Source organism: Microcebus murinus, chromosome 15 (assembly GCF_040939455.1).
Source record: "Microcebus murinus isolate Inina chromosome 15, M.murinus_Inina_mat1.0, whole genome shotgun sequence".
Lineage (NCBI taxonomy): Eukaryota > Metazoa > Chordata > Mammalia > Primates > Cheirogaleidae > Microcebus > Microcebus murinus.
The window spans coordinates 1674095-1744639 of NC_134118.1; the positions used below are offsets into that span (position 1 = coordinate 1674095).

Consider the following 70545-nt stretch of genomic DNA (forward strand, 5'->3'; position numbering starts at 1 on the left):
CAGACAGCAGGCTCCAATCCACAGAGGTGCCCAGAAGCCCAGGCTAATGGAGAGTACCCCACCGTCAGCAATGCTTCCACGTTCATCTGGGCACCAAAGCCCACCCGGCAGAGATGGGAAGAAAGAGAGCAGAGCAAGTGCTCCCACCCTGTTGGTGCCAGCCCTGCTTCCATCACAAAGCCCCGCAGACTGAGAGGCTCAAATACAGGGATCCATTCTCCCGCAGTTGCAGAGGCTGCACGTCCAAGATCAAGGTGTCTGCAGGGCTGATTCCTCCCAAGGCCTCTCTCCCTGGCTTGGGGATGCCGTCTTCTCCGAGTCCTCACATGGTCTTCCCTCTGTGCTCTAATTTCCTTTTCATATAAAAATATCAGCCATATTGGATTATGAAGGAAACCAAAATATTTCACCCCAAAATATCCTTCCTTTGACGTATTTTGAGACGGCTGTTCAGAGGGCCAGCAGACAGAAGTGGCCCTGCCACGCTGGCTCTTGTTGGGGAGACTCCCATCTGTGGAAAGTCTGCATGGGGGCAGCCGGGCTTTGTCTGAGGCCCCTGTCTGAACCTAAGAAACATTAACTGAGATGCTGACCCTTTAAAGGTCTGAAAGAAACTTCCCCCGCTATCCTCTCTGACGGCCACTCCAGCCGGGCCTCCTCCCCGCCCGGAACCTGACTCGCCACCGCCACCGCGGCCTGCCGTGCTCTGAGCCCACTCGTCCTGTGACCCCAAGACGGTGTGTAAGCTTCTGCACCCGTCAGAGGGTTGGGGCAGCCACTCTGTGACTCCCCGTGAGCGTTAATAATTGTCATGCCATTTTCCCTATTCATCTGCCTTTCGTCCGTTGATTTTTCAGTGCGACTTCAAAGGAGGAGACGTTTTCCCGTGACCCCGGCAGTTCTGGTGCTGCGAGCAGAAGCCCAGACCTGTAGTCAGGGGAACCAGCCTGACAAGCCGGCAGAGGGGTCAGATTCTTACCTCCCTCTGTGGAACTCTGTCAAGCAGACAGCAAAAATCACTGTCTCTTTTCCTCTGCAAAGTTTTGATTAACGGGAGAAAAGGATGTGTGAGTAGTCTTGGTTGTAGCAACTCTGGTGTACTTTTTGGTATGAATATTAATATTGTTTGATCCCTTTTTCCCCAGAAACAGTCCTTTCCTTTGTCTTTCTATGTTGTTCTTTCATAAAGAATGTTACCAGAGGATAGACCATGGGGTCTAAAGCCCCCACAAGCCCCTTGTTTAAAGCCAGTCCTGCCCACTGGTCAGTTGTCATGTTTGAATCGGACTGACATCTACTTAGACAAAATTTCACTGTGGGTTCTCAAAAGTAAAACCAAATGAAGATCCCCTCAGCTTGACTTGTGGCAGGGTGGGAGTACTCTCTCTTGTTCTCCGTCATCTGGGGGGTGTGGATTTTGGGTCATAGCCCCTGGCCAGTCTGAAAATGGCTGGGAACCTGAGACACATAAGATTTTAAGCAGCACATTTTTTGTTCTGAACGCGTCAAGCTCTCAGGGAGTTTTGTCTTAACAGGCAGTCCTATCCTTAGGGCCTTTGTCATCAGGCTTGTTGCCTGACTGGTCCTGGGAATGTTCAATCCCAGGAGGGGCTGCCTCTTGTGGTGGATTGACAGGCCTGTGGCTGTGCCCGCCTCCACGTCTGGGGTACTCAATGCATTGTATGCACGAACACCATCCTTGTGTGACAGAAACAGTCTTTTGCTTTCCTTGCCTATTCCTGAGAGTGAATTTTGAGGGGATCAGTTAGAACTGCCTTTTCTATGCCTTATCCAGGAAACACCCCTTAGATGCTAAATACTTCATCTAAACCTGGAAAATTACCTTCTGGTTTTCCAATGAAGAGGCTATTGGATTATGTCTCTATTAGAATAAGCACACCATTGGAAATTCTAATCATTAGAGGCCAAAGAATAGGTCCTTTAAATTATAAAGACTTCTAAATTTTACAAAAAGGATTTTAGAGATCTCTTAAACAATTGCTTTATTTGTAAGATTAAATTAAATAAAAGACAAATAATAGTGTCATGGCGAGCCTTAGACGTTCTCTTGACAAAAAAGAGCAAAAATCTCTCCTAAAGCATTTTTAACGTCCTTTGTGTGCTCAGACTTCTTTGGCTCTTCTGCGGGCGTGTCAGTGGGGGCTGCTCGGCCTGCAATCTGGCGGCCAAGCTCCTGCCTTCCCCACTGCGGCCTGCGCTGCCTCCCACTCAGGGAATGAGTCCTGGCTACAATCTGATAATAAGATATTTGGAAATATCGCTTTAAAAAGCTCTATGGTCAGAAGTCAGCTTAATTAAAAGCTGGTCTTCAAGCTATATATATATATATATATATATATATATATATATATATATATATATATATATTTTTTTTTTTTTTTTTTGCCCCCTTCTTCTTCCTCTTAAGCCTTTCTGCTTTTTCTCTTTTGGATCCTATTTCTGGGACCTTTTTCTTTCAGTTGACTGAAACCCTCCTTTGAAAATATGTTTGGTCCTTCTGATGACTTTCTTTCTTGTTGGTGTGATTTTTGTTGAGAAAAATGTGAAATTCTATTAGCCTTTTAGAAATCTAGCTTAAAATCTCCCCAAATTGGCTCCTTTGAGAATTGTTCTTCCATTTTCTTTCACTTCTGCTCCTCGTCCTTTTGCCACCCTCGGCACCACATGACGGGTCAGGAGGGGACCCCTAATGGTTCTCATGCCCCTTGAGGACACAGAATAGAGTGCCGTTCACTCTTTCTGGGGTCTTCTGTCTTCCTTGTGAAGTCCAAAGAGTTGTGCATGTTCCTCTCAGGTCTAAAGCTCTGCTTCCTTTTGTGTTGTCTGTTTCTTTGGCTTGGGGGACTCCAGGGATTACTTTGTGCAGTGAAAAGGCATTTACCTTTGTGTGTGGTGGCTGGCAGGTCACGGGCAAGGGCTGCAGTTTTTGAGGTGGCTGACAGCAGTTGCAGCAAATGGTTATCGCTGCAGGGGCTACCTGTTTCTCTGTGCACTTAGATAAGAAAGGCCTGGTCTGAACACATAGAGGCTATGGGAATGCTCACTGCCAGGACTGAGACGCCTATGGGGGATGAGCTGCTCACACAGTGGGCTGATTGGCACTGGGCCATCTTTGCAGCTGGGTTTGCTGTGGGAGCCTGTGCAACCTGGCCCCATGGAGTTGCTGTCTTTTGGAGGACCCAGGATTCAGTGTAAAAGTGGGATCCTTGATTTTTAAAGATCTAGACACTCTGCCTTCTGGCTGTGCCTGCTTTTCACATGCTTAAATATTAGGCCCTTAAAACTGCAATCACTTTCATAGCTGTGTTGGTTGAGCTCAGTGGCTCAGCTGGAAAGCAGACATTGAACTAGAAGCTAACTATCTACATAGAATTAGTATGTTTATAAAGCCCTATAGTGCATTTCTATGACTTTTTGGTACCTTGTCATCCATTTTTAATCTTCCCTTAACACACTCAAACTCCTTCTTGAAAAAGCTTAAATTATCTCTCTGTGTTTTGAGATACAAATTTGCTACCTTGTTTTCTCTCAAACTTGGTAAGGGCTTTGGCCATGTGTGACAGATAAACTTTAACTTCTTTCATTTACAGACACACAGTTTAATCCAATTGCTCTTTTATATGAGTGATTTTTACTGGTCTTATGGCTAACATTTTAAAATCAAAACTATAAAGTATCTGTGTTTGTATATTTGTATATACATGTCTGTGTTTGTATATTGTCTACATGGTACCAAATTGACATAAATAAATGAGTACCCATAAATAAAGTAAATAAGCACAAATGCTTTTCAAGTTTTTGGGACTTTAGTAATCTTAGACAAATAAAGCTAGTTTTTAAAATTGTTGCTAAAATAAAATAGAAGTATCTTCAGAATTTAATTGTAAACATTTTTTTCTCATTTAATAGTATCTACTTCTTTTTTTTTTCGGCATATTATGGGGGTACAGATTTTAAGGTTTCAATAAATGCCCATTTCTCCCCCACCCCCCACAAGTCTGAGTCTCCATCATGACCATCCCCCAGATGGTGCACATCTCACTCATTATATATGTATATACCCGCCCCCCTCCCTCCTCCCACCTGCCCAATACCCTATTACTTTAGTACCTATGTGACCACTTAGGTGCTGTTCAGTTAATACCAATTTGCTGGTGAGTATATGTGGTGCTTGTTTTTCCATTCTTGGGAAACTTCACTTAATAGTATGGGTTCCAGCTCTAACCAGGAAAATATAAGATGTGCTATGTCACCATTGTTTCTTAGAGCTGAGTAGTACTCCATAGTATACATATATCACATTTTATTAATCCATTCTTGGATTGATGGGCACTTGGGCTGTTTCCACAGCCTTGCAATTATGAATTGTGCTGCTATAAACATTTGAGTGCAGGTGTCTTTTTTGTAGAGTGTCGTTGGATCTTTTGGGTAGATGCCCAGTAATGGGATTGCTGGATCAAATGGTAGATTCACTTGTATCACTTTAAGGTATCTCCATATTGCTTTCCACAGAGGTTGAACTAGTTTGCAGTCCCATCAGCAGTGTAGGAGTGTTCCTCTCTCTCCCCAACCACGCCAGCATTTACTGTTTGGAGACTTTTTGATAAAGGCCGTTCTCACTGGAGTTAAGTGATATCTCATTGTGGTTTTGATTTGCATTTCCCTGATGATTAGAGATGTTGAGCATTTTTTCATATGTTTCTGTCTTCTTTAGAAAAGTTTCTGTTCAGTCCTTTGCCCACTTTTTAATAGGGTTATTTGATTTTTTCTTCCTGATTTTCGTAAGTTCTAAGTTTATTATAGTTATCAGTCCCTTATCGGATGCATAGGATGCAAAAATTTTCTCCCATTCTGTAGGTTGTCTGTTTACTTTCATGACTATTTCTTTGGCTGTGCAGAAGCTTTGTAGTTTGATCATGTCCCATTTATTTATTTTTGTTGCTGCTGTGATTGCCTTTGGGGACTTCTTCATAAACTCTTTGCCTCGGCCAATGTCTAGGAGAGTGTTTCCAACTTTTTCCTCTAGAATTCTAATCGTTTCATACCTTAGGTTTAAGTCTGTTATCCAGCGTGAGTTGGTTTTTGTGAGAGGTGAAAGGTGTGGGTCCTGTTTTAGCCTTCTACAGGTGGCTATCCAGATATCCAGCACCATTTATTGAAAAGGAATTCTATTCCCCAGCGTATGTTTTTGTCTGCTTTGTCAAAGATTAGATGGCTATATGAGGATGGTTTTATATCAGGATTCTCACATCTGTTCCACTGGTCAATATTCCTATTTTTGTGCCAATACCATAATGATTTAATTACGACAGCTTTGTAGGATACTTTGATATCTGGCATATTAATGCCTCCCATTTTGTTTTTGTTGCCTAGAATTGATATTCAGGATCTTCTTTCGTTCCATACGAAGCGTAAAATTATTTTTTCTATATCTGTGAAGAATGCTGATGGGATTTTAATAGATATTGCATTGGATCTGTATATCAGTTTGGGTAGTATAGACATTTTAATGATGTTGAGTCTGCTGATCCACAAGCATGGTATGGATTTCCATCTGTTTACATTCTCTGCTATTTCCTTCCTGAGTGTTTCATAGTTCTCCCTGTAGAGGTCTTTTACCTCCTTGGTTAAGTATATTCCTGGGTACTTTAATTTCTTTGTTGCTATTGTGAAGGGAATTAAGTCTTTGATTTGGTTCAGTTAAATTGTTGTTGGCGTATATGAATGCCTCTGATTTCTGTGTATTGATTTTGTATCCTGAGACTCTACTAAATTCACTGATCAGTTCCAGGAGTTTCTTGGTTGAATCCTTGGGGTTTTCTAGATATAATATCATATCATCAGCAAACAGTGAAAGTTTGATCTCTTCTGCCCCTATTTGGATACCTTTAATTCCATTTTCCAGTCTGATTGCTGTAGCCAGGACTTCCAGCACTATGTTGAACAGAAGTGGAGATAGTGGGCAGCCTTGTCTGGTTCCAGTTCTAAGTGGGAATGCTTTCAATTTTTCCCCATGCAGTATGATGTTGGCTATGGGTCTGTCATATATGGCTTGTATCATTTTTAGGTATGTCCCTTCTATGCCTATTTTATTAAGTGTTTGCATCATGAAATGGTGTTGAATTTTGTCAAAAGCTTTTTCTGCATCTATTGAAAGAATCATGTGGTGATTATTTCATGTTTTTGCTTCTGTTTATGTGGTGAATTTCATTTATAGATTTACGTATGTTGAACCATTCCTGCATCCCTGGGATGAAGCCCACTTGGTCGTGATGGATTTTTTTTTTGATAAGCGTCTGGATTCGGTTAGCTAAGATTTTGTTGAAAATGTTTGCATCTATATTCATTAGGGATATTGGTCTGTAGTTTTCTTTTTTTGTTGCATCCTTTCCTGGTTTTGATATCAGAGTAATATTCGCTTCATAAAAGGTGTCGGGGAGGTTTCCGTTCTTCTCGATGTTGTGGAATAGTTTCTGCAAGATAGGTACTAGTTCTTCTTTGTAAGTGTGGTAAAATTCGGGTGTGAAGCCATCTGGACCAGGACTTTTCTTTTTAGGGAGATTTTTAATTGCTGTTTCTATTTCAGCTGTTGAGATTGGTCTGTTCAGGGAATCTATTTCTTCCTGGTTGAGCCTAGGGAGCCTGTGTGTTTCTAGAAATTTGTCCATTTCCTCCACATTTTCCAGTTTGTGTGCATAAAGATTTTTGTAGTATTCATAAATTATAGCTTGTATCTCTTTGGGATCAGTTGTGATATCTCCTTTTTTGTTCCTGATGGAGCTTATTAGAGATTTCTCTTTTCTGCTTTTCGTTAGCTTAGCCAATGGTGTGTCAATTTTGTTTATTTTTTCAAAGAACCAACTTTTTGTTTTATTAATTTCCTGAATAGCTTCCCTGTTTTCAATTTCGTTTAGTTCTGATTTGATCTTGTTGATTTCACTTCTTCTGCTTGGTTTGGGGTTGGTCTGTTCTTCTTTTTCCAGCTCTTTGAGTCGTTTCATTTGATTTTCTATTTGTGATCTTTTTGTCTTTTGGTTATAGGCATTTATGGAGATCAACTTTCCTCTCAGAACTGCTTTAGCTGTGTCCCAGAGGAGTTGATAACTTGTCTCTCCATTGTCATTTTCTTCATAGAAGTTTTTTATTTCCATCTTGATTTCTTCATTTATGAAGTAATCATTTAGTAGGAGGTTGTTTAATTTCCACATTTTTGTGTAGAAATCTGAGTTTCTGTTAGGGTTGATTTCTACTTTTATTCCACTGTGATCTGAGAAGGTGCATGGTATGATTTCTATTTTTTTAAATTTCTTGAGATTTACTTTGTGTCCTAGGATATGGTCAATCTTAGAGAATGTCCCGTGAGCTGATGAGAAGAATGTATATTCATGGATTTTGGGTAGAATGTCCTGTAGATGTCAGTCAGACCCAATTGTTCCAGGGTTTTGTTTAAGTCCATTATTTCTTTATTAATTTTCTGTTTGGAAGATCTGTCTTGTGCCATCAGTGGGGTGTTGAAATCTCCAGTGATTATGGAGTTGCTATTAATCCATTTGCTTAGATCCAGTAAGGTTTGCTTTATGAAACTGGGTGCACCTAAGTTGGGTGCATATATATTTAAAATTGTTATCTCTTCTTGTTGAAGTGTGCCCTTCACCATTATATAATGACCCTCTTTGTCTTTCACTACTTTTGTTGGTTTAAAAACTAAATTGTCTGAAATTAGAACTGCCACGCCAGCCTTCTTTTGGCCTCCACTTGCCTGGAATACTGATCTCCACCCTTTTACTTTTAGTCTATATGCATCCTTGCAGGTTAAATGTGTTTCCTGAAGACAGCATCTACTTGGCCTGTATTTTCTTATCCATTCAGCCAGCCTATGTCTCTTGAGTGGAGAGTTTAAGCCATTCACATTTATTGAGAGAACTGATAGGTAAGGTCGATTACTGTTTATTCTGTTGGGTTGTATGTTGTTGCTTTGATTTCTCTCTTGAGCCATTGTATTATCTGGCCTTTAATCTTTGGGTTTTGGTTGTTTTTATATTCAAGATTTGAGCAAAGCCTGGGAAATTTTCCTCTATTATATCTTCAAATAGCTTGTCCAACCCTTGAGTGTTGTCTTCTTCCCCTTCTGGTAACCCTATGATCCTCACATTAGGTTTCTTCACATAATCCCACATCTCTTGTAGGCTTTGCTCTTTTCTCTTGTTTCTCTGCTCTATCTCTGTGATGTTTTTATTTAGTTGGTGGATGTTATCTTCAATCTCTGAGATTCTTTCTTCTGTTTGATCTACCCTGTTCTTGAGACTTTCCACTGTATTTTTTAGTTCCCTGAATTGATTCTTCATTTCCAGGAGTTCGGTTAAACTTTTCTTCATTGTGTCTATTTCTTTAGTGAACTTTTCTTCTAGGTCCTGGAGGCTTTTTGTAGTTTCTTTGTGTTGGTTATTGAGTTGTTGTTGCAGGTTGGTGAGTGTTCTTATGATCCACATACGAAATTCCTCTTCTGTCATTTTGGTTGCCTCATTTTGGTTGGTGTCCATTTCTAGGGGGCTGGTGCTCCTCTTTGGGGGGGTGTTTTTCATTTGGTTCTTCATATTTCCAGAGTTCCTTCGCTGATTTCTTCCCATGTCAATCAGTTGTTGCTTCCTTCCTTTAGGTTTTTGTTTGGGTGTTCACACACCTTGTTTAGTTTCTGAGCTGTTAGGTGGTGTCTGTGGGTGAGATTCGACCACTCCCTGTATAATGAGTCAGTGGGTGCCGTGAAAAGGCTGTGCAGGAGGCCGTCCCTGTCAGTAGGTGGCGCTTGCTTGTAGGAACAGGCTATGCTGTTGATTTTGTGTCCTGTTATCAGCTCTTGTTCTGGGCGGGGCTGGGTTGGGTAAGGCTGCCCTCAGGCACCACCAATGCCGTTAGCAGGGGTCAAAGTTCTGTTCTCTGCTTCCAGGAAAAGCTGACAGGGAGGGGCTGGAATGGTCCCGCTCAGCCAGAAAGTCTGGGTGTGGGGGTGGGGCTGTCTGAGACCCGCAGTCTGGAGCGGGCCTCACTTCTTTCCACCCTCCCCAACTCTGCAGCTACTCCTGGGCCTCTGCCAGCAGGCCAGACCACACGCCACCAGGCCTCCATGTGATGCCGGCGGGGAGGTTCCCTGAGCAGGAACGCAACCTGGGCTGGGCGTACAGCCTCCTTTTGGGAGGAGGATTGCCCTCTAGGACACTGATCTGCCCCTGAAGGCACACACACCTCAGTAGGCTGTTCAGGTATATCCCTTCTGTGCCCCGGGCAATGAAAGACCTCGGTGCACGGGATCTGGTCTGCAGGTCCTACCTCTGGGTCCCAGAGTTCAAACTGTATCCCCACCAGGGAGAGGAGTTCCAGTCCCAATTCACCCACAGGAAGCCCAAGCTGGGTCTATGTCTCTCAGCCTCTGAGTCTGCACTGTTCTCCTGGGAACACCATGCCAGCAGCACCTGGGAGGGCTGGCAGGTAGGGAGCTCACAGTCTGAGTTCCCCTTAGTCAGCTGTAGGGTCCCAAAAGGGAAGGTCCCATTCCCTGGAGGTGCCTCCCACTGGTGGCTATATTGTCTCTCTGGGCAGCCGGATAGGGTTGGCGGAGGGGAGGAGGAAGCAATATGGCGCCTGCTGCACGGCTCGGGTCTGTGCACACGGAGGTGCCCAGAGGGAGTTGGGAGCCTGGTGCTGCATCCGCTACAGGCTCACCACTAGCTGGCGGCGGCTGACTCTGGGCTGGTGTCCGCAGGTCTCTCCATCTGCTGGGGAGCCCACCAGCAGTCCCAAATGCAGGGGAGGGGAAAGGATTTATCCACCTACCCTTCCCGCTGGTCTCCGGGCTGCTCCAGCGGTCTCAGCTTCCAGGTCTCCTCCGCAGCCTCCTCCCGTGGAGTCTCCCTGGGGTCTCAGGTACCCCTCCCTCTGGCCCTCGTCCGCTGTATGCCCGTCTTCTAGCTTCTTTTTTCTAATTTCTGCTAGAATCTGTCTTTTCTGCAGAAACACTCTGTCTGGCAGTGTTTCTCGTCCACCATCTTGATCCACCCCCTCTAAACATTTTTGACTGAGTTAATTGGTTAGACAGGTTTGTATTTTTCCTAATAGATGTTTTAAGGTCATAAAACTGTTGCTTCTGTGATATTTTTTTATACTGGCTTTATTTGTCTGTGAGCTTATGTCTTTGGTTTTGAGCTTTTAGATTCCAGGTTCTAGACAAATGGCCACAGTGAGGCCCAGGGACCCCATCCTCCCTGGCTGTGCCTCTTGGCCACAGTGGGAGGGGTCAGATCCCCTAGACATTGTCTTCATAAATCTGTCCTTTGTCCTGGGCTCTGCATCTTGTACATTACAATTAAAATTGATTACTTCCTAGGTTTTTCACTAAAAATTAGGGTTGCTAATAGTTAACATTGTAATTAATATATGTAATTTAAACTGCTAGATATAAGAGAAACACTTCTGTATGCAAAATGTACAAGAAAAGTAAGATGTATTTTTGGTAAGGAAGGTTATAAAGAAGGCATGAGAATGTGGTTTTTGTTAAAGGAAAAGTAATTTTGTCTAGTTCATATGGGAAACATTGTCAAATAAGAAATGGTGTTTAACTTCCTTTGAGTTATATTTGTATAAATGTGTTATTAATATGTGTTCCAAAATTGTATGGGATTCCTAAAATTCTGATATGTCTTGGTATATGTTGTCAGTCATAATTGTGATTATTATGTTAAATTGATGTATACCACAGAAATAACCAAATTTTCTTGTCAGTTGTGTCCTTAATCATGGCTATCCTAAGCCTTTCCCATCCACAATTATTGCTTTACTTTGATTCATCTCAAAAAATAGTTTATAATTAGCTATAGTTCAAAATTTGCTTCTTCTTCAAAAAAATTCATGGAAAGGACCCTGACAAGTATTCTTGAATACAAGTTTCTAATAACTTTGGAGATCGTGCCATTGGACTAGGTAAAAACTTACAGGACTCTAATTTAAAAGCTGATGTGTTCATGAAGATTGCTAACCCAACATCAAGCAGAACCAAAATAATTACATAAGACTGAACTGATAGAGAACTTAACCACTTCGGTACGGCGCTCACCGGCCGTGAAACCGTGCCCACAGCGGCGCACACAGTCCCCACGGTGGTCTGCGCTGCGCGTTGACGACGTGTCCGCTTTGCTCTCGTGTGACGAGGAAGCTTGAGAGCACTGACAGCTTGTTTTTCTTTACAGGCAGCTTTACTTGTCATGTAAATCAGAACAGGTAACATAGACATCTATGTTTTCATTATGTTATTTTTAAATGTTTACAGTTTTATTTTGATAAATGAAAAATTAGAAAAGTCATATCACGGCTGTCGGCTACAGTCGACGCTCGGCTGTGCGCCTTCATGTCGCGGCTGTCGGCTACAGTCGCTGTGCGCGTCCATCTGTGGCTGTCGACGACAGCCAACGCTGGTACCGAAGTGGTTAAATGCTTTTATAAGTCTTTTTATTTGAAACATTGCTGATTCTTTTTATGTTTTGTTTTCCAGAATCAAGAAAACTTTTTTATGAGTTATTTATATCTTACAACAATTGAGTAAAATATACTTTTTTGAGCAAAATTGAAGCATTTACCTTTATCTCTTAAAAAAAGAAAAGATGTATGATGGATCTGTTCACTCTCTTACGATTACTCCAGTGACACTTTACTGTTCTCCCGTGAGGAAGATACTGTCGGATGAATCCTGCATTTCCTTCAGCTGGCATGCTTGCCTTGGACTTAGGGACCGAGTTCTTTGGATTGTAGCTGAATATCTAATGTTTAATCAATAAGGATCTGATCTTCGCATGATTTTTGTGTGAATGCTAAAACCATTTTGCAACTTTAAAAAAAAATCTGATTTCTCCAGATTTCAGAAGGTATTTGTGAGTATTCTTATTTTATGACAATAGAGTTATTTGCATAACTTCAATCAGAATCTGTAATCTGTTTTCTTCTAGAATAGAATACAACTAGAGACAGTAGTTATCCTCCCAAGGCTTTGAAGGAATGGCATATTTTCAGATATAACCAGATCACTTTGAGGAATTGAGGTTGACTTTATGAAGTCATTAAAAAGCTTCTTAGAAAGACTCGCTTGGCATCTTGTCCACATGGTTCTGTTACAAAGTTCCTGATCTTGCAGTAAGTAAAGGATGTCACTTTCTGACAAGCCTACGCACCTCAAGATATTTGGGAAACATTGAGAAGAGAATAATTTACTGAATTCATACAGATATTACAGGCACAGACTGATGGTAAATCCTTGGCTTAGCTTCCTAGCCTGGAGAGGCTTTTAAAAGTCTAATTTCAGATGGACAACCTATACAAATGGGAGAAAATATTTTCTTTGTACACATCTGATAAACGGCTGATAACAAGAATCCACATAGAACTTAAGAAAATCAACAAGAAAAATTCAAACAACCCCATCAATAAATGGCCAAAGGACATGAACATAAACTTAAACATAAACATAAACTAAACATAAACTAAAAGAAGATTAGAATAATGGCCAGCAAACATATTAAAAAGTCCTCAACATCTCTAATCATTAGGGAAATGCAAATCAAAACTACAATTAGATATCACCTAACCCCAGTGAGAATGGCCTCTATCAAAAAGTCCCAAAATAACAAATGCTGGCAAGGATATGGAGAGATAGGAACACTCTTACACAGCTGGTGGTACTACAACCCCTGTGGAATGTAATTTGGAGATACCTCAGAGCTAAAAATAGAAATACCATTTGATCTGGAAATCCCACTATTAGGCATCTATCCAAAGGAAAAAAAGACACTCTATAATAAAGACATCTGCACTTGAATGTTTATAGCAGCACAATTCACAATTGCAAAGCTGTAGAAACAACCCAAGTGCCCATCAATACATGAGTGGATTAATAAAATGGTATATGTATACCATGGAGTACTACTTAACTACAAAAAATGATGGTGATCTAGCACCTCTTATTAATATAGATAATATAATTTCCTGGATAGAGCTTGAGCCCATCCTTCGAAGTGAGGTATCACAAGGATGGAAAAACATGCCCCACATGTACTCGCCATCAAATTGGTACTAACTGATCAACACTAAGGTGCTCACCTGGTAATGATACTCACTGGTTGCGAGTCAGGTGGCAAGGTGGAGGAGGTGGGGGGATAAACCCACAGCTAATGGAAACAGGGTACACTGTATGGGGAAGGACATGCTTGTAGCCCTGGCTTGGGCGAGGCAAACACATTTCTTGTAACCAAAATGTTTGTACCCCCATAATGTCCCTAATTTTAAAAATAAATAAATTTTTAAAAAGTCTAATTTGAGATTCCGTATGAAAACATTCCAACAAAGCCAACTTAAAAAGAACCTGTATGACCAATTACTATTCTTGCTGCACTTTATGTAAATAATCAGGCCAAGTATGATTAAAAATTTATTTTGCAGATAAAGTAGTCTTACTATGACTTATCCTTGGTAGAAATGGGGGACTGAACAGAGAAAAATTATGCTTCAGAAGAAAACAATAGTGTATAACTTTTATTAGATTTTTTTTTTTTTGAGTTTTTATTATTTGACTACAATTTAAACTGAATGCTGAATTACTTCCTGGCTACAAGTCTTCAAACTAACATTTTCAAATTTTTCTCCCATTTTTCCAATTTGAAATCACTAAAAATTAAAACTGTGCTTTTCTTGAAGCCCTGCAAACTGAAGGTAGACAACTTGATATAAACGTCAAGAGAATTCACTACAGCAACTTAGACATCACCAGCCTTCATTCCTGTTGATGTTTGGACTACTCAGAAAATTCACTTGAACTGCAATCCAGAAAAATCTGTCAGACTGCCACTCCAATCTGAAGGTGTTTCAGAGACTCAAGGAAAACTAGGCTATAAACTACTCCAGACATTAACTTTTGTTTTTCTTCTGTTTCCATAGATATGCCTCTTATGAAGGATCCGTTTGCTGCATCACTCACGGCTGTGAGAGCCATCTGCAACGCCACTTCCTGGGGTGAGAGGTCGCTATTTGCCTGGACTGATCTATTCCCAGGACTAAGAGACTGACTCAAGAAGGTATGGGATGGTGTATTTAGATTTGTTCTTTCCTGCTTATCCCAATTTGTATACCCCTCTTTTGACTCTTATCTAACAACCTCTAACCCAATTTTCTCCACAGCTACCAACTTGGATTTTATGTGAAACTTTCTGAAAATAAAGTTTCAGAGTAGGGACTAGAGGAAACCAAAATATTTCACCCCAAAATGTACTTCTTTGGCATATGTTGACATGGCTGTTCGGAGAGCCAGCAAACAGCAGTAGCCATGCAAAGCTGTCGCCTGGGAGGGAGATTTGCACCTTGTACTTGCAGAGAGTCTGCGGCGATGCAGCCAGGCTTTCTCTGAAGCCTCTCCTGTCCAAACCTAGGGAAGATTACTGGCAGTCTGACACCTTAAACGTCTGAAAGAAACATTTGCCATCTATTTTCTCTGATGGCTGCAACCTGAGTTTTCATCACATAATAAGAGCATCTTTGCTAGCCAGGCCTCCTCCTCTCTCTTTCTAATAACCTGTCTTGCCACCATAACTTGTTTGGGGCCATGCTCTGAGCCCCATTCTTTCTGTACCTCAAGATGGTATATAAACTTCTACACTCCATTGGAGGTTTGGGGTAAATTGCTCTGTGATTTTCCCTCCATGCATGTTAATAAATTTGTATGCCTTCTCCTATTAACCTGCCTTTTGTTAGTTGGTTTTTCAGTGAAACTTCAGAGGGAGAGGGGAAGTTTTCCTTTGACCCCTACAATTAGGACCCATCCTGATGACCTCAATTAACCTCATTTAGCTTTAATTACTTCTTTAAAGACCCCCCTCTCTAAATATAGCACAGTGACATTTGGAGATACTGGAGATTAAGACTTCAACATACAAATTTTGCGGGGAACGCAAGTCAGCCGATCACTTGCCCTGAATTACACTAGGCCAAAAAGCGCTTTCCCACTGGCCAAAGCCAATCACACAACCCAGCTAGACAGAAGGCAGCAGTGACATCCGGCCAGCTCTGCCAAAGCAGGAACGCTTCTTTTGGGCCGCTTTATCCTAATTGTCACAACCATCACAAGCAGCTTGTCCGGTGCAGGGACTTTAAAGCCCCAGAGGATGATCGCAGAATACTAAAATAAGTCAGCTCACTGCATACATTTCTTTACTTTATCATGTGATAAAGACCAGGCACAAGTTCCAGTTTTTCCATTGCATGCTTAATGCGGAATAGACTTTTAAAGTTTTTATTTATGCACTGAGATAGTAATTACTTTCCTGGGTGTTATCACCAAAAAGAAGAGTAAACAGTATGGCTGAAAGACAGAAACCTAGGAGTGGCAGATGCTGAAAAAGGCCATCCATTAATCTCACCCAATAGGCAGGGTAAGAATGTTCCAAATGCTGCCATAATCCTAACTCTTATATCCAGCCCCACAAAAATGTCAGCTTTCTCAGAACTTCAACTTTCCAGATGTCTGTGAAATGCTAGCCAATGTCAGGATCAGCTATGTAATCCTCTGATGAGTCACAGCTTACATGTCAGCCGAGAGGGTGCAGATATGCACACGCTCCCGTCTGAGCTCATGGCTAACAAATAGAGAGCACATCTGAGAGACGCATCGAGGCAAGCTGAAATGGCTGGGGCCACAGTCTATTGCTTGCCCTGCAGCTCAGCTTATTAGATGCCACTGCCTGCTCTGTGAACCTCATAATCACACGTGAATTGTAACACAGAACAGCAAGAAAGGGGTTTCAACGAAAAGAATTATCATCTGTCAACACAACACTCTCCCTAATCAATTTTTAGTAGCTGTTTTATCTCCAACTTGACGACTTTGTATAGTGCCTTTTTTCTGGGCAAAATGGTCAGATAGTGTAGGAGCCAAGGGAAAACTTCCTCTTTATCCTCTGAAGGTTCACTGGAAAATCAGCTGACTACAGGCAGATTGACAGGAGAAAAGGCACACAAATTTATTATCATGCACGAGAGTCAAAGAAAATATAAGAGCCCTTTAAGTTCTTATAAATGGACAGATGGTTGATGCTTTTATACCATCTTAAAGTTACAGAAAGAATGGGGGCTTGGCTTGTGGCAAATCAGGTTATGGGATGGAGGGAAGAGGAGGCCTGGCTAGCAAAGGTGGTCTTGTTCTATAGATGAACTTCACAGGTAGCAGCCCCGAGACAAAATAGATGGTGAAGTTGCTTTCAGACCTTTAAAAGTGTCAGACTCTCAGTTATCTAGCTATGGACAGGGGGCACCTCAGAGACATCCTGGCTGCACCAATGCAGATTCTCTGCAGATGCAAATCATCCCCACAAAAGACAGCTTTGGAGGGTTACTTTCATTTGCTCACCTTCTCAATGCCATCTCAAACTATATCAAAAAAGGATATTTGGGGGGAAAATATTTTGGTTTCCTTCACTAGTGAGGGGAACTGTTCCATGTGCCTCAGAAGACCTCTGATCTGTTTCAGAAGACAAATATATGTTAAAACAACACTAAGGCTGCGGTCCCCAACCCCAGTCCCATCCGTGTCCTGTTAGGAGGGGGAGGGCCAAACAGCAGGAGGTGAGCAGCTGGTGGGCGAGTGAAGCTTCGTTTGTACTTGCAGCCACTCCCCAGGGCTGGCATCACCGCATAAGCTCCGCCTCCTGTCAGACCAGTGGAGACATTAGATTCTCACAGAATCTCGAACCCTACTGTAAACTGCTCATGCAAGGGATCTAGGTTGTGGCTCCTTATGAGAATCTAATGCCTGGTGATCCGAGGTGGAGCTCAGGCAGTGGCTGGTGGAGCGGCTGCAAATACAGATCATCATCAGCAGAGAGGGTTCACTGCACAGTAAATGTGATGTGCATAAATCATCCCCAAACCGTGCCCCTCACCCCCAGTCCTTGGGAAAATGATCTTTCATGAAACCGGTCCCTGGTGCCAGAAAAGGCTGGGGACCGCTGCACTAAGGCACCCTTCTTAAAAACCTCATAAGCATGTCTACACACTTTCTCCTTGATTATAAATAGATATAAACAAATATCTGTATAATGAAGATATTGTTTGTTTTTATGGAACTAGATTCATTGTATATACACTAATTTGCAACAATTCCTTTTGACTTAATATATTTGACTTAATGCATCTCCTAACTATTTGGAGAAATCAAACTCCTTTATCTAATTTCTTCTTGCAGAAAGATAGATGAAATTTTACATAAATAGGATTGTATCATATAGACCAAGTTTTATTGTTGATGTTACTGAAAGTTCAGCACTTGTCCCCAAGGCTGCATCAGAAGAACGAGGACAAGTGGTTTGAGGAGAAGAAAAGGGAGGTTTATTATTAATAATATGCCAGCAAATGAGGAAGATGGAGACTTAAGTCTTAAAGTACCACCATCCTATCTATAAGCTAAATACGGAGCTTTTAAAGGCAGGGTTTCAGCTTCAGTTGTTAAACTGTTGTTTAACTATAGTTGACGGTTCTGACTGATCCATCTCCAGCGAAGACAATCTCATAACTTCTGTCTGGACAGTTCTGTGGAGCCACCTCCTGTGGTACAAAGAACAAAGGACACTCCCCTGCCCCTCCCAACCACTGACCTGGGGCAGGGATGCAGGTTTTAATTCCCAAAAGAGTGGGGCAGGTTTTAAAGAGACAGATCATAAGACATTTTTACCCCTTTAGGCCATTCCCTCTGTCACATTGGCACAGTGTTCTTTTTCTTTCTTGTGTGCTCCTCCACCTGTCTCTTCACTGTGGCACCTCTTCCCTGCCCCCTCTTCAGGTGACAACCTGGAAGGTGTCCTTTAGGACTTTGCCCATGCTGTGTAACCATCTGGATCTATGAATTGGCCTATGTACACACATGCCAAGGCTTTTCACTGTTTTTTTTTAAATAAATATGAAGTCATAGTATTCATACTTCTCCATACCTTCTTTCTTTCCACAAATGCTCTCTGTGGAAATAGCTCAATGTGAATTGACAGGATGACTGTCATTGTTTTTAGTGGCTGCATAAAACTCTGTAGTACGGATGTATCCCAATCTATTTATTCATTCTTCTACTAATGGGCATTTACTTGGCTTACATCTGTACCACACAGAGTAATAGAACAGTGCTATTAAATTTTCTTTAACAAGTTAATTTTCAGAAATTTCACAATATATACAAATACATGTTCATTGTATCACAAAGTGAAGATGTTATGAGGCCAGGTGAACATCTTTCTTATTTCAGGGCTTTTCTACCCAAGGATTTCCTCGGGCGCTGCAACTGCTGTGTGCTCTTGAACTACGGCGCCCAGCCACACCTCCATCTCACACCCAGAACGCTCACTTCTGTCCTTGCTCTCTCTTTTCAACATCTTCGGGTCTGCCAAGCTCTAATCTTCCTCTTTCACACCTCTGATCCCAAAGATTTGCATTATTGAATTCTAACAAAATTGTTGGGTTCCAAAAAGTGTCAGGAACAGTAATTTTGAAAAGTGGGACTCTGGGAAAGTTTGTGTTTTTCACCAACTGGATCCTTGAAGAAAGAGTAGAGATTTCATCAAAGTCCTGGGTGAAGGAGGGGACAAAGACAGCTTGTGATGAGTTGAAATTGCTCTTGTTTGAAAATGACCACCCAAGGACAACCATAGAAAGTCACAATGAAAGTTCTGCTGCCTGGACCCTCTGGCTCCTGCCCACCGCAGGGAATGCCAAGTGGCTTCGGGAGCGCCCTCTTTCCCCGTGGGCTGCTGGGTTTCGGCTGAACTCCTCTGGAGAGCCCCCGGATCAAATCGCAGAGGAGCTTTCCTGCCCGATTCTATTTCTGGACGGATTAACACCTTCTTCAGTGGCTCCATACTCTTCTCTTTTCAGTCCATCTTAAACGTTGCTGGTGAAATATCTTATTTTTTCACTTTAAACCTGCAAATTTGCCCCTCCCAAGTCTTCACTTGTTTCTATTTGCGAAATTTGTTTCTATTTGTGAAATTCCAACGGACACCAACTTACCCTATCTCGTTTTGAGTTTTTTTTCCTGAGCGGCAATGATCCGAATGAGCATGGGATGAAAGGCACAGCAGGAGGAAAGGCTAGCGCGGGTTGTGGAGAGGAGCAACTACCTCGTTTGCCCCCACGAGGAAGAGGGAGCGAGATGACTATGTCGTTACCACGGATGAAAGCTCTCCTGTGGGAACACACTTTGAAAAGCTTGAAAAAGAGGGAAAAAAGTTATATAGAGTGGGCCAGGGAGAGAGTGACACAGACGAGCTGAAGGTAGAAGCAGGTCTCAAAATCAACCTCTGGGCGGTGGGCTCCCGGGGTGAGCCCTGCAGGTGCCAGTGCCACCCCGGGGGGCCTCATGCCAGCAGGGCGTCTGAGAACCGGCCCTGTGGCTCCGGGGGACACTTACCTGGCGCCCCGGCTCAGGGAGGTGTGAGCCTCTCCCCGTGCGCCTCTGCACTGGGCCTCGAGCAGCCCTCCCGTTTTCCAAAAGAGGAGACTGAACGCCATTCATGAGGGCCCGAGGTCGTGCCACTTACTGCAAGGGCACGGGCACTCCAGTTCAGACGGGTCCTCGCCAGAGACCCCTGTGTGGCGGAGCCTGGCTCCCAGGGTTGTTGCGAGAAGAAAGGGGAGTGAGCACGTGGAGAGCTCTCTCTCTAGAGCACGCAGCGGCTCCCTACAGATAACACGTCGGCCTCCGGGTGCAGGCCTCGGCCTCCCTGGCCCTCCTGCTCGGCCTGCACCCTCAAGGCTGCGCTCTGGGGCTCCGTCCCCACCCCCCGCCCCACACATCTTTGGGGTTCAGCCTTGCCCTGACACAGGCCTCCCTCTTACACGAGGGCCACTAAAACAGCCCTACAAGGTCTCCCTGGCCACCAGGTCCAGCTCAGCAAGAGCCTCCTCTGAATACCATTTTTTCCTTTTCCTTTACTCCCACCCCACTAGCAAGGCTTCCTCCGGCCCGGCTCCCCTGGGGGGCACAGCTGGACCAACCGCTACTCCAGAAGGCGAGTAGAGCAGCTGTCAGGTGAGCAGAAGACTGTGGGGAGCTGAGTCACTCCCAGAGTATCAGTGGGGTGTCTGGGAACACCAGCTGAAGCCCCCAGAGCCAATGTGAATCCAGGCCTGGGAGCCTGCACTGTCCCCTTCCCACTGCGTCTGCATTCTGAGTGTGCGCCCAGAGCTGGGACAGAACTGCAGGTGGGGACGATGGAAAAGCCCTCGGGATGGATGGTGTGATGGGGCAAAACTGTGTGGATGGATTTGATGCCACTGAACTGTGCCCCTTAAAATGGCTGAAGTGGTGAATTTTATGTGTGTTAGACCAGGTTGACAGACACTCATGCCTGCCTCCTGGGATCTCTTGGCCAGCCCTCCCTGTCCTGTGCCACCTCTCACCACTTGCCCACAGTCCCGGTGCCCACACTGACCCTCTCCATTCCCTGCCCACCCCCTGCACGGGGACTCCCAGGCATTTCCTTCTTCCTGCCCACTCATCTTGATGTCACACACTTCCCTCTCCAGCCTCTACAGTCCCCGGGCTTCCAGTCAGGCTCAGTCTACAGCAGAGCTCCGGGAAGCCCCTACCCTGCTCCACCTTGAGACACGCCTTCCCCTCACTCGGAGCCTCTGCGACCCTGCTGCATGACCTCCTCCGCACCACTGAACATTTTAACCATGGTTAGGGTACAGTTCAGTGGCATTAAGTACATTCACACCGTTGTGGAGCGGTCACCACCATCCGTCTCCAGGGCCTTTTTTTATCGGCCCCAAATCGAACTCTGCTCCCATTAACCAAGAACTTCTCATTCCTTCCTCCCCTAGTCCCTGGAAGCTACCATTTTGTTTTTCTGTCTCTCTGAATTTGACCACTCTAGGTACCTCAAATAAGTGGAATCATGTCTTTTTGTAACTGGATTATTTGTCTTTTTGTAACTGGATTATTTAATTGGGCAAGATGTCCTCAAGGCTCATCCATGTTGTAGCATGTGTCAGAATTTCCTTCCTTTTTAAGGCTGAATAATAATCTCTTGCATGTGTACAAAGCATTTTGTTTAGCCATTCACCATTGATGAATTCCTGGATTATTTCCACCTTTTCCTATTGCAAATAATGTTACTATGAACGTGAGTATACAAGTATCTGTTAGAGTCCCTGATTTCAATTCTTTGTGGTGTGTACTCAGAAATGGGATTGCTCGATCATATGGTAATTCTGTGATTAATTTTTTGAGATCGAAAATTTTCTAATAACCCAAGGAGACAGAACCAACATACAGAAGACCACTCAAGACTCAAGAGCAGAAGGAGTTTTCTGGTCAGGCCAGATCCTGGTAGCTGTGCAGAGCCTGACTCTACCATGCGTACATTCAGGGGAGGCGAACCTGTGGCCTCAAGGCCATATGTGGCCCTCCAGATCCCCAAGTGTGGCCCCTGGACTGAATTCAAGTTTCACAGAACAAATCCTGTGAAGTTTGGATTCAGTCAAAAGGCTGCACTCAAGGATACAGAAGGCCACGTGGCCAAGCCTTACTATAAAAGTGAGGTCGACGTAATAGATTCTCTTTTCCTATTCTAAGATGCACATTGCCCTCACATTTTAGTATCTCTAAAATAAGCATGTGTTCTCTTGGATGGTGTGCCATATTTTAATTACAGCATTCTTTTCTTCCTTTAATGGGACATTAGAGTAGTGCATTCTTCTTGTAACTCTTGGGGACGTAGACTCCAAATACAGCACCATGCATGTGAAAACAGATTATAGAATAAGTACTCAAAACTTTAATTTTCCCTTATATAGTGTGTTAACAACTATATAAATCAATGTCAGGAAAAGATCAGCATCACAACCTAACTTAACTTGAACAGACATTTCACCATTCCAAAGCTATGGAATGTCCTTTCTCTCCACTCTTCTTAAGGGTCCTGGGAATGGAATAAAAGTGGATCCATACTAGTCCCTTGATAAGGTGGGACTAGTATAGGTGTGTGATCTGTAACGGGGGGAACATCCCTGGTGAGTTGGAAAGTTGAGTTTCAGAGTCATATAAAAGTGGGTTTGAATTCTGCCCGTAACACTCACTGGCTGCGGGACAAGGAGCATGTGCTATAACTTCTCTGGGCCAGAACATTATAATCATTGTTTATATTTCTCCAGCACCTTCCATGTATTAGGCATTGTGCAAAGCACTCACCAACCTCATAATTTTCTTGGAGAAGTAAATGAGCTTATGAATCTTAAATAGTCTGGCAGAATACCTGTATCAAGAAGGTCATTGATAAACTTTGCACTTAAATAAATATTGCCCCTATCACGGTATCATAGTAACCAAGAGGAAAAAGGAAGCACACTTCTCAAAGGGTACAAAGAACTCTGAAAATAGCACCAAATGCTCATTTTCAAATGTTGAAACAAGGCTAATTCTGTAACATGATTTTTATTTATTAAGTGTGCACTGCACTAGACATTAGTTATGATCTCTGAAAATTTCGGCACAGGAAATACATGTGTTCGTTGAACGACACATATCTTGAACTTGGATTTCTCCTCATGATACTCAAAAGATTAAATGTTCCCTTTAGCGTTAGCAACTTAGAAGACACCGAGCTATTTCCTTTAATCTAACTATGTGACGGTGCATCAGCCAAAATAAATACAAAGAATATGGTCAGGTAAGAATGCAGGAACACCAGCGAGATGTAGACTTGAAATAAATTAAATTCCTCCAGTAAAGGTTTGGCTGAATTGTGGAGAAAAATGCTAAACAAGACCTGACTTTGATGTATAATCTTGATTTAAGAGAAGGGATGGTTTGGAGGAATTTTGTAACAGATGGCTGGTAAGTTAGGATTTTAATCCCCTTAAGCAGATTTAGTAAATATAAATCCAGGGTGGGCTGACTTCTGCATGCTAACATTTTGTCCTCAGTTTTTGCCTGGGATGTCTGGCTTTAAATGTTGAGGGTGGTGTTTTAGTGGTGGTAGTGGTGACGTTGGTATTGTGATGGCAGTGGTGGCAGTGGCAGTGGTGATGATGATGGTGGTGTGGTGTGGGGGTGTTCTGGTTATAGCCAGCACCTTAGAATGAGACACAGTATGTCCAGATCTTACTATAGAGGACCCATGGACAACTACATAGAGTAGAATATCAACTTAAACAGACAAAATCTAGGGCTTTTTGGGTCTTTCCCTCAAATATTCTACCTTTCCCTACCTCTCCCACCTGCTCCTTCTCTGAAATTCAATGACATCTGTGAATTACCATGTTTAATTTTGCATTCACTTTTTGTGAAAATCAGTACATGTTTTCAAAGCCATTTGTGGACAACTTGATTTGGGTTTGAGTCTTCCCCAGTCTGGAGGGAAATAAGAAATGGCACTATCACAGACAGGCCTGCTTTCCGGGCGTTATGTGTCACTTTCCCCTGCAGAGGATCAGGCGTGGGCTTTTGGGAGAATGTTTGAAATCAAACACATCTGTCTATAGTTATTTTGAACATAGAGTTTCAAAGCCCTAAGTAAAATGAAAAAACTATTTTGTGTGGTTTTCAAAGCAAGTAAAGTGGCCAGAATCACCATGTCCCTTAATGCCCAGAGCCACCAGGCCCTTCCACTCTTCATGTGAGTGTTCTCCAAGGCAGTGACTTGAAATATGGTCTCTTTAATCTTCTTCCCCAGCCATGCCTTCAGCATAATTGGAGGGTCTATAGGCTCACCCAAAATCTCTGCACCCAGCTACATCATTTGACAAGTACATGCCTCCAGATTGTTTCTTAAGTTGCATTCTAGGCCCTTAGGCCCAGAAAGAAAACATGTGGAAAGCAGGAGAGTCTTGGAGATTCACCAAACAACTTAAAGAACAATTCGACTGAGCTCTCTTTGGTCAGGAAATTGTCTGAAAGGTGGTGGCCCCGAATCGTCTGTCTCTGAATGCTCATGCACTTCTCCCACCCAGAGGTGCAGTCTCTTCCCCTGTGCTAGTCCTACGGCATCACAACTTATGACAGCCAACAGAGTGCAGCAGAAGTGCTGTGGCAGCGTTCCAGAGCCCAGACCCCACAGGGCACTGCAGCCTCCACGGCTGCCGTCTGGAGTCCTGAGCTACATCGGCCAGCAGTCTGGGGACCCTGCTGGAGAGAGAATTGCTGGAGAGAGCAGGGCTCAGGCAGCCCCCAGGCTGTCCCAGCTGTCCCAGCTGAGGTGCCAGCCATGCCCGTGAGGCTAGCATGGATTATCCAGCCCCAGTCAAGCCTCCAGATGACTGTGCTTCATAAGTGATGCCAGGGGAGGCCAGCAGAAGCCCACTTGGCAGAGCAGGGGCTTGGTTTTTAATCAGCGAAGCGTCTCAGCCTGAGAACATGAAGAGAGTTCTCGGGATGGTGGGTGGTGTATTAAATACATACAGCAGTGTGGGTGTATTTAATACCACTGAACTCTACATTTTAAAATGGTTAAAAGGGTACCTTTTATGTTATATATATTTTACCACAATTTAAAAAATAAAAAATAAAAAAATCAGTAGTAGCCCATTCATGATGAGATGGATTGCCCACAGCCTCAGCAGGATAAGGGTTTGGAGTCAGGTTTGATTGAGAAGTAAAGAAAAGCAACCTTTCTTTCCTGTCTGAGTTTGTGTGGTCAGGTTCACATCTGCTACAAAGCTAAGGCCCCGTAGATGGGCCTGACCGAGCACCTCTCCAGCACCCCTCACCTCAGGCTGAGCCCCGTCGACTCCCCACGGTAGGGCCGGGTGGAGTGGAGAGGCAGGCAGGGAGGGAGGACATCTTTTTCATTCATTACAATATAATAATTTTTTTATAAGATGAAATCTTAATGATTTGTGTTTTGGGTCGCTTCAAAATGTCCCTGCGTCATCTCTGGAGCCACCTAATAAAGGTCACTCTTCTTTTTTTTTTTTTTTTTTTTTTTTTTCTGACAAAAGGAATGCACAAAGGTCACTCTTCTTCACAAAGCAGGTCCTTCTGTTAGGGCTGCCATAACAAACTGCCACGGACGGGGTGGTTAAATGGAAATTAGTTTCCTCGCTGTTCTGGAGGCCGGAAGTCTGAGATCAGGGGTCAGCAGGCTGGTTTCTCCCGAGGGCTCTCTCCTTGGCTGGTAGACGGCGTCTCCTCCCTGTGTCCCCACGTGGTCCTGCCTCTCTGTGTGTCAGTGTCCTCACCTCCTCTTCTTATGAGGACACGGGTCAGACTGGAGTAGGGCCCACCCGAAGGGCCTCATTTTACCTTATGACCTATTTAGGGATCTGTCTCCAAGGTCAGTCGCATTCTGAGGTATGGGGCAGTGGGGGGAGGGGAATTGGAGCATCAAGTAGGAATTGGGGGGGCCCACCTCAGCCCATAGCACCAAGAGGATGGGAGCCTTCATCCGGACGCCTGAGAGTCTCCGCCCGCACTAAGCCCAAGTCTGAGCGTGCCGTGCACCATACCCGCTGAGCCCTTCACAGCCGTGGGCCCCGAACTTGCCCCTCTCAGGGTGCTGAAGGAGACCTGCAACGTGTGTTTGCCTGAACGTCTCAGTGCCTGACGGGCTTCTGCACAATGGCGGGGCCTCTTCAGAACGTACGTGCATTCAAAACGAAATTCTCTCCAGTTTCCCCAATGAAATCTTTATAGTCAGTTCTGAGGCCGATGTTACCAAACGCCTCTGTCAGCACAAAGCCTCTGGATTTGCATAGGGGCCTCTTGGGAAGGCCCCACGGTGTCGAGAAGCAGCTGGACTGTAGCCTCTTTTTTGGTAACCAGATTGATATATAATACCCTTCATAATCTTGTTTTTCAGCTTAAATTGTATATTCCCCAAGACCCTAGCTGAATAAATAAATTGGGGTGGGGGGTGTCCAACTCTGAGTAAGATGTCTGTGAAACTCTAGATGGCTTTGTGTGGTACCCAGGGCAGCTGTGCTTGCTTGGTGACGATGGTTTGATGCTCACATCAAACTTATTGTTTGATAAAGGGCCAAGAAGCGCACACTGAAGAAGCTGAAATGATCCGTTTTCCTGCGCAGAGCCAGATATCTGCGGGAGGCGGGAACGGGCCGGCTTCTATTAATATTTCTGTGGTCTCCCCGAGGCACAAGCGTTTCTTTTATGTATACTTTGATGTGGAAATAAAAGGACACTTATGTATCCTCGATGCTTTGGCATGGACATTCTATATCTGCCCAGGCATTCCCAAACGGCGACGCCGGTGCCGGTCTGGGAGGCAATGACCGGCCGAGCAGCCCCGAGCGGGCCCGAGCTGGCCCGAGCAGGCCCGAGCAGCCCCGAGCGGGCCCGAGCTGGCCCGAGCAGGCCCGAGCAGCCCCGAGCGGGCCCGAGCTGGCCCGAGCAGGCCCGAGCTGGCCCGAGCAGGCCCGAGCAGCCCCGAGCGGGCCCGAGCTGGCCCGAGCGGGCCCGAGCTGGCCCGAGCGGGCCCGAGCTGGCCCGAGCTGGCCCGAGCGGCCCCGAGCGGGCCCCGAGCGGCCCCGAGCGGGCCCGAGCTGGCCCGAGCGGCCCGAGCAGGCCCCGAGCAGGCCCGAGCAGGCCCCGAGCGGCCCGAGCAGGCCCGACGCGCGCGCTCCAGCCCCACGCCTCACGGCCTCGCCCGCACTGCCTCCTCCGTGTCTTCTTGCCTCGGGCGCTCACCTGGGATTTCCGGGAAGACAGGAAGGACGACTTTCTCATGAACGGCACAGGGTCCCCGCTGACGTGCGTCTGGGAATAAGGCGGGGTGCTGGGGAAGGCGCGGTAAGGCCGCGCAAGCTGCCTGGGTCAGGGCCCAGCCTGGGCGAGGGCCGTGTGTGCCCCACCGCCTGCGTGCCCAGCTGCCGGCCCTGCCCGGCGGGCCGCCTTTGCCGCCCGCGCAGAGGCTGGCACAGAGCAGCGCAGGGGATGCAGACCGCGCCAGGAATGCTAGACCTCAGCCCCCCAAAACCTTCCAGCCAAGGCTCAGTTTCCTTTCATGCTCCTCCCTTCCTTGGGAGCCGCCTCAAACCCCACCCATGGGCAGGGCTAAGGATTCGAATCCTACCTCTGCTGTGAGATATTAGGCAAGCCGTGCCTTGCTTTGTGGGGCCAGGTGCACCCCTGTTAGCAGAAGAGTTTTCCCAGGTCTGGGGGGCGGCTGGTGTGTGGCAGCCCCTCTGGGTATGTTTACTTTATCATGCTGCAAAGGCTTCGCCTGAAAAACAAGCCCCTGAGGGAAAAGCCCAGACCCACACAAGCCTGACATTGATTATTTGAAGGTAAAGAAACCACAATTAGGACTAAATTAGTCTGCTCTCAGGGGACACATAAACACATACCTGGGAACCATTCTTTTAAAAAGTGGCAGATAAGGCCTGTAGTTCCCATGCGAAGGTCTTCAATCCAAAGGCTTGTCTTTGGAGGAGAGAGGCTGAGGCCTGGATTATAGAATCCCAAGCTCTGGGAGAAAGGTGAGGCCTCAGAGATCACTGACCAGCCCCACGCCCAGTCCGGTTTGCCTGGTCACCGTGAGCTAGGGGTTCCTGCTTCCTGCTAAGACAGCCCATTCCCTCTGATCAGCAGTCATTGGGCACATTTTTTATTTGAATAATTTCTGTATTTTGCATTTTATCCAATACAAAACCCCGCTTTTATCACTCTCAATTATTGATCCTAAAAGCCAAAGAGAAAAGAATTCTAATCCCACATAAAATCCTTCATCAACTTATTCTAAAAAGAGGTCTTGATTTAAAATTTTTTGATAGCCAAGGAGTTGTACAAACCTCTGAATGCAGCCTTGCTTGCATTATCCTGAGGGACTTGATCATAATCCCAGCTCTCCTTCAGCCAGCTTATCTTTACCACTGGCTGTGGTTTTACAGAAACAACAAGAGTCACAAAACTGAAAGAGCTATTACAGGAACGTAAGGAAATCAAATACCCATAAAGATAAACTTGACTGATGCTGCCAATGTCCAGCCTCAGTCTCACTTGTGAAGAACTGAACTTCTGAAGTCCGAGCAGAGAAAGGCCTCGCAAGAGATCATGTCTCCAGATAGACAGAGGAGCTGGTGGCGTGGCCCCACACCTAGTGTGCCCTGCTTCCCCGTGGGGGTCCCTGTTGATTTCTGCTGTGGAAACTCCCCCGTCTCCACACACTCGGCCTGGCTCATCCATGGCCCTCCTTATGCAAGCACAAGCGCTCTTTCCTCGCACTCTGAGCACAGCTGGAGTGCCAGAAGGTCACCCTCCCTGCACAAGAATGAAACAGGAAATGGACTCAAGGCATAGCTGTTGGCACCGCGGGGCCCTGGACTTCTCAGGCCTGCCTGAGCCCCGACTCTATCCAGTTCTGTCCAACGTGACACCGTCTGTCCAACCCCTGCTCAATACTGAGTGAGGAAAGCACTTCCCTTTTGCTGTGGCCCGTTTGCAAGACAGGGAATAAACACAGAACACAAAGAAAGACACAAAAATAAAGACACACACAAAGACAGTTACATGACTCAATTGCCCAATGCACTGGTCAGTTTATTTTTATACTTTAAAAAATCAAAGTTAGTGCCTTATACATGACCACCCAGGCATTTTAGCAATGGCCATAAATTCCAGAACACGTAGCCTTAAGGACACAGATGTCCCCTGACTCAAGGTTTCCAGGTGGTTGCTCGAGCCGCCAGGCATAGATTACAGACCCAGATTAGCAAGGTTGGGCAAGGCAGCCACAGGGGGCATTTTCTGTCCACAGTTCCTCTAGACTGACCCCTGGCAGCTGTGCATGTCTTATGTCATTCCTCCCTGAGGAATCTTACCCGTCATTGACTAACCAGCCATCTTATGGGGCTAAGCAGCAATCCTAGGAATGATGTGTTTATCATGTGGCCTCCAGACCCCCACTGCTGTGGGGCTGGGCAGCTCTTGCTTGTTAGAGGCAAGGACCCTCAAAGACCCTCAACTCCCCTATGACTTGTTCTATGCACAGACTTCGCCCTGGAAAATTCCAGCTATAGCTCCGAGAAGAATGCATTCCATGACGTGCTGACCATGGGATGCTCCAGGGAGTGCTGACTGCAATTGTTCCCGACCACCTGCCAGGTTGGAGATGAGTAACCAGTCAAAAACAGGATACCGATAAGACGCTGATTGGGGCTGATTAACCCAGACCCAAGCCTCATCATTGCCCCACTCTATTTTTTTGTTCCTACTTGTTTCTGTATGCTTATAAAACCTACTAAGAATCTAAGTAAAGCAGACCTTGACAACCATTTGCTTGGTCTCGTTTCTTTCTCTCGCCCATCTCTTTCAGGCACAGTCCCCCTCGCCCCCGCGAGTAACAGAAGGTCCCGCAGGTCGGGACACTTGCTTACTTGCAGAAACTCAGGTCCTTTGTTATGCCACTAGGCAGCAACCGTGTTTGTCATAAGGACCCTGTCCAGAACACATTACTTTTAAACACTCTGGGAAGAGCACGTACATTACTCACTAAATTTAATTCTTAAACCAGAAAAGTTTAATGTCATTCCCCAACACCTTTACACCCTCAAAGTTTCCATCTGGTCTCCGGGCTTCCCCATCCAGCCTGGACCCACTTGTCCTGCATCACTGGCCAGCTGTGTCCTCTCTGCTGCAGCCTCAGCTCTTTGTCCTACTGGCCAAGCAGGACCTGGGTTTTGCCGCACAGGTAACCGTGCAACCCCGTGGATGACCCAGCACTGTGATCCAGTGGCCTTGCTTCACGTCTGCCCTCGTCTCCCATAGAAGGTGGAAGGTTTCCTTCTCCAGGTTTAAGAAAACTCCTGCCCACATTCCTGTATTCACACCGGGGGACCCTATTAGGCACATCCTTCCTTACTCAGAGACACCCCCTGCCCCACTCAGAGGTCCCTAGGAACCCACCTCAGCATCTCCCCTCCCAACCCCACCAGCCTAACAGTCATCAGTCCACCCTAACCCTTTGTTCAGGGGCTCATGTTTGCCCCCCTACGCTGTGCCCCAGAGCCCCAGACATTGTGATGGTGTCTCAGGCTGGCTACCTTTGTCCTCACATGGGACCCTCCCTTCCACCTTCCAACAGCACATTAGCCACCAGATCCAGAGAGAACCACATAGCAGAGGCTGCCCAAATTACAGTCCCAGTCACTTATTCAGCCACAAACACAGAGCAAAATGTATCCCTCCACCTCAGATGCCTCGCCCTTGACTTCCTAGGAGATATTATGCACTTAGCATCCCATTTGAATAAGGCTTTCCTAGATGTGTATGCCATTCCTGGAATCTTAGTATTAAAAACATCCCTGAGATACTTTAGTCTAATCCTATCTTTTTTACAGGGTGGTAAACTAAAGTGCAAGTGATTTGCCTGAAGCTATTCAGCTTATTACCAAAATGACAAGGGCTGCTACACCCTGAACACCAATGTGCCTCCCTTGTTCTCCCCAAGGTACCACACAGAGAATTTGCAAAACATGGCCACACATTCTTGGCTCTTCTTCCTGCTAAGAGGTGGGGACTATCTCCCACTCCCTTTAGAGTAGGGTGGTCTTGTGGCTCTTCTGACCAGGAGAGTATGGTAGAAATGATGCTATATTCCAATGTCAGGTCATAAATGGCTGTGCAGTGTCCCTTTTGCTAGCTGAACCCTCACTCTTAGATCCCTGAGCCACCATATAAGAAGTCCAGCTACCCTGAAGCTGTGGAGGCCAAGTGTACCCACTCCAGGCTTTAGGCCCAGCCAAGCCCAAGTGGCTCACCGTCCACGCCCACACTGGGCATCAGACATATGAGTCCTGGACCATCTAGACCAGCTCAGTCACCCACTGAATAACACCAAGTGACCTCAAGCAATTCCACAAGAAGCAGAAGAATTTCCTAGCTGAGCCCTTCCCAAATTCCTGACCCAAAAAGTCATGGGCTATAAAAACAAATGGTCAATGATTTAAGCCACTAGGTTTTGGAGTAGTATAGATTGTTGTGTAGCAATAAATAACTAAAACACGGCATAACCTGCTACATTAGTTTGCTAGAGCTGTCATAACAAAGTACCACAAGTACTAGTGGGTGGCTTAACCACTTTGGTCCGGCGCTCAGTGGCTGCAAAACCTCGCCCACAGCCAGCCCTCACAGTCCACACGGTGGTCTGTGCTGTGCATTGATGACGAGTCCGTTTTGCTCTTGTGTGACGAGGAAAGCTTGAAAGCACTGACAGCTTGTTTTACTTCACAGGCAGCTTTACTTGTAATGTAAATCAGAATGGGTAACATATACGTATATGTTTTCATTATGTTATTTTTAAATGTTCACAATTTTATTTTGATAAATGAAAAATTAGAAAAGTCATATCATGGCTGTCGGCTAAAGTTGATGCTTGGCTGTGCGCCTTCATGTCCCAGCTGTTGGTTAAAGTCACTGTGCACATTCATCTGTGGCTGTTGACTATAGCCAATGCCGATGCCGGTACTGAAGTGGTTAAACAACAGAGATTCATTTTCTCACAGTCTGGAGGCTGGAAGTCTGAGATTAAGGTGTCCACAGGGTTGGTTCCTTCTGGGTCTCTCTTTGGCGTGTAGATGGCTGCCTATTCCCTGTGTCTTCACATGGCCTTTCATCTGTGTGTGTCTGTATCCACATCTCCTCTTCTCATAATGATACCAGTCATATTGATATAAAGATCCAATTTTCACTTGATTACCTCTGTAAAGATCCTGTCTCCAAATAAGGTCACAGTCTGAGGTACTGGGGCTTAAGACTTCAACACAGGAATTGCCAGGGGTGGGATGCAATTCAACTCTTAATACCTCCTTTTAAAAGGAACAATGGCCTATCTGTAATCCCCATTCCCAAATATTCAGTTATCCCTGCTCTAATAGGAATACCAACTCACCACATATTCTTGCTTAGTCCATTCCGTGATAATATGTACTGAACTCAAGCTGAAAAGCTACACAGGGACAAGAATGAAAATCAGTTATGTGGACTCTTCCCTTAGGTACCATGGAAATACTAGTGCCCAGCTTCTGTGCTGGTGAGAATAAGAGAAGCCCCAGGGGTGTGATGACAACTGGCCCAGAAGGCTGGACCCCAGAGCCACTTCTGCAGGATACTGGGAGGAGGGTGGAGCTTGTCAGGGGGGTCAGGGGTTAGGCAGCAACAGAAATGTCTATGCTGTGAGGCTGGCTCCAGCCATCGGGCTGTTAGCTTAGCCATGAGTCCCACCTGCTGCAGACAGGGACACACAGGATACTCAGTGTTCCATTAAGGAGCCCGTATTTCATTCCAAAGCTCTGCAAGCTCTTGTCCTTGAATGACGTGTGGGATGCAGTGCAGCCAGCTGGGTGGCAGCAGATGGGCGTGCTGACCTTCCCTCTGCTGAGCCTGCATTCACACCCAGCCCCGCCCCCAGCCCCACAGCAAAGTGGGCTTGGCAAGCAGAGCCTGCATCTGGTTTATGTAGAGCAAGAAAGCCACCTACAAACAGCTGTCTTGACCCAGGCTGTGGGACATGGCCCAGGCCCAGATTGCCGGGATGTCCAGGACTAGCCACGAGGGACTCTGCCACAGCCTGCGGAGAGAGCACCTTTCCTTTCCTTGCCAGTGTTCATGGCAACAGAACCAAATCCCTCTGCTTTTGCAAAAGTTCTGCTTCCTCTGTCAGGCTGCCTCACAGCATCCCACTACTTATCGGTGTGCTTGTTTCCAATAACCGTGCTTCCCCAGGTGGCCCCTTGGCCTCTGGAACTCAAAGTCTGCCATGCTTTCACCCTGCTATCAAACTCTTCAAGAAGAAAGGCACTGGCTGGCTCTGACCTCAGCTTGGTCTTCTGTGCCCCGGCCCGGCTCCTCCTGTCAGATGGCCAGTCCCACTTGGGGCCCAGAGACACCGTCACGGTTTGGGATGCTCCTTACTCTCTGTCCATACCACCTTCTCGTTCAAGTGGGCAACATGTCAGTCCCCATTCTTCCAAGGCCCTTGTCACTGCAGCGACTTGTCAGGCACAGAGCAAGCACACTTCAGTGTGACTGGGGGAGTTTGGGTCATGAACTGTGCCTCAGGACAGGAAAGGGCCTGGGACACTGGCAACGGACAAACACATCTAACTCCTTCAATTTTATTGAGTGCTTTTAAACATTTCTTCAAATTTGAGCAGTCTAATACTATTAACTAAAGTACAGACCCGCACTATGATGTGGAATCCTACATCACACGAATGAAGTAAGAAAGGAACCTGTGCATTTGGGGACAACGAAGGTGCCGAGCGCCAGGGCCAGCTATGCGCCAGGACAGGGTGACGGATGTGGCATTGAGGGGTCAGCACATCCACGCCAGGACGATGAGCCCCAGGGAGGACAGCACCTGACCTGTAAGCCACCACACGTGCTTTTCCTTACGTGCTCTCCACCGCCGAGCTCCCAATTTTCCACTTAGCACACAGTGTCCGTGGTGCAGGCTTTTCAGGGTGCACAGGGTGGCCTACTCCCGTCCAGTCACCAAAAGTATGTCGTTTATTTTTCAGTGAGATTTACAAAAGAGACTCCTCAACACAGCCGTTGTGCGCAGCGTGGCGCCTCCCGGTGCACAGGCAGGACGCAGCAGGACGCGCCCGCGAGGGGGCGTCAGTGAGGCCGGCGTCGGAAACGGCCAGCTGCACTTCCGTGGAAGCGTGTTACGGAGAAGCCGGTGGAGCCGACAGTTGACGTCTGAACCCTGCAAGGATTCGTTTATTTCTGCTAGCTAAGCACAGTCTCTTCAGAGCACAAGTGTGTAGCGTTTGTCAAAAACAGTATCAGCGAAACTAGACGGTCAGAAACGGGGAATGAGGGCCCTAACTTCATTGCCCCCCGCAGACATCCAGCCTGGCCGGGTAGGCGGCGGGCGCGGGGCGCGGGGCCGTGGGGTGCGGGGCCGTGGGGCGCGGGGCCGCGGGGGGCGGGGCGCGGGGGGGGCGCGGGGCCGCGGGGGGCGGGGCGCGGGGGGGCGGGAGCCGCAGGGGGGGGCGCGGGGCTGTGGGGCGCGGGGCTGTGGGGCGCGGGGCTGGGGGGCGCGGGGGGCGCGGGGCTGGGGGGCGCGGGGGGCGCGGGGCTGGGGGGCGCGGGGGGCGCGGGGCTGGGGGGCGCGGGGGGCGCGGGGCTGGGGGGCGCGGGGGGCGCGGGGCTGGGGGGCGCGGGGCTGTGGGACGCGGGGGGCGCGGGAGCCGCGGGGGGGCCGCGGGGGGCGCGGGAGCCGCGGGGGGGGGCGCGGGGGGCGCGGGAGCCGCGGGGGGGGCGCGGGGCTGTGGGACGCGGGGGGGGGCGCGGGAGCCGCGGGAAGGCGCGGGGGAGCCGCGGGGAAGCGCGGGGGGCGCGGGGGGCCCGGCTGGCAGGGGGCGGCGAGGACACGCGCGGGCGTGGCCGCGTAGACCCGGGCGCGGGCGTGGCCGCGGGCGGGACGCCGCGCATCGCCCCTCGCCGTCCTTTGGCGCAGGCTAAGGAGGAACGAGGAGACGGTACCCGGACAGAGCAGCTGCTTCGCAGTGGACCCGCTCAGGAGGGCGGCTTTGCGGGCGGGGGAGGGCTCCATCCCCTGCATCTGCTCCAGTCCCTCTCCTGCCAAAATCACGGTTTGTCTTTCTTAGGACCAGGATCTTGGTCTGCAGGTGCCCTCTGTTTTAATGTGAATGTCTCCCTCAGCCCTAGCAGCTGAAATCACGTTTAGTGGGACGGGACTCGAGCACCTGCGACGCCTGCCCTCTGCACCCCGTGCCCAGCCCGTGAGCAGGTCCTGTCAGCTTGAAAACGGACCCTAAGGCCACCGCCCTCGCGGTTGCGCTGCTGCCTCCTCTCCTCCCCCTGAACAGCTACGGAGCTTTCTAATTGGGCAGCCTGGGGCCTTCCTTGCCCCCCCCTTTCTTTTCTAATAATGTATTTTATTTAACCCAATATATCCAAATTATCATTTCATCATATAATTATTTTTTCCTTACTAAGTCTTTGAAATCTGATATATAATTTATGCTTGCAGCACACCTGATCCTAGACTAGGGTTTTTCTTTTTAATTTTTTATTTTTTAGCGTATTATGGGGGTTTTAAGGTTACTTATATTGCCCATGCCCCCCTCCCCCCTCGAGTAAGAGCTTCAGCATGTCCATCCCCCACATCCTCGTTGTGGTTGTATATACCCATCTCCTCCTCCCCCCCTTGCCCCTTTTCAGTCTAATCTCCGTAGAGCAGCCCTGGTGATCCCCTTAAAATGTGTGTCAAATCATGTCAGCCCACTACCCAGAACTCCGCGATAGCTTCTCGTCTTATACATAGCAAAAGCCAAGCCATCTTACGGTGGGCGGCAAGGCCCTGTGTAACCTGATCCTGTTTCTCTGACCGCTCTCTTACTGTTGCTCTTCTTGAGCAGTTCACCCCAGCCATTCTGTCCTTCTTAGTATTCCTTGAATTTCCAGGCATGGTTCTACCACAGGGTCTTTGCACATGCTGCTCCCACTGCCTGTAAGGCTCTTCCCCAACATATTTTTGTGGCTCATTTCTCATCTCTTTGTGATCCTTACTCACATGCACGCCCACAAATCCCCCATTCCCATTTCCTGGCTTTATTTTCTTCTTAGCGCCTATCACCATATAAGAAGTGATATATTTCCCTTATTTACCTTGTTTGATGTCTGTCTCCCTCAACCAGAATGTAAGGACCGTGAGATCAGGGATCGGTTTGTTAATTTTGTTCAATGATGTATCCCCAGAGCTTAGAGCAGTGCTTGGGATATGGGTAGTGCTCAGTGGTTCATTTGCTGATGAAATAAATGAATATTTAATGCATAGCACCGCTCAGGTGAGATAAAAGAGCACCAGAAAGCAGGCCAGAGATGCTGAGAACATGTTGGCTCTGCAGGGGAAGATGTTTCTTAACCTGTTGGTTCAGAGTGGGCAAAGCGTCGCTTAGCATGTTGTTTCTCATCCAGCAAGTTTCCCATATGAGAGTCATGGGATAATTTCAGTGGACCATGGCCATCAGTATAAATAATATTTTAAAAGAAATAGCCAGGCATGATGCTGCACACCTGTAGTCTGTGCTACTCGGGAGACTGAGGCAGGAGGATGGCTTGAGCCCAGGAGTTCTGGGCTATAGTGCGCTATGCCATTTGGGTGTCCACACTAAATTTGGCATCAGTATAGTGACCCACCAGGAGCAGGGGATGACCAGGTTGCCAGAGGAGGGGTGGACCAGCCCGGCTCAGAAACAGAGCAGGTCCAAACTCCTGTGCTGACCAGCAGTGGGACACAGCCTGTGACTAGCCACTATACTCCAGCCTGGGCAACACAGTAAAATCCTGACTCAAAAGAATTAAATACAAAAAATTTAAAAATAAAATAAAATAATTAAAAATACAAATTTTAAAGAAATAGAATTTTTTAAACTGGAGGAAATTATATATAGTAAGAATATGTATTATTTTTTTTTATGGTTTGCCTTTTTTTTTTATTTCGGCATATTATGGGGGTACAGATTTTAAGGTTTCAATAAATGCCCATTCCTCCCCCTCCCCCCAAAAGTCTGAGTCTCCATCATGACCATCCCCCAGATGGTGCACATCTCACTCATTATGTATGTATATACCCGGCCCCCTCCCCCCTCCCACATGCCCAATACCCTATTACTGTAGTACCTATGTGTCCACTTAGGTGCTACTCAGTTAATACCAGTTTGCTGGAGAATATATCTGGTGCTTGTTTTTCCATTCTTGGGATACTTCACTTAGTAGTATGGGTTCCAGCTCTAACCAGGAAAATATAAGATGTGCTATATCACCATTGTTTCTTAGAGCTGAATAGTACTCCATGGTATACATATACCACATTTTATTAATCCATTCTTGGATTGATGGGCACTTGGGCTGTTTCCACAGCCTTGCAATTATGAATTGTGCTGCTATAAACATTCGAGTGCAGGTGTCCTTTTTGTAGAGTGTCATTGGATCATCTGGGTAGATGCCCAGCAATGGGATTGCTGGATCAAATGGTAGATTCACTTGTATCGCTTTAAGGTATCTCCATATTGCTTTCCACAGAGGTTGAACTAGTTTGCAGTCCCACCAGCAGTGTAGGAGTGTTGCTCTCTCTCCGCCAGCATTTATTGTTTGGAGATTTTTTGATAAAGGCCATTCTCACTGGGGTTAAGTGATATCTCATTGTGGTTTTGATTTGCATTTCCCTGATGATTAGAGATGTTGAGCATTTCTTCATAAGTTTGTTAAAACACACAGCTCCCTAGGCTCAACCAGGAAGAAATAGATTCCCTGAACAGACCAATCTCAACAGCTGAAATAGAAACAGCAATTAAAAATCTCCCTAAAAAGAAAAGTCCCGGTCCAGATGGCTTCACACCTGAATTTTACCACACTTACAAAAAAGAACTAGTACCTATCTTGCAGAAACTATTCCACAACATCGAGAAGAACGGAAACCTCCCCGACACCTTTTATGAAGCGAATATTACTCTGATACCAAAACCAGGAAAGGATGCAACAAAAAAAGAAAACTACAGACCAATATCCCTAATGAATATAGATGCAAAAATTTTCAACAAAATCTTAGCTAACCGAATCCAGACACTTATCAAAAAAATAATCCACCACGACCAAGTGGGCTTCATCCCAGGGATGCAGGGATGGTTCAACATACGTAAATCTATAAATGCAATTCACCACATAAACAGAAGCAAAAACAAAGACCACATGATTCTTTCAATAGATGCAGAAAAAGCTTTTGACAAAATTCAACACCCTTTCATGATAAGAATATGTATTATTTCATGAAATCTCTGTTTCTGAGCCAAACACACACACATACATGCTAGACTGTTGCAATGTAAAATGTTTTGCTTATTGTAGTTCTCAGTCAAAAAAGCTTGGAAAATCTATTATAGATAACACTCCCTGGAGTATCTTAATCTCAATTTAACAGTCCTACAGAGAAGATCTCCCACAGCCTCGTGGGCATTCCCAGCACGTGCATGTTGGTGTGCGTGTCCAGCGTTCCTCTGGGCCTCTCTGTTCAGTTTTCTTTATTCTTTTTTCTTTTTTTTTTTTTTTGAGACAGAGTCTCCCTTTGTTGTCCAGGCTAGAGTGAGTGCCATGGCGTCAGCCTAGCTCACAGCAACCTCAAACTCCTGAGCTCGAGCGATCCTTCTGCCTCAGCCTCCCGAGTAGCTGGGACTACAGGCATGCGCCACCATGCCCGGCTAATTTTTTATATATATATCAATTGGCCAATTAATTTCTTTCTATTTATAGTAGAGACGGGGTCTCGCTCTTGCTCAGGCTGGTTTTGAACTCCTGACCTTGAGCAATCCGCCCGCCTCGGCCTCCCAAGAGCTAGGATTACAGGCGTGAGCCACAGCGCCCGGCCTTTTATTCTTTTTTCTTTGTGTTCTTCAGGTGGCATAATCTTTCCCTGCCTACCTTCAAAGTTTGCTGATTCTTTCTTCTACCAACCCAAATCTACTGTTAAGACTAGAGAGTGAATGTTTTTTGTTTTTTTGTCTTTATGCTTTTCAACTTCAGAATTCCCATTTGGTTCCTTTTTTATGTTTTCTATTTATTTAGTGATATTCTCTGTGTATGAGTCGTTGTTATCATACTCTCTTTTAATTCTTTACACATGGTTTCCTTTGAACACATTTATATTTCCTGCTTTGAAATATTTATCTGCTTAGTCTGACACCTGGACGCCCTCAAAGGCAGATCCTATTGCTTGTTCTTTTCCAGTGTATTGGCCATACTTTTCTGTTTCTTTGTATGCCTCATAGTTTTGTGTTGAAAACTGGACATGTTAGATAGTGTGTTGTAGTAACTCTAGATACTGAGGTCCCACTGATGGCTTGATTTTCTTATTTAGTTGTTTACTTGATTAGTGACTTGGCTGGGCTAAATCTGAGGTTTTGTTTTCTTTGCAGTGTGATATCCCTGCTCAGGTACTTTTCCCTTGCATATGCCCTTTAGCCTGGTGTCCGAGGGGTCACCCTTCGACTGCATAAACCTTTGGTCAAAGGTTGTGCTTAAGCCCCTCAGCCAGTTGGATTTTCTCCCTTGTCCCTGGATATGTGTGTGGCTTAGAAGCTGCTTTCACACTTCTGGGAGTTTATGATTTGGCTCTGTCTTCAGCCGGGGCCTTGTAACTCACAGTTTCTCTTTCCTGAAAGGTGCAGCCTTGGGCACGTGCAGTCTTTCAGATGACCAGGGCTAAGGGTGATTTTATTTTTGGACTTGGCTTCCTAGGAGTCGCCCTTGGGTCAGAGTAACTTCTGTTTAGCCAATATTTGGTCAGAGGTTGTGCCCATGGAGCAAGAAAGGCTCAAGGCCTTGCGATGATGGTCTGTGTGTGGCTTGGTGGATGCTTTCGAGTCTGCTCCTCGTTCCGAAGTGATGCCCCTGGCTGTACGAGCAGGCCCCGAGAGGATAGCCGGCCCCTTCCTGTGTGGAAGCTCCTTCCTTCCAGTGAGGTGGAGGGAGGCAATTGGTCCCTGAATTCTTGTTCTGCTGCCCTGGGCCAACCCTCGCCCCACCAGTGGAGGCCATGTGCAGGGGGATCCCTGTCCTCTAGGCTGTGCCTGCCTGATAGCACTTCCACGACACAAGCCTGGGGGGTGTAAGAGATGCAGATGACCTGGCCTTGCTGGGATGGAGCTGCAGCCCTAGCTGAGACTGGGGGAGAGTATGACCCCATCTTCTCTGCTCCACCAGCCCAGAGAAGAGCTTTCATCACACAGAACTGGTGGGAAGGGCTGTGGGGAAGTGGGGACAAGTGTGGCTCTTGCTATTCTTATCAAGATTTAGTAAATTTTCTTGAATGCTGATTCTCTCTTTGCTGTGTGCCCTTAGAACAATTACTAGATGCTTTAAATTGCATTTTGCTTTACATGATTGTTTTGCTAGGGGGTAGGTCTCCCTAGTGTCTCCCATTGCCTTTCTGGAAGTCCTCTTCCTAGGTCTGTTGTGCAGTCCACATCGAGGTCTTACTCTATGAAAGGGGTTTTCTGTGTGGAACTCAAGGCTGATGTGCCCCGGCCATCCTGCTGCCTTTCAGCAGGCACCTGTACAGTGGGGTGCGGCCAGCCTAAATGTCTCAGGCCTGACTCAAAGAGGGGCCAGAGGAGAATGAGGAGGAATGTGGGTGCAGAGCCCCTGCTCAGAGGTGGTGGGGCCCCATAGTGGAGAATTCAGTCCCAGATAACAAGTATTTATTGATGGAGTTTCTACACTTCAGTCCTGATGGACTGTTTCCTTCCATCAGACGTGAGGACCAGGAGGGTGGGGATCTTTGTCTTGTCTAGTGCTGTGCCCCAGAGCCTGGACAAGGCACCCACTGACTGGGTGAAGTTCAAGGCCACCACCTCTAGCTAACTGTGATCAGAGACAAGACAGTAACAAGGCGAGGCTTCTTCAAAAGTACCTTGAACTTCCTGACACATAGCTATGCAGCCTGTTCTCTGACCCTGTCATTTACCACTGCCCCAATGCCAGCCAGCAGGGCTCACACACTGCTCCACGGCAAGCTGCACAGAGCACCAGAGTTGTGTTCATGTGTGTCACAAAAAACTGGCAGAGCTGCTCCTGAGAAAGATGCTCTTCCACTATGTCACTCTTGCCTTGGTAACCCACGTGTAGGAGGGGACAGCCAAGTGGAGGAGACTCTTCTGCCCCCACCCCAGGAGGCAAGGAGAAAGGAATACAGTTGACCCTTGAACAAGGCAGGTTTGAACCAAATGGGTCCACCTACAGGTGGGTTTCCTTCCGCCTCTGCCACCCCTGAGACAGCAAGACCAGCCCTCCTCCTCCCTTTCTCCCCTCAGCATGCTCAATGTGGAGACGATGAGGATGAAGACCTTATGATGATCCACTCCCACTTAATTAATAGTGGATATATTTTCTGTGATTTTCTTTTCTCTAGCTTACTTTACTGTAAGAACACAGTATATAATATAATACATATACATACAAAATCTGTGTTAACCAACTGTCTATGTTATTGGTGAGGCTTCCAGTCAACAGTGGGCTCTGAGTAGTTAAGGTCTGGGAGAGTCAAAAGTTATATGCAGATTTTTGACTGCATAGGGTCTCCAATCCCTACATTGTTTTACGGTCAACTCTGTATCCGCTGCATTTTATAAAATGATCATTGGGAAATGCATTTTGTGCCACATGTACTGGGTAAATTGAGGAAAGGCTCTTTATGTGACCGTTCATTTAAGCCTTGACACCACCTCATAAGATAAGAATCTCAGGCCATTTTCATGACAAGGAAATGAATTTTAGAGGGAAAGTAATTTTAAAATCACATGACCAGCAAGTCCCAGACTCAGGATGGAATCCAGACATATCTGACTCCAAAGCTCATGTTCTTCCTATTGTGTATGCTATATTTTCCAGTTAAAAAAAAAAAAGTATTTAAAATGTCCTAAAAAGTCCTCATAGTTGGAAAGAACTTTATGGATAATCTAGACAGAAGTCTCTCCCTTTTTGCATTAAACTACATAAGGTCTTATTTTAAAATTAACTAAGTTTCAATTATGTTAACTACAATAAAACCAATTATCCATCATGTGATCCAACATTATCATGGTGACCCGCATAACTTGCTCGACTCCACGACGGCCCTTTGCTGGGCCCTCTCTAGGCCCGAAGCCCACCTCTAATCATCATGTGGCCTTATAGTTGCTCGTGAACTTCATTTTTTTACAAATTTCAATCATTTGGTGGCTTTCTGTGACTTATGCTCAAAAGTAGTCATCTAAAGCCATTGACATCCATCCGTTACATTCATTACTATCACTAGAAAAGTTAGAAGCTGTTATTTTTCAGATAATAGGGTCTGAATGTCCAAGTCCCCAGCAGAATACACATTAAGTAGTATTTCTAAATGACTATTTACTTGGCATTTCCCCAATTAAATATGTTTTTTTTTTTGGTTATTTATTTGTAATCATGTCACATCTATGAAACACAATTTGCCGAAAACATGCCCCTTAGAGGCTTCTGAGCCCTGAGCTCGGACCACACAGGAGGAAGCTCTGTAACCGCCCTGCATACTTTCCACGATCCCGGAGGCCTGCCCCTCTGCTCTGCATGGAAGGCTCTCTCTGCTGTGCCAGGGGCCTACCAGCCTCAAGGCACAGATGCAGCAAGGGCCCCTGTGCACACTCAAGCCTGGTGCTGTGGCCAGAAGCAGAGGCTGCAGGTTATGCTGAGCCACAGTTAATTAAGTAATAGTTTTATGAGGTGGACGGCAATACCCCAGGGGCCAACTCAAGGCTACAAGATTTACTGAGCTCTAACTGCAAGCTGACAGTCACCAGCATGCACACAACAGAGCCTATTTGACAGGAAAGTTAATGTTGCTAGAGAATTCTTCCAGGGTAACACGAGGGACCTCTCCTTCATTCTCCAGTTGGGATCTCTGCCCCGTGAAGCACCAGCACTTCTGACAAGAGCATGGTAGACACCAGCAGGAGCCACGAGGAAGGAAACAGGAGGAGCAATGATCCAAAAGCATGTTTAGGTCCCGTCAAATCGGTGAAGGCAGGAGGTGGCAGAGTTCTGAAAGAGAAAGCCGCCTTAATGAGGAATACCAAGAACAATAGGACTCCAGTGAAGAGAAGACAGGGACCGAGACAGGTCAGGCAGGGGCACGATGATTAACTTTGGCTTCAAGAATGAGAGGACCAGGGTCAGTTGGCTCCAGTCTCCACCAGCCAGATACATGGAAGGAAGCAGGAGGGAATGATGCAGCAACTGAAGCCGGCAGCTCACCCTGGGAGCACCATGTTGAGCCGTGGGGAAAGTCCTTGAATGTGGATGTTAAGACACACAAAATGCTCTGTTGAAAATCCAAAGAAGCACACTGGTAGACTTACCAGTCTACAAGCTTTAGCCCATAAAGGAGTCAGAAACTCCATTAAGCTTTAGAAGCATCTGCCTTTGAGGATTTTATACTTATCTGCCATGCCACCACCCTGGGTAGCTCTCCCTGCAAGACCACAGGAAGAAAGACTAAATGTAAACAAAGCATTTGCTTTGGACACTTAATGAAAATATGAAGGCTTTGTGTATTCCTTACAGTAATGTATAACGTTGCAACCTGACTCAAAGCAAACACATAAAAAAGCACCGGGCCATTCTGTATGGAAAAGACATTAATGAGGGGTCCTTAGAGGTGCTAGCAGGTTTAGGCCAATGTGTCAAGGCAGAGACTCTCGTAGGCACTCATAGGACCAAGGGGACCATCCATCTAAGCTTGTCCAAGCAGTATCATTTGATCCATTTGTCTCAGGTCACCATGAATATTGTTTCCTTTCATTCTGATAGGCATCCCAGTTTGGGCAGTATGTTAGGCAGTGGCCTGGAGCTGGAACTGGTCCTAGAGATCCAACAGCTTCTCACCCTTCAGATGAAGGCTCCAGCCACCACCACCAGCCTAGCTCCCTCGACTGGCCTTGGCTGCAAAGCAGGCAGTGGAAAGCAACAGTACAAGGCACCCCTGAGGCCTGAAGTCCTGTCAGCCACTGTGCTTGCCTGGAGTGGCTCTGTCTACCTTGTGTGACAGCGGAGGCCAGCCCTATGGCCACTCTGCCATCGTCCCCAGGCCTGTCTTTTTGGATAGATGCCATCATGCTGACAGCAGGAAGCATTTCCCCAGCTTTGTGATATGAAAGTCAAGATGTTGCTTTTTCCCAGCCCATCTAAGGAGCACTTTTTAAATTTGTGATATCTCTCAGCCTATTTAGTAGTCATGGAAAACAAAACCAAAGATCCTCATTCTTATCAGGATCCCATAACACTCAGACATCTTGAAGACAGGCTTTGGGAATCAGATTTCCCAGAAATCCTGAAGAACTGAGTATGGATCACATGGAAGACAGAAGAGCTAGTGTACATGACCTCTACCGGGTCCCCCGCATAGGTACTGAGGTTGGCAGGAAGACCTGCAGCTCATCTACACTGTTTCTCCGGGACGCGAGCTGTGCAGGCCACATGCTCTTTGATTGCCTCCACTCGACGGCAGGACCAGCCTCTCACCGCGCTCAGCAGGCTGTGCTCACTGGGCTGGCTCCGACTGGGACCCACATACTCCACAGCCACTGTCTCTCTCATCTTTGTCGGTTGGAGCCAATAGATGGGTCAAGGTTTTAAAATTAGATGGGACAATATTTGGATCTTAGCTGTGTGCTCTTGGGTATCTTATTTAACTTCTCCCAACACCCATGAATTGTAATATTAGATACAGCAGAATGAACTGTTATAACAAAGAGACCAACAAAATTCAGGAGCTTAAAGAATAAGAGTTGATTGCTCTGTCACGTGATAGTGTGACGCAAGTGTGACAGCTTGGCAGGTGGTTCTGACAGGGCAGTTGATGAGGCCCTGGATGAGAGCCATCTTTGGCCCAGGGCTTCCAAGGCGGCTGTGGTCACTGCCATTTTTTTTCAGTAAGAAGGGGGCAGAGAGCATTGACGATGCACTCACACTCTCTTGTGGCCCCCAGTCTGGAATTGGCCCACGCTACTTCTACTCACACTCCACAGGAAGAACAGCTGTTGGCCCAAGTACTGCAAGGAAGGCTGGGAGAGGTAGTGCCCCGCTGGTATCCAAATCCCAGGTAAAATTTATTTCTATGAATTGAGGGAAGAGTGGAGGTTGGCATATGATTAGCATTTTCTATCACAGTGGTACACTTCCTCCCCCTTAGGCTGTTGCAATGACTAAGCTAGATCGAAAGTACCTAGCACATGTGGTATTCAAAAGACAGGAACTCTTCGTATTCCAATATGCTCTTGTTGGGTCTTGAGTCTGTAAATACCATCCATATGCTGGCAGTTTCCAAGTTCTCCCCTGAGCTCCAGATCCAGGTATCCAACTGACCTCTTGTCATATCCACTTGGATATTTAATAGACATCTCAAATTTAGTAGGTACGTATGTCAAAACTTATCAAATCAGGCATTTTAAATTTGTGTGGTTTATTATCTGTCAACCATATCTCAGTGAAGTGGTTTTGAAATGTTAGTATGCACAAAAAGGGACACTTGCTTTCTTCCTGTAACACATCCCTTCCCCAGTGGCTACCGTGTCAACAAATGGTACCACGTAGTTGTATGGATCAAAAACTAAGGTCTTCTCTTTGGGTCTTGTCCCTCCTCACCCCTGCATTCAGTCCTTGGCCATCCTGTCTACACTGCGTCTCATGTCCATCTGCCCCTGCCCTGTCCACTGCCCCCTCCAGCAGTCTGCCTGTTTGCTCTGCTCCATGCTCGCTGCTCTCCAACCCCTTCTCAGTGTGTGTGTGGTTAAGATACATACACACCATAAAACTTTCCATCCTAACCATTTTTAAGTGTATAGTTCAGTGTCATTGAGTACATTCACGATGTTATGCAGTCATCACCACCATCCATCTCCAGAACCGTCTCCTCCTCCCAGATCGAAATTCTGTCCCCAGTGAGCACTAACTCCCCCCCCCCAACCCCTGGCAACGCCATTCTATCTTCTGTCTCTAGGAGTCTCAGTACTCTGGGAACCTCATGTAAGTGGAATCATGTAAAACAGCATTTGTGTTCTTGTGACTGGTTTATTTCACTTAGCACAATATTCTCATCCATGTTGTAGCATGTGACATAACTTCCTTCCTTTTTAGGACTGAATAATATTCCACTGCCAGTATATGCCACATTTTGTTCAGCACATACAGAGCCAAACAGCAAGGAAAAGAGTGCAGGAAGGAGGAGTCAAACAGCCAGCACAGAGCACACTTCTTAGAAAAGGATGCAAGAGGTAAGGGGCACCGTAACCTTCCAAATGGCAGGAAGGACACAGGGCTCTGTAACTCCTTGTTCTCTCCCTAGTAGAACATCTCGCTCTCCCTGGGAGAATATTCAGGAAGTGCAGAAATACACCGGGCCCTGCTTCCTCAGCTGCTGGCTGATTCCAGAGGGCCTGCCCTCTAGCAGCCGTGTGGTCACCTGCCCAGCCACCAGACTGGACGTGGCCTTTGAGCCAGTCCCACCTGCTGGCCCTCCCCTGTCTCTCCACTTTTCCTGGCACAGTCTCTGCCCACCTCGGTTTCACCCTCCAGGCCTCCCTGGGGGGCAGATGGGGAGCAGAGCCACACCCGCCCTGGTGCTGCCCTGGAGCTGCACTGCCTTTAGGCAGCAGTTTTATTCAGGGGATGCCTGTAAGAGGCCTGATTTACGGAGCCTTCCCTCTGACTCATCCAGCTGGCTCCTGGGGGTGCTCCAGGGCCCTTTACGCCTGGCCCTGCTCCTCTGGGGCTAGTCCTGCCTGAGGAACACTCAGGATGCTCAAAGCATGCAGAAAAGAGCCGTGAGGATGGGGGCATCCAGGAGCAAACCAGCCACTGGGCCCTCGAAACCCCATGACTCCATGTCATCTTCGCCAGTCAGGCCCCACCAAAGCATGGTTTCTGAGCCAGCCAACAATAGCCTTCTTCATTTACCAATAGGATTGGCAGGGAGTTTGTTCTCACAGAAGCCTGTCGCCCTGCTCAGAACCAGTCCAAACAGCCGTTCCAATTGCGGCCTTCAGCCCATGCTAAACTTAGCTCAAATGCAGGCTCAGAGCTTTCTGAGGAGAGAACAGAAACGTGCGAGCCACGGGCAGCGCATGCGTGTGTGCGTGGCTGCTCGTAGGTCGGGCGTTTGCACAATGGCACGCTGACTGTGCGCTCGCTGAAAGCTTTGGGAGGCAGCAAGCACTCCATGTGCAGCGGATGGAAAAACCATCACATTTATTGTCTGTCCTTGTGAGGTATTTAAAATACAACTTTGAATGTGTGTGCAGATTTTTAAATGTTATTGGACCACTCGGGTGTTTTGGAAACCAGGCTGAGTCCAAGCCAGACTGCATCTGTCTGCGTTGAAAGGGACCATTCTTTCCCTCCGGCTCTCAGCCCTGCCCCCTCCACTCACCCTCCTTCAAGTGAAACCCAAGCGTTTCCTTTCCCGTAAGGCTGCTTCTAGAAGTCTGTGCTCAGCACAGGGGCCAAGCCCTGCAGCTCAAGCAGGCTCATGTGACTCTTGAATTGCAATGTCAGGTCCCAAGGTGGGAAATCATTTGTCAACAGCCCTCATATTTATGACGTCAGGCCAGGCTGGTCTTGGGGTGCAAAGCTATTGTTCAAACTATCACTCATGTAAGGAGCTCCTAGAATTTTTGATTTTCCTGTCCAAAAATCTCCCTTAACTTTGAAAAAGTGCTGTTTTCTCCCCTGGATATTTCTGCCCAATAACCATTCTGATTTGTGGATTCAAGCAAGGTGCGGACAACAGTGCACATTCTCTCTGTGTAAGTGGGCACCCCCTTTAAGAATCGTGGCTGCAAGTGCCTGAGTTTTTCTCAGTCCTCATCGGTGTGATGGTAAGCTAGACAGTTCCCTTTAATTAGTAGGCCAGTTCCTCTACTTTCTTCATTAGACACCATGCGCTGTATTTCCTGAAATATATGTTTTTTAATCTTCTATTTTTATTGCAAAAAAAATTGTATCATTAAAGAAATCTGTGAAAAAAGGAAAGCTATAACCCACAATACCACTTTGTTAACCCCATGATTTTCGTTTGTTTAAATTTTCCAATCCTGACCATAGGAATGCGTATTTTACCAAGTTTCAACCAGACATCAAATGTTTCCACTTAACATATTATTTAAAGCCACTTCCACTTTCAGTGCAAGCTGCACAATTATAATTTCTAATGCTCGGTTACTGTTCCATTCAAAGAATGTGTTGGGATTTATTTTCCTTTCCCCTATTTCTGGGCATTTAGGTGCAACATGTGTAGACAGGTTGCTTTTTTCCATTGAATTATTTCCTTAAGATGAATTTCCATGAGCAAGATGATTGGATCAACTGGCATAATCATTTTCAGGACTTGCTTTCTCAAAAGCTTTTAACAACTTACAATGCCACCAAGAGTGATCATAATTTTTTTTATTGCAAAGTTTCCAGGAATTAAATTAGCTTTTACTGACTTAGTAGATAAAAATTGATAACCTCAAAAGCTTATTTTAATTTTTGTTTCTTTGATGACGAGTGAAGGCTTTGTTGTTTTGGTGGGTTTTTTTTCACTCCATGCATTTTTAAAATAGCCTGTGGCTACACCTTCATCCTACTTCTCTGGACTCCAACTTCAAAGCAAAGGACACAGATGAGGCCTGAGGGTGGAAAGGCAGACGGATTGTCAGGATGGCTGTCTGTTGGCTTTCCAGTACAAGTGGCACACTTGGCCCTCCCCAGCTAGGAGATGGGGGCTCCTAGCTACTGAGCTAGGAGATGGGAGCTGGGGTGGGGCCGTGCAAAGAATTAACTTCCGGGGAGAGCGGTGGTCAATGTGTGGCATCTTCCCTCCCCTTCTTGGCTGATGACAGGTTTTTCTGCGTGGACACATGCTTCGTCCTGAGCTGGTTCTTACATCCTGGCGGCCTGGTTCCCGTCCTAACCACATAGCCCCAACGCTTAGCACACTCCGTGCAGCTGTTTTGTATTGGAAGACAGCACTTCTAAACCACCAGTAGTGGTGACCGGTTCACAAAGTCCTTCTCCCTCATGAAAGGGGCCTCAGGGCCGCAGGCCAAGGCCTCGGGGGCTGCGCATTGGGACCTGCCAGAAACCAGGCCTCTCAGCTGCGGCTCCTACATCAGGGCGCTGCGGGTGTCTGCATGGAGCTGTTGAAGACATGGCCTTATGGATGCCTCTGCAGGGCTCTTCTGCGGCCTGCGAGGACTGCTGTTGTCTTTTTAGGAAGTTAAGGGACAGTTTTCGGTGACGAGAAAGGGAAACTTGGCAAGAAATTAGGGGCAGGCTATCTGCCATATTTCCTGGATGTTGGGGCATCTAAGGAGATTTCTACTTGTGAGGATCTTAATTCAGACATGTAGGGCTCTTTATTCGGATATTAAACAGCACTTCCCAAAAAACTTCCCTACTGTCCCAGAAGATATTTCCACCTGTACATCAGACACAGTCCCTGGGATGGTTTCGTTCCTGAGCTCCTAGCAATTCCCGTGCTGTGCCGTGATTTTCCCTCAAGCATGGCAAGAACCACCCACATTGCTCGTGTCTGCTTGAGTCTCTGTCTCTCCACTAGACAGTCCTGGGAACCCAAAGCATCTCTTACTTCTCATATTCCCAGCACACGGCACCGTAGGTATATGAAATGAATGAAGGGCTTTGGGCAGACAGACCAAATCCTGACACTCCCTGCGTAATCAGGTGGCTGCAGGGCTGAGGCCACAATCTGCCAGAGACCCACAGATAGCTTTTCAAAGATATTTTATGCATATACTTTAGACATGTATATAGCTTTTTTTTTGCATATGGTAGCATAATATCACTCGTTCTTTTCACTTAGCATTGTGTCTTGGAGCTCATTCTGTACTAGCACATTTCGAACTGCCTTGTTCTTTTTCATGGCTGTGTCATATTCACTGTGTGGATTTACCACATTTAATCTGTTCCTCTTTTCATAGACATTTGAGTTTTTCCCAGCCTTGTGCCGTTATGAGTAATGCTGCATATTCTTATGAAATTATATCTATAGGATATTCCCCTAAAGTGGGATTGCTGGGTCCAAACACCTGTGCCTTTATTAAATGGGAAGGAATTGCCCAGTTGCACTGCATGGATATTGTGCCAGTTCACACTCAAGTTGAGCCTGTGGGAATGTGCCTGTCTCCCCTCATACTTATGATATTTTACCACCTGTTTAATCTTTGCTAATCCGATAAATGAAAAAAAATCTCATTGAAGTTTTGAGTTTTATTTCTTACATTATGAGACTGGGTGTCTTTTCCTAGGCTTCTGGGCCACTGGTTCTGCTTGGTCTTTAAACTCCCACTTCACATTCTTCATTCATGTTTCTACTAGGTTCTTTTCTTACTAATTTGTAAGAACTCTTTATATATCAAGCACATTAGGTCACTGGATGGTATGAGTTCCAGTGGTTTTTCTCCGTTGACTTCTAGGTGTGTGGGGAACTTTGCTGTTCTGTCTGTTTTCTGCCATGCAAAACATTTCTCTTTTACATTCAGTTGGGTTCTGCATCCACAGATTCAGCCAAGTGAGTATTGAAAATATTTGGAAAAAAACAATTAAAAATAGCAAGACAACAATAGAAAGTAATACAAATTAAAAACAATAAAGTATAACAACTATTTACATATAGGTGATTTAAAGTATACAGGAAGATGTGTACAAGTTATATGCAAACATACTCCATTTTATATCAGCATCTTGAGCACAGATTCTGGTATCTGCAGGAATCCTGGACCCAATCCTGCAGTTACCAAGGAGCACCACTTATTTTTCTTTTAGACTTTTGAACTTTTGTCATACGTATAGCACATACACTAAATTCCAATGTGTATTGGGGTGTTTCTGCACTTTTTAGATTGTCCCTTTGAGCTATGTCTCCACATCAGAAATTCAGTTTTCATTACTGTAGATCAACATATGTTTATTTATTTATTTATTTTTATTTCAGCATATTATGGGTGTACAGATTTTAAGGTTTCAATAAATGCCCTTTCCCTCCCTTCCCCCACAAGTCTGAGTTTCCAGCATGACCATCCCTCAGATGGTGCACATCTCACTCAGTATGTATGTATATACCCGCCCCCTCCCTCCTCCCATGTGCCCAATAAGCTATTACTGTAGTACCTATATGTCAGTTAATGCCAGTTAACTGCTCAGTTAATACCAGCTTGCTGGTGAGTATATGTAGTGCTTGTTTTTCCATTCTTGGGATACTTCACTTAGTAGTATGTGTTCCAGCTCTAACCAGGAAAATATAAGATGTGCTATATCACCATTGTTTCTTAGAGCTGAATAGTACTCCATAGTATACATATACCACATTTTATTAATCCATTCTTGGATTGATGGGCACTTGGGCTGTTTCCACAGCCTTGCAATTATGAATTGTGCTGCTATAAACATTCAAGTGCAGGTGTCTTTTTTATAGAGTGTCATTGGATCTTTTGGATAGATGCCCAGCAATGGGATTGCTGGATCAAATGGTAGATTCACTTGTATCGCTTTAAGGTATCTCCATATTGCTTTCCACAGAGGTTGAACTGGTTTGCAGTCCCATCAGCAGTGTAGGAGTGTTCCTCTCTCTCCGCATCCACGCCAGCATTTATTGTTTGGAGACTTTTTGATAAAGGCCATTCTCAGTGGAGTTAAGTGATATCTCATTGTGGTTTTGATTTGCATTTCCCTGATGATTAGAGATGATGAGAATTTTTTCATATGTTTGTTGGCCATTCTTCTGTCTTCTTTAGAAAAGTTTCTGTTCAAGTTCTTTGCCCACTTTTTAATAGGGTTATTTGATTTTTTTCTTACCAATTTTCGTGAGTTTTAAGTATATTCTAGTTATCAGCCCCTTATCGGATGCGTAGGATGCAAAAATTTTCTCCCATTCTGTAGGTTGTCTGTTTACTTTCATGACTATTTCATTGGCTGTGCAGAAGCTTTGTAGTTTGATCATGTCCCATTTATTTATTTTTGTTGCTGCTGTGATTGCCTTTGGGGACTTCTTCATAAACTCTTTGCCTAGGCCGATGTCTAGGAGAGTGTTTCCAACATTTTCCTCTAGAATTCTAATAGTTTCATACCTTAGGTTTAAGTCTGTTATCCAGCGTGAGTTGATTTTTGTGAGAGGTGACAGGTGTGGGTCCTGCTTTAGCCTTCTACAAGTGGCTATCCAGTTTTCCCAGCACCATTTATTGAAAAGGGATTCTTTTCCCCAGCCTATGTTTTTGTCTGCTTTGTCAAAGATTAGGTGGCTATATAAGGATGATTTTATATCAGGATTCTCACATCTGTTCCACTGGTCAATATTTCTATTTTTGTGCCAATACCATATTGATTTAATTACTACAGCTTTGTAGTATAGTTTGATATCTGGCATATTAATGCCTCTCATTTTGTTTTTGTTGCCTAGAATTGCTCTTGATATTCGGGGTCTTCTTTGGTTCCATACGAAGCGTAAAATTATTTTTTCTATATCTGTGAAGAATGCTGATGGGATTTTAATAGGTATTGCATTGAATCTGTATATCAGTTTGGGTAGTATAGACATTTTAATGATGTTGAGTCTGCCAATCCACGAGCATGGTATGGATTTCCATCTGTTTACATCCTCTGCTATTTCCTTCCTGAGTGTTTCATAGTTCTCCCTGTAGAGGTCTTTTACCTCCTTGGTTAAGTATATTCCTAGGTACTTTAATTTCTTTGTTGCTATTGTGAAGGGAATTGAGTCTTTGATTTGGTTCTCAATTAGATTGTTGTTGGCGTATATGAATGCCTCTGATTTCTGTGTATTGATTTTGTATCCTGAGACTTTACTAAATTCATTGATCAGTTCCAGGAGTTTCTTGGTTGAATCCTTGGGGTTTTCTAGATATAATATCATATCATCAGCAAACAGTGAAAGTTTGATCTCTTCTGCCCCTATTTGGATACCTTTAATTCCATTTTCCAGTCTGATTGCTGTAGCCAGGACTTCCAGCACTATGTTGAACAGAAGTGGAGATAGTGGGCAGCCTTGTCTGGTTCCAGTTCTAAGTGGGAATGCTTTCAATTTTTCCCCATGCAGTATGATGTTGGCTATGGGTCTGTCATATATGGCTTGTATCATAGAAGGTATGTCCCTTCTATGCCTATTTTATTAAGTGTTTGCATCATGAAATGGTGTTGAATTTTGTCAAAAGCTTTTTCTGCATCTATTGAAAGAATCATGTGGTGATTATTTCATGTTTTTGCTTCTGTTTATGTGGTGAATTTCATTTATAGATTTACGTATGTTGAACCATTCCTGCATCCCTGGGATGAAGCCCACTTGGTCGTGATGGATTATTTTTTTGATAAGCGTCTGGATTCGGTTAGCTAAGATTTTGTTGAAAATGTTTGCATCTATATTCATTAGGGATATTGGTCTGTAGTTTTCTTTTTTTGTTGCATCCTTTCCTGGTTTTGGTATCAGAGGTATCGCTTCATAAAAGGTGTCGGGGAGGTTTCCGTTCTTCTCGATGTTGTGGAATAGTTTCTGCAAGATAGGTACTAGTTCTTCTTTGTAAGTGTGGTAAAATTCGGGTGTGAAACCATCTGGACCGGGACTTTTCTTTTTAGGGAGATTTTTAATTGCTGTTTGTTTGAGTTTTTGGTCATTTGGTTGGTTGGTTTTGGTTTTTTGGCGGTGGTTGTTTGCTTTTAGCTAAGTCCTATTTGAATTCCTTCAGTAGCATTTTGATGTGTTTTTATAGAGATATTCTGCACATTTCTGATTAAGTTTACTCCTAGGAGGCCTTTTTTATGGGTGTGCTATTGTATGTGGAGTATTTATTTTTATTATGTCTGAGACTAAGTAGTTTTCATTTGTATATATGACAACAATGACTGCAGTGTATAAATTTTGAATACAGCCACCTTACTAAAGTGTTTTACTATTTGCAATTGTCTGAAAACCCCAAGAAAATCTGCTAGGAAGAAAACTATCATAGAAGCTGAAAATGATTAGTTTGCCTTCTCCTTTTTTATATATATATCATTTCTTTCTTGTGTGTTATATTGATTGATTTCTAGAACAGTGTTACATGATATTTGTGAAAGTGTATATATTTGTCTTACTCGTGACTTTAATATCAATGATGAAAGCATTTCTGCAGTTTTAAGTATGGTACTATCTTTGGGATTGAAATACGTGTTTATATCATGCTAAGGAAACATCTACCTTTGTTTTTAAGAGATTTTATCAAGAACAAATAATGGTAATGAATTAATGGAGCTGAATATGGAGAAAAAATGGCTGCTAGCATCTCAGAAGAGTCAACCAGGCATTATATACCTTCTGATGGAAAAACACACACCACCTAAAAAGTAATTTTGCCTAAAAATATCAAAGCTGGATCTAATCTAGTCTCTGGATCTAACTATTAACACCAATATGCAAACACAGAGGACAGAGGACCGGTCTACACTATACCAAAGAGAAGAACTCAGCAAAATCCAGACTATGGAAAACTCTACAGAACACATAACCCACGTCTTCCAGCACATAAATCCCAAGGGGGCAGAAAGAGAAAGGTGGAGGGAGATACCTCTAAGTGAAGGGAAACTTAAAACATATCAACCAATCGCAATGTGTAGCCTTGCTGGGATCCTGATTCAAATAAACAAGAGGTCAAAAAAGTATTCGTGAGACAATTAGAAATTGAACACTTACTGAATATTTGATGATATTAAGAAAGTATTATTAATTATTGTTGGTATGATAATGTCATTGTAGTTATAAAATCCTCATCTTTAAGAGATACGTACTAAAGTATTGATGGATAAAATTACATGGTGTCTGGGATTTGGTTCAAAATAATATGAGGGGAGGGATGTGTATGGGCACAGATGTAACCAAAGTGTCCACGGCTAAAGCTGTGCAGTGGGTACATGGGTGTGCATTATACTATTCTGTCTAGTTTTGTGTTCGTTTGAAATTTTCCATTGTACAAAGTTTTAAAAATTAATAATGCATTTTAATGAATGACTTTTGGAATCTTTGGGATAACAAAAGTACTTTTCTTTCATGTTCTATTAATGTGTTGAATATGATTAATAGGTTTCCTATTATTGAGTCACCCTTGCCTTCCTGGGTAAAAAAGCCTCTCAGTTATGGTCCATCATTCTCCTGATGAGCTTCTAGGTTCTCTTTGTTGCTATCTGATGAGAATTTTTGAATCATTATTCATAAGTAACCTTAATGAAGACCTTTGTTTCAAAGTAAATCCAAGGATAGATGCCAGTATAGCACCATGAGGTCCTTGAGAACAGTAATAGTAATGGCAGTAGGTATTCATTACTGGCCACTATGCTGACAGTGGATGTCTCAGCTAGTCCTGCCCTTCATCTTAGGGATCCCAAGTGCCCAGGGGCAAGAAGACCAGAGCAGAGCAGCACACACCAGGGGACCCACACCCTTCATGTCTGCGTCATTCCCAAAGCCAACCCTACCAAAGCTGCTGAGCATCCTGCACATGTTCCTAGTCTCAGAGTTGCAGAGCTAAAGACACTCCAGTCCTACTGTGAGATCTTTGCCTAGAGAGTGACCTAAATCAAGATAGAAATTGTTTCTCGGCAGTCTTTTCCTTGATCAATATCCCACTTCATTCACCAATAATGCCATTCTAGTAAAGTTGAAAATAGTCCATTGGAATGTCTTGAGAATCCTTGAAAAATGAAATGTACTTGGAAATTAAAATTCCTATCCTGGCACTGTGTTGTCTCTCATGAAAAACAGCATCAGGCTGGGCGCGGTGGCTCACCCCTGTAATCTCAATACTCTGAGAGTCCAAAGCAGAGAATGACTTGAGGCCAGGAGTTCGAGACCAGCCTGGGCAACATGGCAAGACCCCAGCTCTTCAAAAAATTTGAAAATATTAGCCATGCATGGTGTCACATGCCTGTAGTACCAGCTACTCAGGAGGCTGGGGTAGGAAGATCTCTTGGTCCCAGGAGTTCGACATTATAGTGAGCTATGATCATGCCACTGCACTCCATCCTGGGTAACAGAGTGAGACTCTGTCTCTGGGAAAAAAAAAAAAAAGCTTTATTCAATATTTGACCAAAGTATTTCCCCTACATAGACAGTTTTTTTCTGTTTTTATTCTTACTACTTACTCTGTGATGTGCTTATGCTAGCTATCTCCCTGTATGTAGAAATTGCACACAGGCACTAATACTGTTTTGAAAACTTTACAATAGGTAAGGACAAGAACATTTGACATTTTCCTTTTACCTCTCTTGTGAACGTAAATAATTGACTAAGGAGCACACTGAGCTTTCAGATGTCTTGTTTTCAGGGAACCTACTCTCTCTCCACCCTCAACAAACCTGGCATGTGCTAGCCATAAGGAAGAACTGCTAGGGTTATTTCTGGTGTCTGATTTCATCACATAGCATGGACTCTACGCTCCAATGACACCTCAAACCTATTGTGGCCGCTATTGTTTCAGAAACATTGACATCAGGATCAAGGGTCAGAACCAACATGATGACCCCAAGAGAGCCCACATCTTTGAGATCGGGGAAACTAGCCTATATAAAATCAATTACACACCACTTTACAAATAGAAAAACTAAGGTATAACAGATACTGCCAAGTAAATAACCCCCTTTTAAATAACAGCTTTCAGTGGTCTGGAAGAAATGAAGGTTCACCTAGAAAGGAAGAAATGAAATAATTTGGTTTTCCTCTCAGTACCAACTATGCCCTTTATAAAATACTTCAAATAACAAATACTTCAAAATTGCTCTAAGTTCATTCCTCTGGGTTGCCAGGGCAAGATTCCAAGCAGTTGGGTGGTCAGCTTCGCATAAAGCCAAGGAGAAATTGTGGGAGGAAGTGCTTTGTACAGACCAGGGAGGACTATTTGAGAACATTATTAGGAGTTATGCAGTGATAATAGGTTGCATTTAAACCAAGCCATGGGAGCTTAAGTATCCCCTGAAGAAGCTCTTGCACTTTCAATGGAAAGCGAGTAGTACTTTAAGATTCATTTTCCAGGAGAAGTAATGGATTTTTCCATTGTCTACAATGCACAAAGTAGATGTGACAATTATCTTTTCCCGCTTGATTACTCTGTAGTTTGTTGCAAGGCTGTTCATTTGATAAAATTGACTTTGAAGTCTAAAGGAGCCAAATAGGCAGTGGAGTAGGATCAAAATAACTGGTGGATCACTGCCCCTTTTGTTTTTAAATTTATGTTTGGTGATCATGACTTTGAAGAATTGTATGTCTACTTAATAAAAGAGCAAGAATTTTTAAACAAACAAAGAATAGACCTCATGATTGCCTTAATTTACAAAAGCAATGAATAGACAAAGGCCCAAGGAAAGGCCTGCACAGGGAGGAGACCAGGAGCACACCCTGGCTCCGCCTCGCTCCGCTGCCACTGTCTGCCTTGTGTGCAGATCCGACCTCATGTACATCCTCAGCCCCTCGAGGGCAGAGGCTGCTGAAGTGTTCACATTAGTGTGGCTGGCACCAGATGAAGGGCATGGAAAGGCTTATTAGATACCAACAACTAACGACTGATTTCCTAAGATGAGTTTCCCTTTGTTGGTAAAAGACTTTGGCACAAATGCCCATGTTGGTCTCCTCAGAGCCTCCCTGGGCTGCGCCCCTCCCTCAGACATCAACAACCCTGGCCAGACCAAGTGTCTCCCCACGCAAGGTGGGATTAAAGCATCCTTTCCCAAACTTACTGGATCATGGAGATTTTTTCTATTTTCTGATAGGAAAGACTAATTTTCCTGGAGTTGGTGTCAGATGAACACATCTTGGGAAGTGCTGAGTCCAGCTGGGTTCCAGCCCAGGAACCCCCTGAAAGCATGGGTTCTGGGTGGCAAGGGCTTGCCCCCAGCTGAGTTTTGCTGGAATGCACTGATAAGAGACGCTGGGGAAAGAAATACGAAGGATGAATATATTACAACCACAGGGACGCATGTGCACAGGGAACAAAGCAGGCCTGGGGAAGTATGTGCAGATCTCATTATTTGGGAGTCCCTTGGTAAAATCCTTAGAAGGGCAAGCCAGAGAGCTGGGAGGCCTGTGGTTCCTATTCCAGAGCAGTAGGCTGGGCTTGAACAAGGACTAGGAGCCCAGAATGTTTTTCCTTATGTGAGCCCAAGGGGGTCCCAGGCAGCTCTCTGTGTCTCAGCTTCCTGGCTGATGTCTGACAAACCAGAGAAATCTCCAGAAAGTAGCTCTGATGGGCCCACAGAGAAAGCAGGCCCACTTTCAGTGTTATGGCTTCAATGTCGAAACCATATGTACTCAAAGGTTTTCAGAGCCTCTCAACAACTCAGTGAAGACATGAGGTCCTCATCACCGTCGTCATCACCATGTAAACACGCCAGGATGATCTCCCAATGTCTATTAATCCACGGCTGCTGCAGAGGAAAACATAAGAACTCTTCCATGGCTGTCGTATTCAAGTAGAAAAACTGTTAGTGAATGTCAAAGGCCAGTGTCATTACAAGCTGTCTTTACTGCTATGTGACCCAAAAGACTTCACTAAATGTCTCTAAGTTCAGCCTACACCATGTCAAACTCTCCAGATGTTCCTAAGTATAAAGATGTAAACCATGTCGACACAATGTACTCTCCATATCCAGATGTTCTGCTGTATTTAAAATATAGTGCTGAAATTGCAACTTTTAATGTGTTTTCATAGGTTCAGCTACTATTTGTTGAGGACCTACTAAGCTCTATGAACCCTACTACATGCTTTACTTAAGCATGATTTCTCATCTTTACAACCACCTTGCAAGGCAAATATGATTTGTCCTTTGCCTTGCCTCAGTCTTGCTGACTAGGAGGGTGCTTACCATTTTACGGGGACAAAACCAAAGTCAGAAGGTCCATTACTCACTTCAGGTCATATGTTTAGCCACTGTCGAGAGCAGGAATTGGCCCAGCCTAGAATTGTATTCCCTGCAAAACTAAGTTTTGTATATGAAGGAGAAATCAAGACATTCTCAGATAAGCAAAGACTGAAGGAATTCACCAAGACAAGACCAGCCCTTCAAGAAGTACTCAAAACAGTGTTACCCTCGGATCAGCATAATAAACACTCATGAATGTAAATCTACTCAAAGCTAAAGATCAAAGCCCAGATACCACAATGGCTCAAGAGAGAAAACAAAGTTCAACCCAATATAATGAACAGAAATCTTCCCCACCTATCAGTTATCTCAATAAATGTGAATGGCTTGAATTCCCCACTCAAGAGACATAGGCTAGCTGAATGGATAAAAAAACACAAGCCAAGTATCTACTGCCTTCAGGAAACACATCTAACCTGCAAGGATGCAGTTAGACTAAAGGTAAAGGGGTGGAGAACAATATTTCAAGCAAACGGAAGCCAAAAAAAGCTGGTGTGATGGTGCTGATTACAAATAACTTAGTTTTTAAATCAACAAAAGTAATAAAAGACAACGAAAGTCACTATATAATGGTGAAGGGTACAGTTCAACAAGAAGACATAACACTTCTAAATATATATGCACCCAACCTTGGTGCGCCCAATTCATAAATCAAACTCTACTGGATCTAAACAAATGTATAAACAACAATACAATAATAGTCGGAGACTTTAATACCCCACTGACAGCACAGGGCAGATCCTCCAAACAGAAAATCAACAAAGAAATAATGGACTTAAACAGAACTCTAGAACAAATGGGCCTGACTGACATTTACAGGACATTCTACCCCCAAACCACTGAATATACGTTCTTCTCATTAGCTCATGGGTCATTCTCTAAGATTGACCATATCCTAGGACACAAAGCACATCTCAAACAATTTAAAAAAATAGAAATTATACCATGTATCTTTTCAGACCATAATGGAATAAATGTAGAAATCAATCCTAACAGGAATTCTCATTTCTACACAAAGTCATAGAAACTAAACAACCTTCTGCTGAATGATCACTTCATAAATGAGGAAATCGAGATGGAAATCAAAAGATTCTTTGAACCAAACAACAAAGCTGACACAGGTTACCAAAACCTGTGGGACACAGCTAAAGCAGTCCTTAGAGGAAAGTTCATTTCCATAAATGCCTATATCTAAAAGTTGAAAAGATCACAAATAGCCAACCTAATGAATCATCTCAAAGAGCTCAAAAAAGAAGAACAGCCCAACCCCAAACCCAGCAGAAGAAGTGAAATCATTAAGATCAAATCAAAACTAAAAGAAATAGACAACAGGGAAACTATATGGATGATTAATAAAACAAAAAGTTGGTTCTTTGAAAAAAATAAACAAAATTGACACACCATTGGATAGACTAATGAAAAGCAGAAAAGAAAAATCTCTAATAAGCTCCATCAGGAACAATAAAGGAGAAATTTACAACTGATGCCATGGAGACAAGATATAATTTATGAATACTACAAAAACCTCTATGTACACAAACTGGAAAATGTGGAGGAAATGGACAATTTCTTAGAAACACATAGCCTTCCTAGGTTCAACCAAGAAGAAATAGAAGTCCTGAACAGACCAATATCAAGTACTGAAATTGAAACAGCAATTAAAATCCTTCCTAAAAAGAAAAATCCTGGATCAGATGGTTTCACACCCGAATTTTACCACACCTACAAAGAACTGGTGCCTATCCTGCAGAAATTATTCCACAACATTGAGAAGGATGGAATTTTCCCCAACACATTTTATGAAGCAAACATAACCCTGATACCAAAACCAGGAAAGGAGGCAAGAAAACAAGAAAACTACAGACCAATATCCCTTATGAATATAGAGGCAAAAATTCTCAACAAAATGCTAGCCAATCGAATCCAGGTGCTTGTCAAGAAAATAATTCATCACAACCAAGTGGGCTTCATCCCAGGGATGCAGGGATGGTTCAACATATGCAAATCTATAAATGTAATTCACCATATAAACAGAAGCAAAAACAAAGACCACATGATCCTCTTAATAGACGCAGAGAAAGCATTTGACAAAATTCAACACCCTTTTATGATAAGAACACTCAACAAAATAGGCATATGCAGGGCTTACCTAAAAATGATACAGTCCATATACAATAAACCCACAGCCAATATCATACTGAATGGGGAAAAATTGAAAGCATTCCCACTTAGACCTGGAACAAGACAAGGTTGCCCACTATCTCCACTTCTGTTCAACATAGTGCTGGAAGTCCTCGCTACAGCAATCAGACAAGAGAGCGGAATTAAGGGTGTCCAAATGGGAGCAGAAGAATCAAACTCTCACTCTTTGCTGATGACATGATGTTATACCTAGAAAACCCCAAGGATTCAACCAAGAGACTCCTTGAATTGATAAATGAATTTGGTAAAGTGTCAGTGTCAGGATACAAAATCAATACACAGAAATCAGAGGCATTCATATACACCAACAACAGTACAATTGAGAACTAAATCAAAGACTCAATTCCCTTCAAAATAGCAACAAAGAAAATAAGGTACCTCGGAATATATTTAACTAAGGAGGTAAAAGACCTCTACAGGGAGAACTATGAAACACTGAAAAAGGAAATAGCAGAGGATGTAAACAGATGGAAGAATATACCATGCTCATGAGTCAGCAGAATCAACATTGTTAAAATGTCTATACTACCCAAAGTGACCTACAGAGTCAATGCAATACCTATCAAAATACCATCATCATTTTTCACAGATATATAAAAATAATTTTATATTATTTTTATCACAGATATCGAAAGATAATTTTACGCTTCATATGGAACCAGAAAAGACCCCGTATAGCAAAATCAATCCTAGGTGATACAAACAAAATAGGAGGTATCAATTTACCAGACTTCAAACTATACTACAAGGCTATAGTCATTAAAACAGCTTGTGACTGGCACAAGAACAGGGACATTGACCAGTGGAACAGAACAGAGAACCCAGATATAAAACCATACTCATATAGCCAACTAATCTTTGACAAAGCAGACAAAAACATACACTGGGAAAAAGAATCCTTATTCAATAAATGGTGCTGGGAAAACTGAATAGCCACATGTAGAAGACTGAAAGTAGACCCACACCTTTCACCTCTCACAAAAATCAACTTATGCTGAGTAACAGACTTGAACCTTAGGTGTGAAACTATTAGAATTCTAGAGGAAAATGTTGGAAATACCCTTCTAGACATTGGCCTAGGCAAAGAATTTATGAAGAAGACCCCAAAGGCAATCACATTAGCAACAAAAATAAACAAATGGGACCTGATCAAATTAAAAAGTTTCTGCACAGCCAAAGAAACTGTCAAGAGAGCAAACAGACAACCCACAGAATGGGAGAAAATTTTTGCAAGCTACACATCTGATAAAGGGCTTTTAGCTAGAATCTATTTAGAACTCAGGAAAATCAGCAAGAAAAACTCAACCCTATCAAAAAATGGGCAAAGGACATAAACAGAAACTTCTCAAAAGAAGACAGAATAATGGCCAACAAACATGAAAAAATGTTCAACATCTCTAATCATCAGGGAAATGCAAATCAAAACCACAATGAGATATCACTTAACTCCAGTGAGAATGGCCTTTATCAAAAAGCCCCTAAACAACAAATGCTGGCATGGATGCAGAGAGAGAGGAACACTCCTACACTGCTGGTGGGACTGCAAACTAGTTCAACCTTTGTGGAAAGCAATATGGAGATACCTCAAAGCGATACACGTAGATCTACCTTTGATCCAGCAATTCCACTACTGGGCATCTACCCAAAAGATCAAAAGTCACTTTATGAAAAAGACACCTGCACTTGAATCTTTATAGCGGCACAATTCACAATTACAAAGCTGTGGAAACAACCCAAGTGCCCATTGATTCATGAGTGGATTAATAAAATGTGGTATATGTATACCATGGAATACTACTCAGCTTTAAGAAACAATGGTGATATAGCACTTCTTGTATATTCCCGGGTACAGCTGGAACCCATTCTACTAAGTGAAGTATCTCCAGAATGGAAAAACAAGCATCACATGTACTCACCAGCAAATTGGTATTAATGGATCAACACCTAAGTGGACATATAGGAGTAACATCTATCGGTGTTGGGAGGGTGGGAGGGGGGAGGAGGGGATGGGTATATACAACCATAACGAGTAAGATGTGCAATGTTTGGGAGATGGACACGCTTGAAGCTCTTACTCAAGGGGGGAGGGGGGCATGGGCAATATATGTAACCTTAACACTTGTACCCCCATAATATGCTAAAATAAAAAATAATAAATTTAAAATTAAAAAAATAATAAAAAAGAAAACTCCCAACATGAAAAGATAAAACAAGTAGAAAAAGAACCTAATGGAAGCAAAGAGGAACAGAAGAAAACAAACCAACCAGTAAATGACATCCTTGGGGTTTTGTATCTATAAAACAAGGGATACGGTACTATGAAAAATAAACAAAGACCAAGAAAGAACACACACAAAAGAGCAGGAATTTGAAGGCAGGTCTGCCAAATCCAAAATCCACTCTCTGCCCCTGTTTCTTCCTCAGTACCATGGGAAGAGTGCCATCTTTGCAAGCTTGTTAAGAAAATTAAATAAAGTATTTGTGTTTGCATGGACTAAGAGGCCACAGACTCACGGCCTCTTTGGCCAATTTAGCAGGAATGTGTTTAATTTGGCCAGTGCAGTGTTTTTGAATATATTTCAGTCTACATCAAACAGGCTCTTGTCTCCCATGAAGCACAACTCCCTCCACGCCTTGATGTCCCACCCCACGGACCGGCTAATTAACCTTAGCCAAGGGGCCCCTACAATTACAGGGGTTTGCAAGCCCCCGCCACACAGCACAGGGAAATGGAGCGGAGGCGCTCTGCCCCCAGCGGCCCGCGGATGGGGTGAGACACACAGGGGGCCGTGCGGCTGGGCGTCTCCTCCCCACCCTCCGCTCCCACGTGTCTGCTTCCCCAGTAGCACGCCAGGAATCACAGCTGCTCCTCCCCTCACAGAAGAGAGAAATCTCTTTTTTTATTCATATTTTTATTGTGGTAAAATATACATGACATAAAATGTACCATCTTAACCTTTTTTGAATGCACGGTTCAGTGGCATGAAGCTCATTCACGATGTTGTGCAGTCATCACCATCATCCATTTCCAGAACTTTCTCATCTTCCCAAACTGAGACTCTGTCCCCAGTAGGCACCACCTCCCCATTCCCCTCCCCACCTCCACCCCCAAACTCTGGAAACCCTCATGCTACTTTCTGTGCCAAAGAGAGTGAGCTAACTGGTCCTTCCCTAATGGGGGCACCTTGGTTAGCAGTTAGACAGCGCCAGGACTTCCCACCTTCCCTGTCTCATGCTGCGTCTGTGGAGGGTAAGGCTGTTTGAGAAACTGAACATTTTGGCCTGCGTTAGAATGCTCTGTATTCACATAGATCATGGAGTGGGGTGATAGTTTTTTTAATAACTTTATTCTTGTATTCCTCAACTACTCACCCTGGAGGAAGACTCCTGGGAGCCAAACTCCCAGGACAGATCAGGATTGCGACCCAAAAGCTGGAGCTCAAATCAGCCTGAGATGGGAATGGTGGAAGGGCTGAGAGTCCCTCCTCCATCACATGGGATGTAGTCTGTCTTTGCTCATAAGGGGAAATTCTGTATTTCTGGGTCCCCTATTAAATGATCAGAATTAGCCAATTAATTGCGCAGCAATTAGCAAATATTAAATATATTGTGATTGCTCACAATATAGCAGCAATACCTGCAAGAAATAGAAGACCTACCTGGTTCCAGGCCTCAGAAGCTTACAGCTCTGTCATTAGGAGATGGACCTCAAGACCTCCTCTCTGAGGCACTGCCACCTAGAAGGGCATTTCAGAAAGTGTGTTCTGTGGAACAGTAATTCCAGGACATGCATAGGGAGAAAACTTCAGTAGCCAAATGATTTGGTAAAACATTGTTTGTGGAAAGTCACAGAGCCCATTAGCATATTAAAGTTTGGGAGAAAATCAATTTAAAATTTATTTGGAATTTTCTTTTAAAGTTGCATCGTTGACAGCCCACGAAACTAAGTGTTGTCAGAGCCTACTCTGAAACACCGTCCTATAACAAACAGCTGCTTAAGACCTGCTCCTTCCTTAAACTATGAGAGATCTTAGGGTTTGGAGCCAATGTGCCATTTTCTCTATTGCTAATTTAGTATGCTTTAAGATTTCTGACTATGTAACTGAAGTCAGTAGTCACCCCATAGACAGTGTATGGAAAGTACAATGTGGCAGAGGCTCTTAGTTGCCTCATAATATCCTTTCTTCCCTTCTTATTTAGTCACATACCCTTGATTTTATTTGTAGATTGCAACATGCCCAACTTACAAATTACATTTCCCAACCTCCTCTGCAGATGGATACCTTTATAGGTATTTCCAAGAACTATTAGTACATTCTGGCCAATGAGGCAGCGCTGCTGGGACTTCAGGGAAGATTTCTTAACGGTAGCTAACCCAGCTGGGTAGCAAGCCCATTTTGCCCTTTCATGGCTCCTTTTCTTCTTCTATCTGGGATGCAGATGTGACGATAGGAGCTCCATCGGCCACTTTGAACCATGCGAATACCCTGAAAATGGAAGCTATGCACTGAGGACGTGGGACCAGAAATGCAGAAGGGGCCTTAGCCTCTGCCAATGTCGTGAACTGCCGTGCCAGCCCAGGAATGCCTATATCCGGACCTGATGACAAAATTAGCTCTCATATGTTTAAGTCATACTACTGGGGATTTTCTTCTATATGCCGTGGAGCCAAATCTTAACCAAAGAAAAGAGAATAACTCCTTGAGAGAGTTTTTTGATATTTCTGGTGCAAGAGATCTGACTATCTTTCCAATAAACTTCCACCTTCCCAGCTGTTGTTCCAAGTGAACCCTGATCTACTGCCTGATAGAAAACAGCAAGTCCTGCCTAGGAGCTCCTCCTCACCCCAGAATTTTGGCCTGTGGCCTCTTGTCCTTTCTACAGGACAGGAATTATATTTCTCTAGCCAGACTCCTTACAGAGTTACACACGACTTTCCACCAATCTTTGCTTTCATGGTATAAATTTCACCTGTAAATCTCATTCTCATTTTCCTGCATGCCATGTTCCTTTTGAATGGAGGCTCTCACCACAAGGTTGCCATGTCACTTGGCTGTGATTTTTTTCTCCAGGTTCCTACCCTTTTTTCTCCATCTGTCAGGAATTGAGTTTCCAGTAAGAGGAAGTTTCTTTTTGATTCAGCAAATTGATGTAAGAAGAGGAACAAAACTATATTTAGAATGTTTGACCTTTTGCATTTGTCTGACCTCAATTCAAGAGTTCCTTATTTAATTCTGTGTGTAGACAAAAATGAAGTGAGGCCCCCCATAGAAACAAAAGGTGTTTTCAGAGTGAAAATATTTGCTTATTCATCTCAGAAATAATATCATCTAAGAAAAAGTTTATGACAAAGTTTGTTTTCTTCTTTTTTTAGAGAGAGAGAAGAGGTCTCTTGCTCTATCTCCCAGGTTGGAGTACAATAGCACGAGCATAGCTCATTGCAGCCTCAAACCCCTGGGCTCCAGCTATCTTGAGTGGATGGATGGATGGGTGGATGGGTGGGTGGGTGGGTGGGTGGGTGGATGGGTTCATGGATGGATGGATGGGTGGGTGGATGGGTGCATGGATGGATGGGTGGGTGGATGGGTGCATGGATGGATGGGTGGGTGGATGGGTGCATGGATGGATGGGTGGGGGGATGGGTGCATGGATGTGTGCATGGATGATGAGTGGGTGGATGGATGGTGGGTGGATGGATGGAAGGGGGAAGGGAGAGAGAAAGGGAGAGAGATGGGGAGAGAGAGGGAAACTATTAGAATCATAAGATAACTGAGAGAAAATCTAGTTCAATTCCCTTCATTTACTGATGAGGAACCCGAAGCCTAGAGAGCTCCCCTAGTGACACCTAAAATCCAAGACTCCTGACTGCCAGCCCAGAGGTCTACCACTGCTCCTTTGCCTTAGTCCCAGTGCAATTAACCAGGTTAAACTAACTTATTCTGCAATGCGAAGCGACTACCAAATCTTTGTGGCTCAAAACAATAATGGTTGATGTCTTGCCACCCTGCATGTCCACAGCTGGTTGGCAGGAGGGAACTCTGCCATCTCAGCGTCAGGAACTCAGGCTGACAGGGTTCCACCATCTGAGGTCATAGCCATGTCCACAAGTCTTCAAGGTCATGGCCACAGGGAAAGAGAGCATAGGGGGTCTCTCAGCAGCTCTTCCATGCCTCTGCCCAGGAGTGACCTGTGCCACTGTCACTTCTATCTCATTGGCCAGAGCAAGTCCCTGGGCAGGGGGGAAAGGTAGTGCTCCTTATGTCCAAGAAGGGGAGAATAAAAATATTGGGGAGCACTAGAAATATCTTCCCCTAGCCTTGTTTGCAGTCACTATCTAATGACCCACAGAGCAACTTTCAGAAAGGTCCACACCTGCCATGTGTGTCTTACAAAGGTGGGGGAGGCAAAGGCAAGACTGTCCTGCAGAACTTTTCTCAAGATGCCGTAGAATTGCCCTCTGATGGAGGCCTGGAGAAATCACAGCCCAAAGCCATGGAGACCCCTCAGCACCTCTGGCTCTTTGTCACCAAACCTGTGAATAGGAAGATGGAGACTTAAGGCTTTAAATGCATGACACCACAGCCATGGAGAGCACTGTTTTTAGAGCAAGCCACGTGGCTGAGCTGACAGTCTTTGGGGAATGTTAAAGCTGGAGGAGCCGTTTCCCCCTTTATTTCCTTTGATGGTCCCCGTAACTGGCTCTGTGAACAGACCTCAGTGACCTTTACGTTTCCTACTGTCCCCTCCCTCTCATGCTCTGCACTCTCAGGCCAGCAGGGTTTGACGACCAGAACCCAGGAATTTTTAACAAACTACTTGACTTTTTTCCAGTTGTTTCCCAGAAAGAACAGAATTTCTGCAAGACAAAGGAGCTGAGATTCTGAAGGGCCCAGAACAGACTTCCTGACACCAAGATGCAGTGTCCCTGGCTGACCGGCCCCAGCGCGCAGCCCCTGTTAAAAAGCCCGCACTTTCTGTGAGTCGGAGAGGTGGGTGGGAGGCTGCCCCTCCCACCATCCTGGCTGACAGCAATCGCAGCAATCCCTTTCTTCCCCGGCAACCCGGCTCAGCAACTGGCTTTCCGGCAGCGAGAAGCAGGGCGGAGGCCAGACCCTCTGGGGTTTGAAACACCCCCATCAATAGTATGTGTCATTATTGTCATTTAACAGATTAAGACTGAGACTCAGAGGATTAAATAGAGCTGACCAAGTGTATTAGTCAGAATAAGCTGTGTTGTCCTGTGCTAAAAACAAAACAAAACAAAAAAAAAACTGTAAAATCCTGGTGCCTGCACACACATGCTCTTGCTCACAGTGTCCCACGTGGGTGTCAGAGAACTCTGCTCTCCGCCTCCACGTCGGGCCCAGCACGACGGAGCTTTGCTGCCCTGCATCGCCCGCGTGGGGAGCACGTGTCCTTCTGTGCAGCCGCGGCAGAAGGAAAGGAGTGGACCAGTGGTCGGGATGTTTTGCTGGCTCGTGACAGGAGCCATTGCCACTCCCTGCCCATTGGCAGCATTGGCGGTGTGACTCTCCGCCTGCAGCGGCCAGGAGTGCAGGTCTCTGTGTGGGCAGGACAGGAGAGAAGCTGGCAATGTCCACTGAGCCAGAGTGGTCAGGAGCAGAGCGGGCTCCCAAACCCAAGCGGTGCATGTTTCCTTTTAGTGTTCCTTTGAAGTAGCCAGAGTAAATGGCTTGGAGTAAAAAATTCAGCTAGGGTCTAGTGCAATGACCTTGGGCCAGTTGCTTTACTTACCTGAGTTTCAGTCTGCTCACTTGTAAACAGGAATAATAAAATCTGCCTAAAGGTTGCTGTGTTGTGAGGATTACGAGAGCTCGTGAATATTAAGCGTGGCATGCAGCACCCAGCACACACTAGGCACACATTGTTGCTGCAGTAGTGAGCGAGTCAGTCACTTGACCGCCCCCCACCCCGAATCTCCTCTGTGGGCTCTTGGGCTGGATCTAGAAACCAGACTGACACCAGGCAGAGGGACAAGAGGGAAGCTGGCAAGCGATCTTCACAGGAGAGTGGAGTCTGAAGCAGTAGCCAAAGCAAGATGCGTTCACACTTTTAGACCAAGAAAGAGAGATTGAGGAAGAAATGACAGGACAAAGGGGGTGTGGCTAGAAGCAGCAAATTTCTGGGGGAGTCATAGGAGATACATGGGGAGTATAAACAGCTGGTAGCTAAGCATTGCTTCATTGAGCATGTGTGTTCAGGTCCACTGCAGCCTCAGTGCCCAGCTCTGGTGCTGAGCGCTATTCACTGGCCCTGGTACAGGGAGGGGCCTCCGGAGGGGGCTCCACTCTTATTGCAGGCAGGAGGAGACAGGTCAGCACACTTTTCCTAAAACTACAATTTCTCCAATGTTTTCAACTTGACATAATCAATACACCGGTTGGGCATATTTTGGGATGGAACATCCTTCACTCCTTTCACTGTTGAGGTTGTAGTTTCAAAGCCATACAATACTGTTGTGGCCTTTTCTTTGATGTCAGGAGCAGACAGTGCTGGCTGGCTGATCAAAACACCTGCCTCTTCTCTGTGGATCTCAGAGCTTGTCAGAATGACACTCCGATGACCTAACTTTACCTCTGACACCGTGCTGGGGCTGACAGTTTATCACACTGTCGCTGACGAAAGCCTCTCGTGGACGCACCAGCGAGTCTAGGTTCTTATTATGAACTCACTATTTTATCCAGCAATTCAGCACATACTTATTAAGCACCTCCCTGGATTATTAGGTGCTATTCTCTGTGCTGAGAATAAAGTGGTAGAAAAAACAAATAAGACTCCTGCTCTCATGGCGCTTCCAGTCATTGAAGAATCACACAGTTCTCTCGCAGTGTCTTTGGAAATGCAGGAAGAGAAAACACTCCTTGCAGGTGAAGTGAGCCGGGAGCTCTCCGGCAAACAGCACTGTCACGCTCTGTACCCACATTGGAGCGTGGCTTCAGGCACACCCATCTGGGACACCTCGTAGGTGAGCCTGCTGCCATGCGCCAGCCACCCAGGCCCCCAGGACGCCCCACTCGCATGGCCTCGAGGCATTCACCCGCTTCTAACCATCCCACCTACCAGCCACATAATTCAAATAAACCCTGGCCCCTTCTGACCCTCTGCAAGTTGCCCTCCACCCCAGCACGGTGGGCGGCGTGTGCTCCTCCATACAGTGGCCGGAAACCTAAGCCTCGCCTGGCTCAGGTTGCCGGCTTGTTGGAAGCGCAGCTCGGGCGGCAGCCCCCCAGTTGCCAGAGAGAGCCACAAGCTTCCTGGCTGCACGGGACTCCGGGAGCCACTCATGGGAGGTCAGGCTGGAGTCTGTTTGTTCACCTTCCCCGGTGATTCCATGAGCCATTTAATATCCTGTAATAAATCCCTTTCTGCTCACGCTACCGAGAGTGGATTTGGTGCTATAACCAAACCTAACCCACACTGAGAGTGGCCTCAGGAGGGCTGGCGAAGAGAGCCTTGGGAAAGAAAACCTAAGACCCATTAGCTCAGTGGTTTTCACACTCCTGGGTCCAAATGTATACAGATAGTTTTTCAAAAATTTCTTTCCAGATCCTCACCTTCTATATACACTCTTGCCTCACGGATGTGGTTGAATGCATACATTGTAAAAGAAAGCAATTGCCCTGAGCCTTCCCAAATTTACTTGTGAGTTTAGAGACCTTCAAATGCCAAACACAAGGAAAGGCTTTTCTGATAACTAACCAGGCACCCTAAACCCTCCTGCCTTTCCATCTCTCCTTGTCTCTGGTACTTCCTGCTAAGGTAGAGGCTTGGCTTTAGTAACTGAGCAT

The 70545-nt window shown here is 45.1% G+C and overlaps 1 long non-coding RNA gene across 1 annotated transcript; it reads left to right on the top strand.

The window, feature by feature from the left end:
- The first annotated feature begins 33703 nt into the window (after positions 1 to 33703).
- On the top strand, positions 33704 to 59377 carry LOC105873501 (uncharacterized). Its single transcript, XR_001155077.3, has 3 exons — positions 33704 to 33912; positions 45722 to 45858; positions 53842 to 59377. It is a non-coding gene; the product is annotated as an uncharacterized LOC105873501 (long non-coding RNA).
- The last annotated feature ends 11168 nt before the right edge of the window (positions 59378 to 70545 follow it).